Genomic DNA, 72,089 nt, shown 5'->3' with positions numbered 1-72,089 from the left:
TCCCATCCCAGACTCTGTTCCCATCCCGGATACTCAAGCCTGACCCTTGGCCAGTGAAATAAGACACTGTAAGCTGTGTGGCACAGCAAAAACAAACAAACAAACAAACAAAAAACACAAAAAGCAGCTACAGCTACAACAACAACAAGAAAACAAACAAAACCCCAGACAAATGGTAAAATTAAAACCAAATAAACCAAAACCAAAACAGATCAAAAAAAAAAAAAAAAGGAAAACATAAAAAAAGAACCCTGAAATAAAAACAATGAACATAAAATTAACAACAACAACAAAAAAAAAAAAAAAAACAAAGCAGAAAGCAAACCAAAAAAAAAAAAAAAAAAAGAAAACATAAAACACACAAAAATGATTATAAAAAGATAAAAACAAAACAAGGAACAAAACAAGAAAAAAAGCAAAACAACAAAAAAAGTAAAGTAAAAATAGAAAAACAAAAAGTATATTTAAATATTAAAAAAGGAAAAGAAAAAGCAAATAAAAAATTTAAAAAATAATAAATCAACAGAACAAAATGAGAAACAAATAGTAATAATAATATTTTCCTGAGGCCTCAGCTGTCAGTTTTCTTGCCCCCACTTTGAGCCACAGCCAACCCCTGCCTCCCTAGGAGGGCCTCCAGTACCTCTAGGTAGGTCTTTAGACCTGCTGTGGGTAATATGGGGGCAGCTGAGATGCTGACCTGGCCCTACTCCTACGTGTACTTGCCCCCAAAGTTCACAGCTGCTAAAGCTAGACCTGTCTCAGTTGTGGGAGCACTTGTTTTACATTCAGATATTCTGCAGCTGCAGGGTTTACCAAGCTAATCATGGGGATTTAATTCATGGCTTGTGCAGCTGCATGAAGAGATTTCTATTCCTCTCCCTTAGTCACACAGCCCCTGGGGCTCAGCTTTGGTTTTGGCCCCACCTCTGCATGTGGGCCACCCTCAGGCATCTGTTCCCTGTCCAAGTGAGAGGGGGTGAAAGGAGAGGCTGATTGGGGCACACTTACTCATTCAGTCTGGGGAGGGATAAGGCAGCCACAACTGGGGCATAGGTGAAGTACCTGCAGTGGCAGAGACCAGCAGAAAGTTGCAACAGACTGGGGCACGTCATATACTCTCCCCGGGGAAGTTGGCCCCGGATTGCAGGACTCTCAGCAGTGGTGGTCTGCTTAGGGTCCCAGGAAGGTGTGGGCAGTGACCTACGCTTGTTCACAGGGCCCTTGGTGGCAGCGGTGGCAGTGGTAGTGGTCGCACCTGCCTCTGGGGTCCGAGATAGCAGCCACAGCTTGTGCGCATCCCTGGAGCTTGTGTAGGTGGTGCCCTGACGTCTGTGAGCATATGGAGAAAGAAGCTCCTATGGCAGGCCCACACCTCTCCTTGCACATGCCCCAACAATGGTCACTTGCCTTTCTGGCAGGCCTAGGCTTCTTTCCAGACTCCCTCAGGTGTGGCACATTACACCTTAGCCCCCTCAGGGAGGGGGCCACCCCTTCATGCAGCCAACTCTAGTCCTCTCCCTTCAGGGTCTGACCTCTGAAGCCCTAACCTCAGTACCCAGCCCCACCCACCCTAGCAGGCGAGCAGACAAGCATCTCGGGCTGGGGAGTGCTGGTCGACACTGACCCTCTGTGCAGGGCTCTCTCTGCTTTGCCCTCCACACACCTGTTTCTGTGCTCTCCTCTGAGGCTCTGAAGCTCCCCTTCTGTCCCTGCCAGTGAGGGGACTTCCCATTGTGCAGAAAACTTTCCTCCTTCACAGCTCCCTCCCAGCAGCACAGGACCCATCCTGATTCCTTTCTCTCTCTCTCTCTCTTTTTTTCTTTTGCCGTACCCAGTTATGTGGAGATTTCCTTCTGGAAGTCTGAGGTCTTCTGCCAGCATTCAGTAGATGTTCCACGTGTAGATGTATTTTTGATGTATCTGTGGGAATAAGGTGAGCCTCCTTTTCCTCCTCCTCCATCTTGATTCCCATCTGACATCTATAAATGACTCCAAATTACAGTAATTCTTGGTTTATCATAAACTATTCTTTATTGTTTTATTGTGATATCTATCACAATAATACCATCTATATGTTTACATGTGTATGAAGATATATAATATATAGCCACATAACACACTTTACTTTTCTTAGTTTGTAAAGATAGATGTATCCCTAATTTTCAGTCTTTAAATCTCCAAAGGTCAATGCTTTTAGCCTAATGTTACAATTTTTGGTAAATTTGTATGGGCAAAGTAAGACTTTTTTTGGCTTCATGGCCAAGAGGAGAGACAGGTGGGTGGGATGTGCACAGAGAAACTTATCACCCACATTTTCACTGTTAAAGGTGAATCCTAGTGCAGGTTCTGCTCTCAGTTTTTGGGAAAAGAATGTCACCTTCCTGAATTTGAATATGATGTTCATTATGAATTTAACAGCACACCAGGTAATCCCACACTATGACTTGGTGACAGTATTTTTCCTGAGGCTACAGAGCTATGTGTCCTTGGGCGATCCCATTTAACAGCTACTTGGACACTGATTGACCTTGGGATGTGGGATAAAAAAAGTTGTTTGGGTGTCTCCATCTAATGTTTGTTTTGGGATCACACATTAGGAATTGGAGACCTCCTGAGAGATAAATCATTCAACTGAGAAGAATGTTTGCTGCTGTTGTTTTGCTTGTACTCAAATTGAAATGGGAATTAGACCAAAACCAGAAGGATGTCTGGAGTCAGCAGTGGAGAAGGAACAGATAAACATCATATACGATATTAGTGGGAAGAGTAGACCCAAAGAGTGATGCCAAAAATAATACTGGCTGTCTAAAAAGAGGATGCCAAGAACCAAGTGGAAATGTACCAAAATCAGTATCAGGAAATATGAGACTAAGTCACAAAGCTGGAGGGAACACACGACTCAGGAAGTTAAGAGGAAGCTATCATGTAGAATTTCCTTAGAGCCTGATTATTGGGCAACAATCTTAAACTTGTCCTTTCTGCATTCATGCCTTGGCCCTCCTTGAAGCCTGGCACAAGTAGAGTCCCACATGGAATTTCTCAAACATCCATAGATAGCAGCATTTCCTGGAAGCCTTGTTAAAAACGTTAAGTGCCTATGTTCAAAACCTGATCCACTGGTTTGAGAAAGTAAATCTACTGGTTGAGAGCCCTTTTTATATAAAGGGCCAATAGTAAGCATTTTTGGCTTTGTGAGCCATATGGTCTCTGTCATAGCTACTCATCACTGCTGTTTTAGCATAAGAACAGCCATACACAATATAATACATAAATAAATGTGCTACTGTGTCCCAATACAGTTGTTTCTTTTTTACAAAACAGGTGACATGCCAGATTTGACCCATGAACCATGGTTTCTAGACCCCTGGTTTAGAACCATGTCGTTCCTTCCCCCAACACAGTGGCCTAATGCATCTGTGCAAAGATAGGACTTCAAAATAGAAAGCCAGATGTGTCTTCTAATCACCTATAGTGTTGCAGATAATGTTATTATTGGTCTTCAAAATCTCTATGTATAGAAGTTGCTGGGATATGAGTGTACAAAACTGTGGCAGCATATGCAGTTTCTCTTGGAAGTTACTCAAAAGGGATCTCATTTCTCCAAGTAGCTCACTCACTTGCCTACTCTTACGTCAGAAATTTCACCTTTGATATGTCACTTCAATTCATAGCAATGATATGTTTCCTGTTACTGTGTGCAAACTAAAGAAAAAAATAATTGTTCCCACCCTCATGGGGTAAGAAAAGCAAATTTCCTTTTGACAACTTAAATACTCCTGAGAAGGTAAGCAATGCTTATTGACAGGAAAAATGGGTTGAAGACAGAACATGGAGATTATTTTAAGTTAGCATTAAGCATTAACAGCTGCGATTGCTTATAAAATTCTGTGTGTGTGTGTGTAAAATGTGGTTGGGAAGGCATTGATGGAATATATTTAAAAAATGGGCAGCATTGAAGTGAAACATTTCCAAAGGCGTTTTTGTCAAAACCCAGCTCTTCCATTAAGGAATCATCTTTCAGCTCCCAGTGGGGTGTAATCAGTTTCTTGATTAGCATTTGCAATCACAAGGATTCAAAGTTACTTCTACATGACTCAGGGACTCGCCACAAGCAGCTCAGAAGGAGCGAGCTGCCTGCTAGCCTCTGTGGACTCTGGACTCCTGTGGATATGCTACAGTCAAATATAGAAGAGTGGCAAGGTTGATGGTTGCTTTTGAGAACTCTTAAGTCTAGTTTATCTTTCATAGACAGATAGTGTGTCCTAAGATGCAACTTGACTTCTGGGAACAGTTAATTTGATAAACCAATTGAGGATAATACCTTTTCAAGTTATTTGCATTTATTTCAGTTAAGATATTTTCATTTTACTTGGGATTTTATACTGTTTCCTCATAAGAATTTGCTAATTGGAAATTTCATTAGGAGATGGTCTCAACCACCTGTACTGAAAGGTTTTAGATCAGAATGCTATAGTTAATTGAATGCCAGGAGACCTGGTTTTTTGTTCTGTCTCAAATTACTAAATTAGTTATAACACTATGTTCCCATTATGGATCTCAGTTTTCTCTTTCTATAAAATTAGCTTGGAATTACATGATTACTGCTTAAAACTCCAGGATAAGCTAATTTACACTAAAGTATTAATGACTGACAGTAGTTTAATTAGTTACCCAGGTACAGAAGAATTTTGAAAGCTCTTAGAACCCCAAAATTCTGCAGTATTCTCATTTTGGACATCATTATCAATGTAGAGAGCTTTCCAGTTTCCTTTAACTCATACCATGTAGGCTGCAGTTTCAGTTGAGGCAGACAGGAAAATGGCCAGAAGGTTGTTTTGGCCATTATAAGGATAGAGGCTTGGAAGATTTCTGTGACGATATAAAGAAAGAAAGGACCTGAATGAACATGGGATTGTCAGGTATGCTTTACATGCTGCGATTTGGAGTTGGGGGGTGTGGTTGTGGTAATGATTTTGAGCATCAATATCCCCCAAAGTTTCAAGACAGAGAAACTTGTATTTACTTGGTTCTGGTACTTAGGAGCAAGCAATCCAATCTGTACGTTAATCTACTTTCTCTATTCCTTTGTTCCACACCCCATAGATCCCTGTCTCACTGGAAAGATTAAAAATATATATATATATATATATATATAAACAATCATGCTTAACTATAATTCCTGATGCTAGCATAAAATAACCTCCATCTTAAGCCCATTTCTCCTCTCTTTTTATATCGCTTGCCCCATGAAGATAGGAACAATTTTTCTCTTCTTTAATTTTGCATATAGCATTAGAAGCACTATAAATTTTCCATATCTGATAGGACTCTTCACTCAAATGACTGTTTATTTCCTCTTAGACAAAACATGTACTTTTCAATGTGTTTCTCAGAGTCATTAAAACTCCTATCCTCATTCAGCAGATAGTGATAACCGCACTGTGGCAGGTGCTCTGTAGGTCCTGGGGTTGGGAATAAAGTCCACCAAGCCCCGACCTCATGGAGTCTGCATTCTGGCAGGGACAGGCAGACAATTCACAAATAAAACCCTGCATATGTCAGGTCATGCAGGTGTGTTCTGGAGGAGAATGAAGCATGGAAAGTCTAAAGAGCAATGGAAGGTAGATGCTGTTTTGATGGGGAAGCCAGGGAAAGCTGCTCCGAGCAGGGCACATTCAGTGTGAAGGAAGTGAGCAGGAGCATCGTGTGGGATCTAGGCCAGAGGATTCCTGGTTTATCATTTATCCCATGCACCGTTCCTGACTTTCAGTGATCTTGCCTTGCTGACTTGGCAGTCCCTGCCTGGACTTTATCTTCTCATCACTCATTTTAAGGCATCCCTCCTGAGTCCAAGGGCCCCTCCTGATATTTTCAGGTGATTCTTCTTATTCACAGATTCCTTTTTTCTAATTTGTCTACTTGCTGAATTATTTGTAATCCTCAAATCAATACTCATGGCATTTTCATGGTCATCCACAGACATCCACGTGCACAAAGTAGTGAAAAATTTGAGTCACCCTGTTTACATCCCCACTGAGCTGAACAAGACAGGCTTTCATACTGGAAACACATTTCCTCTTCATGGCTTATTTTCTGTGACATATTTCACATTTTTATGCATTTTGTGCTTTTTTTGGTGTTTTACCTGTTTAAAATAGCCCCTAAACATACTGAGTTCCTGTCTATTGTTCCTAAGCAAGATAAGCAGAAAGGCTGGGATGTGCCTCATGGAGAAAATACATGTCTAGGTAACCTTCATTCAGCTGTGACTTTGAGGCTGTTGGATGTGAGTTCAATGCTAAATGAATAAACAATATATATTAAAGGAGATGTCTTTAAAAGAAACAAACATAACATAAGGTTGTTTACTGATTAGTTGATGAAAATATTGTGACCAGAGGCTCACAGGAACCTAATCTTGTTTTTATTGTAGGATCCATGGTTCAGTGTTGCTAAACTGAGTGTCCCTGGTGACTTTATAGACAGTAACTACTGCAACTAAAAAGAATCTACTGTAATTTCTAGGTTTTGCCTCTATAGCGGTTTATCTTGGGGTATCTCGTATTTTAGTGCCTGGTTATATTCTAACTAATGCTGCACTGTGTTTACTTTTCAGCCCTTCTCTAATTGTCTTATGCATTGTTTTTGATCCAGCTACCAATCATTGAGCATCTACTAGGTGCCCAAACCAGGTGAGGAATTTGCATTGTAATGACACTGAAAAATAGGCATTAGAAGGCCCATTTTGCAAATTAAAACTGTGAGGCCCCAGAGGTTCAGTGGTTTGCCCAAGGCCACCAAGTAAATAAAGCTGAGATGTCTGGATTTGTTCCAAGTTTTGCCTTGGTCTGAAGCTTTTATATCTTGCACAGTCTGGGTGCCTCATAGAAACACTGTGAGCTAAACAGAGTGTTTCAGAAAGAAGACAAAAGAGGGAGGGGAAGTCAAGGACAATTCATGCTTTGTGTTTGTTGGTAGCAAAGCTATTTTTCTCTCTGGAAGAAAGAGATGAAAGTTCTGATATTCAAATGCTCACCCACCAGGCACCCTTCAGAATTCCCATCCATCAGCTGGCAAATGGACACATTTTAACAAGCACAATCACAACCAAGCAAGTTCTGGCAACAAAATATGCCTCCACTAATGATATTCAATTGTTCTAAGAAGACAAAATGGTCTGAAGTGTAATGAGATGCCAAACACACAAGGCACAAAACAGGCTGCTCATATTTAAGTCCTTATGTTTCTTGAAGTGAAAACTCATTTTAAGAAGATTATGGTGCATATATTATAAAGTGGGATGATATTCCACATTCATGCCCCACTGGGGCCTTGACTGTATTAAAGAAATGAAAACAAAACCAACAACAACATTTTGTTCCCACACAAGTACTTTGCTAATAGGACATGTGATGGGGTAGTCATTTGTTTGGGTTATTTTTATTGCAGGCTTTATGGATACATTCAGTCTTTTGATACACAATGAGTTCAGGAAAATTTTCAGCCAGGCTTCTGAGAGTGAGAGTACCCTAGAAACAAGGGGCACAGGGTCAGGGCTATTGGCACACAATTGTAGGTGAGGAGGCGGAGTGAGAGAGAGGAAACGGGGTAAATTTTGGGTGATGTCTTCCACCATCCCCTGCCTTCTGGGTAGAATGCAGCAACTTCTATTGAGGCAATAGCCAGATTTTTATCCTTGACCAAGATCTATTCAACATGTTTGTCAGTGGCAAAAATCCATGATTTCGAACATTTTATTTTATGCAAAAGCCTTTGTTGATGAAATTCCTCTGAGAAATGTAAACAAGTAAAACATGAAACAGAAATAATATGGTTGAAGTGAGGGGGGTGTTTTCTAAAAAATATAGATCCTCTGTCTCCTCTTTTACTTTTTCTTAGCAGCAGCTCTTAGGGGGATTCTGGAAACCCCCAGTCTCCAAGAAACTGTGTGAAAAATCACTGATTTAGATGAACTGAGATATTTAAATATCCAAGAAGATGTACGGAATGATAAAAGGAGGCTATGTCAGGCAGGGAAAAAGAAAATCCTCTACATGTTGCAAAGAGAGGGTGAGTGGGGATGGTGAGCTAACCCAGAAATAAATGATTGCAGGAAACAGGCACCACTTCTACTTTTGGTGAAGGAAAAGGGAGGAAGCGGTGTTACCAGAGTCCAAGAATACCAAGCACAGGCCACATGTCAGTCCTGGAACCATGAAGAGGGCTTCATGACAGAAGCCAGGGTCATAGCCGCTTCCTGAGATGCCACTGAAGATAAAGGGAGAGCGAGGAAGAAATGCTGCTTCTTCCCTTTCCCTGTGTCTGACTCCCCAACACCTCCTACTGGCTTCCTGGAAAAACAGACTCCCAGCCCTGGCCTTATTGAGCAGAATTGAGAAGGGCAGGTGTGAGACCAAGAGGCAGTAGGTCATTAACTACCCCAGTTATTGGGCTATTCAGCATTCACCTATTGGTGAACACCAATACCCTTCTCATGTTTATACTTTTTGTACCACAGTTATGGTATTACAGGGGAGCAAAATTTACCACCTCAAAACATCCCTTTGGCATGTGGATTATTCAAGCTGAAAACAATCAAGGGCCAAAAGACTCAGGAAGAACCTTTGACCTACCCCCTAACTGCCTAAAGAATGTAGAGAATCTATTCCAGGAAGGGAGCTATTACCATAGATAACTAGTATGAAGTAGGTGTGTAAACAGGGAGGAACTTAACAAGTCTGTGTGTTAAAATTCCTCTCTGGGTCTCATTGTTTCTACCTGGCCCAGCAAACATTTGTTTACCAAACACTTGCTTTTCCATCTCCGTGTAAATTGCCTTCCTCTCCTTTTAAGTCCCAGCATCCTCTTTTGCATTTAGCTGAAGATGGTATTTACGGTGAGGGTTTTGACCATTTTCATGAGTTAGTTCTCCTGGATCTCTCCCATGTATACATGTTATTCATTTTTATTTGGTATTCTGTTAATCTGTGTCATGTCAGTTTAATTCTTAGACCATTCAGAAGAATCTAGAAGGGTAGAAGAAAATTTCTTCCTCCCCGACGATACCTTCATGCTTCTGCTTAATAAATCCCAATTCTCCTTAGTACATAGGGTGGTGCTTACACTCTCTCACAAAGGGAAGAAACCAAGTTCCATCAATCAATCCCTGCCTCTGTCCCTGAGGGATATTAGTTCTTCCTCATTTCAGTTACAAAACCCATCTGGATACTATGTAACTGAAAGACTCAGTTCTCAGTGGTCGTGCCTATATTGGGTTCCTTTGGTCTTTCACGGCTTTTTTTTTTTTTTTTTTCATTTTATTTTGAATTTTTTAGAGGTGCCCTTGGATTACATACATAGTCTTTCTTCCCTCCATTTGCTAACAGTGACCCTATTTCCTTTTCATAATCATTATCAACCAATAAGTAACTCTCTTCTTTGACTCTTGAGTTAGTGACATAAGAAGCCCCAAATGGCCAGGTGGCAGTCTCAACTGTCACTTCAAAGTGACATTCTTGTGCCAGCTGATGGAAGCATTCTTCCTTTGAGAACTAATAACTCTAAAACCTCATCGCCTGACATTGGTGGGATGGGAAGCAAAATTCTCTGGGTGGTTTATTAGGTGTAACAGTGAGAAGAGAAGCCCCTCATTTCTACCTCTTTATTTCCAAACTCATGCCTTATGGCTGTGGAAGAAATAGTACCATACATTGATCATTAGTTCAGAGCACATATCACATTTTGAAAGTGAGGTTGCAATAGGTCATCTCATCATTTTATGTTGGCAAAGTACATTTGCTTGAATGCCTATATGGCATAAAACCAGTGAATGCCATGGAATTAGCTTATTGCTGCACTTTTATGTTGAAATGAGTTGGTTAGTTGGAACCACTGTTGTGTACTGTCATAGTGAAAAAGGCATTAATTAATGGGTGGTGGTACTGATAGAAACATTTTAAGCAGGGAAGGAAGATTCTTAGAGTAACTTCCTGTTCTTTTACCACTGTTCCCAATATTATAGAAAAAAGATGTAATATAATCAGACTGCCATCAGGTGTCCAGGATGGTCCATTTGAAAAATGATGACCTCTTGGGTCCTGTTGGAAAATTAAGCCATTAGCAGTGATAGAAGCAGGTTTTCTTAGTGAGATGAGTGCTCATGCTGTTGACCTATACATAACTTTCTATTCCTGCTACCATGGCTATTTGAATGTGAGTCTATTGAATAAACATCAAGGTAGCTGAGCAGACACTGGCTAATATCCACAGGAAGGGTCATCTTGTCTACCTAATTTGTGAGCACTCTCTCTGCTTTGGGTACCCTTTCATCAATCACACAGAACAAATATATCTTCTCTTGCCAAGCCCTCTCTGGGAGGGTCATCCTATGTTTCTTCCCCTGAACTCCTTAAATTTTTATTCTTTGATTTTTTTTTTCCTTTCCAATTACCTGATTCTTAAGCCAAACTGTTATCTGTTGCTTGTGAAATCAGTATAGATTCCTACTTCTGGTCATATTTCCACCAAGCAAAGTAAATAACTCTATATACTTCTCAAAATTAGGCCAGATTAGGATAGGAAATGGGAGGATTGCCATTTACTGTTGCCTTTCTGGGATATTCCTGATTAGGAGTGAAGTACAACAATAATCACTTAAGACTGCTGACACTGTATCATATCGAAACATCTGTGAATTAGGGCTGAATTGTTTCTTCCTTTGTAGACTGGTCATTAGGATTATCTGGTAAGGCTATAGGTTAAAGGAGTGGTGACAGGCGTTGCATTTTGCAGAAGTGCCAGGGGATTCTGAGCCTCCTGCTGGTGCAATTACTTAGACCTCTAAGACTTTTTCTTGCATATAACACTTCCACTTGATATTGGAAGCTGCTTCTCATCCCTAAATTTATGATTTAGTGGGTTAGAAAACACCCAGCTTGTGAAGTCACTCAGATTTCTGGGTTAGTTTTTGTCCCATGATTAGATACTGAATCTCTATCAGAGCCCAAATATCAATCTAAAACCTTTTTTTTTTCCTAGAGGCTAATAGTATCTTCGGAAAAGTGTATTATTTTTCTCCAAAATCCTAGGGCAACTGCATTATGATTTGTCTATTGGTGAATCCTAGACTCATTTGGCATTTCTATTTGCCATGGTTATTCTGAGTTTCATTGGAAAGCCTGGACACTAAGCCTTAAGCAGCAGATCAGCATCCCTTTATACCTGGATCAGTTTCAGTTTTTCAGTTAGTCAGTAAATAGGTTGAAACAGCATGCTTAAATGAGGTATAGGTTGCCTCTCAAATCCAAAGAAGCCAAACATGCATTGTGATAATTTCTGAGTGATAGGCTATATAAGGAGAGACCCCATTGGGCCCCTGAAAAAGTCACTAAAGTACCAACTCCATATATTTTTATGAGATCTATCTCTTAACTTCTGATACATTTGAATGTTTTTAAAGCATCTACAGTAGTTGCTGCTTTATATTCATTAAGTTCAACCAACATGAGGTCATCAGGAGCAAGTCAGTTGAAGAGTATGGCTAACCTGTCAGATAAAAACTTCCTGCTTCAGGTGGTATTTAGAAATTAATATATACAGAAAAAATCTGATGTATAAATAGCTGCATGCCTGGTGCTAGAGGATTTTGTCTTGTTCAAGGAAAGATAATGCCTATATAACATAAGCTATAATCTGAGCTACCACCTGATTTATTTCGTGATAATGTAGTCATTTCCCAAGAGCTAGCCCCCTTTCGCACAGCCAAAAAGTTGGAGTTAAAGTAGTTAAATGAGTGCTATGATATGATAGAACTCACCACTTTTGCAAATATCAAGTCTTTTGGTATTAAATAGTATATCAATCAAGGTCCAATTAAGATCATTCAGGAGACATATACACTTTCAAAGATGCTGCCAGAGGCAGAGAGAAAGCAAGTAAGAGAAATTTCTCCCTTCTTCCCATATTCTGATCTCTAACTAATGCCTCCTTTGGGAACACTAACAGGAGACTGATTGGCAAAAAGAACTAAAAATTTTAATTTATAGACACCCAGCCTTAGCATTACAGAACAGAGAAGTATCAATGTAAGGCTGTAAGGTGCTAGGTAAGTAACTGGCATAGTTACTCTTAGCATAAGAAATGATGTTTGGCACAGACGTCATGAAATAGTTACACGTGACTTACAGATGTCCCTGTTTTTCCTTATAGCCTACCATACACAGAGAAGGAGCAGTAAACAGAATGAAAAGTGCCTTGGAAGGCTATAGTGCAATGGGAAATCTCTGATGCAAATCCTGGGAACTTTGTCTCTTTCTTCAAACCAAGGAGGTTAGGACCATGTCAAACTGAAATAAATTGATATCAAGAACAAAACATTTAGTGACATGAGGTGGTTAAGATGAGAAAAGTATCAATATAAACATGGGACTGAGGGGAAGGAGTTTGGGTGGTGTGAGAAGGCATGCATTGGCATTACTTCATTCAAAGAAATGGTATTTTAGATGACTGCCTATCCACTAGGAACCATCAGTCTGTCATAGCTTAAAATATAGCTCATTCAGATGAAGATTATATTTGTAAAAGAGAACTTCTATGTTATATGACAGTTTAGATCTATCATATTTTATCCATTAGTGAGCTTCCTACTTTAAGAGCAAGATTTCCAAGTACAGTCAGAGATGACCATGAGAATGGAGAAAAGTCTAGAAATTGTCTGATACATACGATAAAAATGAAAAATATTTAGTTGGAGAAAGACTCAGTTTCATTCACCCACACATTTACTCTTTTTATTGCATTTCATTCTTTTCTGATTTTTTTTGAGTCCAACTTTAATAATTTTTCTTCTCCAGAATTCTCTTTACTGTTTCCTTTAGTGCTGGTGTTAATTAACAATGCTCTCAGTTTTTGTTAGAGTAGTCATGTCATTTTTTTTTTTTTTTACTTTTCCTTTTGGAGGACATTTTCATTTGGTTTAGATTTTTATATTGGCAGATATTTTCTTTTGGCACTTCAGGGGTATCATGATGTCATTATCTGGCTTCTACAACATCTGATGAGAAATCAGCATCACTCATTGTTTTCCATTTTTTCTTTGGCTGCTTTTTAGGTTTTCTGTTTTTGGTCCTTAGTTTTCAGAGGTTTTATGATGACATATGTAGGCATATGTTCCTTGTAATATTCTTGCTTAGAGTTTTGTTAGGTTTTTGAATCTGTGACTTCAGGATTTTCACAATTTTTGGAAAATTCTTGATTATGATCTCTTTGAATTTATTTTACCTCATTCTTTCCTATTTATAGGCTACAATTATACATGTATTACAGCTTTTCACCAGGACCCATTTCTCTTTCTTTATCCCTCTCTCTTTAAAATTTCAATTCAGTTCTCTCTTTGCTGTGATTACTTCCTACTAATCTGTCTTTCACTTCATTAATACTCTCATCAGCTGTGATGCAATGGCTATTAACCTCATCTATTGAATTCTTAATTTCAGATATTCTAATTTTAAATTCTAGAATGCCCATCTGATTCTTTCTTACAGTTTCCAGTTCTAGGGTGAAATGCTCCATTTTGTTATTTATTTTTTTGGACATGTTAATCAGTTATTTTAATATCCAAGTCTGATAATTATAATACCTGGAATAACTGTGGGTCTCTTTCTATTATCCGTTTTACCACTTGATCCAGTTTCTCAGAATGCATGTTAAGTTTTGATTGAACAATGGACTTTTTAATTTAAAAATAATTATAGAGACTCTGGATAATGTTTTCCTCCTTCAGAGAGGATGATTCTTTTCATTTCTTTCCTTTTCTTTTCTTTGCGGGGTGGGGCTGGCAGTAGTTGTGTGTGAGCTGACTCAAAGTTGGACTTCAGACTCTATAAGTATTGATATATCTCTCATCTGTCCCCACCCCTAGCTGTACTTTTCCAGTATTTGATGGAAATCCTGGAGTGATAAGGATGTATAGGAGAGAAGAGGCTTAAGCATAGGCCTGTTAGTTGCCAGGTGACTTGTAGGAGGACAAAAGGCCAAAGGAACAATTGGATTGTATTCATGTTTTTCTACCTTCCATTACATTGAGAAAAACAATGGCTTTACCTGCACTTTAGACTTATGGTCTAGAAGAAGAGGAAAAGAGGAAAATATGAAGAGGAAAATATGAATGTGCATAGGCATGTGTTTATTATAGGAATTAAATCTGTTCTTTGAAATTTCTTGAGGCTTTCTGATGGCTTGGCATATTATCATATTTTTGTAAATGTTCAATTAGCCCTTGAGACAAATGTGTACTCCCTAACTGTTGCTATAGATGGCCATTAGTTCAAGGTTCTTATTTGTATTGGTTTTAACTTTCAAATTCTTGTTTTATTTATATAACTATCCTGCCAACAACTGAAAGTGTGTGTTGAAATCCACTATCTTTACTTGTTCCTTCATGTTGTCTCATTCTCAATAAGCCCCTTTTTGATAATTTTTCTTTTTTAAAGTGTTATCTGTATCTTCTAAAGTTTAAGACAAATACTTCAGTGTGCTTTCACTTCTCCTGGTCTTTCTACTCCAGCATCTATCATATTGAGCTTATCAAGTCTTTTAATTCTAGGTTACTATGGATATGTTGCTTTTTCCCTAGTTATTTTAAAAGCAATACCCACCAATATCAATAAATATGATGCGCAATATATATTACATTTTATATGATATATCATATTGTACACATATCATATAAAATGTATATATTAAATATAATATGTTTCATGTATGTTTATGTGAGTGTGTGTGTAATATCATCATTTGGGTTAATCCTTACTGTTATTTAAATTCTTCATCCCAGCAATCCTGCAGCCTGCAGAATAAAACCCACAATTACAGAAAGACAAAATTAAAGGCAAAGGATGATGTCATGGATGAAGGAACAAGATAAAACCCCAGAAAAACAACTAGGTGAAATGGAGATAAGCAACCTTCCAGAAAAAGAATTCAGAAGAATAACATGAAGATGATCCAGGATCTCAGAAAAAGAATGGAGGCAAAAATTGAGAGATGCAAGAAATGTTTAATAAAAATCTAGAAGAACTAAAGAACAAACAAACAGAGATGCACAATATAATAACTGAAATGAAAAAGACACTGGAAAGAAACAATAGCAGAATAACTGAGGCAGAAGAATGGATAAGTGACCTAGAAGACAGAATGGTGGAAATCACTGCCACAGAACAGAATAAAGATAAAAGAATGAAAAGAAATGAAGACAGCCTAAGAGACCTCTGGGACAACTTCAAACATGCCAACATTTGCATTATAGGGGTCCCAGAAGGAGAAGAGAGAGAGAAAGGATCCAAGAAAATATTTGAAGAGATAATAGCTGAAAACTTCCCTAACATGGGAAAGGAAACATTCAACTAAGTCCAGGAAGCACAGAGAGTCCCAGGTAGGATAAACCCAAGGAGGAACATGCTGAGACACAAAGTAATCAAATTGAGATAAATTATATACCCTACCAAATGTAAAATAGGTAGCTAGTGGGAAGCTGCTGCATAACACAGGGAGATCAACTCGATGACTGGTGATGATTTAGAGGGGTGGGATAGGGAGGGTGGGAAGGAGTCACAAGAGGGAGGGGATATGGGGATATATGTATAAATATAGCTGATTCACTTTGTTATACAGCAAAAACTGGCACAACAGTGTGAAGCAATTATACTCCAATAATGAACTTAAAACAAAAAGACAAAGAAAAAATAGTAAAAGCAACAAGGGAAAAATGACAAATAACATACAAGGGAACTCCCATAAGATTATCGGCTGATATCTCAGCAGAAACTCTGCAAGCCAGAAGGGAGTGGCATGATATATTTAAAGTGATGAAAGGGAAGAAACTACAACCAAGAATATTCTACCCAGCAAGGCTCCCACTCAGATCTGATGGAGAAATCAAAAGCTTTACAGACAAACAAAAGCTAAGAGAATTCAGCACCACCAGACCAGCTTTGCAACAAATGCTAGTGGAACTTCGCTAGGTGTGAAACAGGCTAGCAACTTAAAAACAACAACACAACAACAGCACCTTGTACATATATTGACTGTTATATCAAAACCTCATGGGAACAGCCAACCCCCAAATTACAATAGATACACAGAGACAAAAGAAAAAGTTAGCCAAACACAGCACTAAAAATGGTCATCAAACCACAAGAGAAGAGAATAAAAGAGGAAGGGAAGAAAAAAGACCGACAAAAACAAACCAAAAACAATTAAGAAAATGGCAATAGGAATACACATATCAATAATTACCTTAAATGTAAATGGATTAAACACACCAACCAAAGACATAGACTGCCTGAGTGGATACAGAAATAAGACCAGTATGGATGTTGTCTATAAGTGACCCATCTGAGACCTTGGGACACATACAGACTGAAAGTGAAGGGATGGAAGAAGGTGTTCCACACAAATGGAAATCAAAAGAAAGCTGGAGAAGCAATACTCATATCAGACAAAATAGACTTTAAAATAAAGACTGTTATAAGAGACAAAGAAGGATACTACATAATGATTAAGGGATCAATCCAAGAAGAAGATATAACAATTGTAAATATATATACACTCAAAATAGGAGCACCTCAATATATAAGGCAAATACTAAAACAGCCATAAAGGGAGAAATCAACAGTTACAAAATAATAGTGGGAGATTTTAACACCCCACTTTCTTCAATGGATAGATCATAAAGACAGAAAATCAATAAGAAAACACAGGCCTTAAATGACACATTAGACAAGATGAACTTAATTGAAATTTATAGAGAATTCCATCCAAAAGTAGCAGAATACACATTCTTCTCAAGTGCATAAGGACCATTCTCCAGGATTGACCATGTGCTGGGCCACAAGGTGAGCCTCAGTAAATTTAAGAAAATTGAAATTACATCAAGCATCTTTTCTGATCATAACACTGTGAGATTAGAAATAAGCTATAAGAAAAAAACTATAAAAAACAAAAACCCTTGGGGGCTAAACACTATGCTACTAAAGTACCAATGGATCACTGAAGAAATAAAAGAGGAAATAAAAAATGCTTAGAGACAAGTAAACATGGAAGCACAACAATCCAAAACCTATGAATTTAACAAAAGCAGTTCTAAGAAGGAAGTTTATAGCAATACAACCTTACTTCAAGAAACAAGAAAAATCTCAAATAAATAACCTAACCTTACACCTAAAGCAACTACAGAAAGAAAAACAAAGAAAACCCAAAGTTAGTAGAAAGGAAAGAAATCATAGAAATCAGAGCATAAATAAATGAAATAGAGGCAAAGAAAACAATAGCAAAGATCAATGAAACTAAAACCTGGTTCTTTAAAAAGATAAACAAAATTGATAAACCTTTTGCCACACTCATCAAGAAAAAAGAGGGAGAGGACTCAAATCAATAAGATTAGAAATGAAAAAGGAGAATTTACAACTGACACCACAGAAATACAAAGGATCATAAGAGACTACTATAAGCACCTTATGCCGATAAAATGGGCAACCTGGAAGAGATGGACAAGTTCTTAGAAAGGTACAACCTTCCAAGAGTGAACCAGGAAGAAATAGAAAATATGAACAGACCAATCACAAGCACTGAATTTGAAACTGTGATTAAAAATCTCCCAACACACAAAAGTCCAGGACCAGATGGATTCATAGGTGAATTTTATCAAACATTTAGAGATGACCTAACACCTATCTTTCTAAAACTGTTCCAAAAAGTTGCAGAGGAAGGAACACTCCCAAGCTCATTCTGTGAGGCCATCATCACCCTGATACCAAAACCAGACAAAGATATCACAAAAAAAGAAAATTGCAGGCCAATATCACTGATGAACATAGACACAAAAATCCTCAACAAAATACTAGCAAACTGAATCCAACAACATGTTAAAAGAATCATACACCGTGATCAAGTGGGATTTATCCCAGGGATGCAAAGGTTTTTCAATATCTGCAAATCAATCAGTGTGATACATGACATCAACAAATTGAAGAATAAAAAAGATATGATCACCTCAATAGATGCAGAAAGAGCTTTTGAGAAAATTCAGCAACAATTTATGATTAAAAACTTTCCAGAAAGTGGGTAAAGAGGGAGCTTAACATAATAAAAGCCATATACAACAAACCTACAGCTAACATACTCAGTGTTGAAAATCTGAAAGCATTTCCTCTAAGATTGGGAGTGAGACAAGAATGTCCACTCTTGTCACTTTTATTCAACATAGTTTTGGAAGTTCTAGTTACAGCAATCAGAGAATAACAAGAAATAAAAGGAATCCAAACTGGAAAAGAAAAAGTGAAACTGTCACTGTTTGCAGATGACATACTATACACAGAAAATCCTAAAGATGCTATCAGAAAACTACTAGAGCTCATCAATGAATTTGGTAAAGTTGCAGGTTACAAAATTTATAGATAGAAATCTGTTGCATTTCTATACACTAACAATGAAAGATCAGAATGAGAAATTCAAGAAACAATAGCATTTACCATCACATCAAAAAGTATAAAATACCTAGGAATAAATCTACCTAAGGAGATAAAAGACCTGTACTCTGTAAACTATAAGATGCTGATGAAAGGAATCAAAAAAGACACAAACAGATGAGAAAATATACCATGTTCATGGATAGGAAGAATCAATATTGTCAAAATGACTATATTGCCCAAGGTGATCTACATATTTGATGCAATTCCTATCAAATTACCAATGACATTTTTCACAGAAATAGAACAAAAGAATCTTAACATTTATATGACATAAAAGACCCTGAATAGCTGAAGTAATCTTGAGGGAAAACAAACAAACAAACAAAAATCAAAAACAAACAAACAAAAAACGGAACTGGAGGAATCAGGCTCCCTGACTTCATATTATAGTACAAAGCTACAGTAATCAAGACAGTATGATGCTGGCACAACAATAGAAATATAGATCAATGGAACATAATAGAAAGCCCAGAAATAAACCCACACAGCTATGGTCAATTAATCTATGACAAAAGAGGCAAGATTATACAATGGTGGAAAGACAGTCTCTTCAACAAATGATGCTGGGAAATCTGGACAGCTGCAAGTAAAAAAATGAAATGAGATCATTCTTTAACACCATACACAAAAATAAGCTCAAAATAGATTACAGACCTAAATTTGAGACTAGACACTATAAAACTCCTAGAGGAAAACATAAACAGAACACTCTGATGTAGATCACTGCAATATCATTTTCGATCAGTCTCCCAGAATAATGGAAATAAAAAAAGAGAAACAAATGGACCTAATTAAACTCAAAAGCTTTTGCACAGCAAAGAAAACAATAAACAAAATGAAAAGAAAACCCACAGATTGGGAGAAAATATTTGCAAATTAAGTGACTGACAAGGGATTAGTCTCCAAAATTTACAAACAGCAAGTGAAGCTTAATATGATCAAAATGAACAACCCAATCAAAAAATGGACAGAAGGTCTAAATAGACATCTCTCCAAAGAAGGCATACAGATGGCCTAGAGGCACATGAAAAGATATTCAACATTGCTAATTATTAGGGAAATGCAGATCAAAACTACAATAAGTTATCACCTCACACCAGTCAAAATGGCTATCATTCAAAAATCCACAAACAATAAATGCTTCAGAGGATATGGAGAGAAGGGAACTCTCCTACACTGTTGGTGGGAATGTAAATTGGTATAGCCGCTATGGAGGACAGTAAGGAGGTTCCTTAAAAAACTAACAATTCTCCATCCCAAACTATTTTCCATGTAGCACTTTTGTGTTTCAAAGCTTCTTAAGACTTCTATGCCTAACAATAGTTTTCAGCTCTGGTATTCAAATGGTCACTTGGGTGGATAGAAATTCTAGGTCTAAATATTTTTCCCTATTGGAACTCCTGGCTTTTATGTAGAAAGATTTGGCATACACAAATTCTGATATTGAACAAACTATAAACTAAAATGTAAATGATAAAATTTCTTTAAAAAATTAGAAAAATTATTGCTAACAGGGTAAACAAAGATTTATTAAGAGACAAAAATTATGAAACTTGAAAAGAATAATCTGATTCTTTTCATGGATTTATCTGTATCTGTCTGCCTATATGTTTATCTATCATTATTGATATAAATTCTGATTTTTGAAAAACACTTTCAAGTGTGTGAAAGAGCAAGTTGCAGTCCAGGAGATGTGTGATTCCTTTTTATTTTATCTATTTATTTTTTTTTAAATTGAAATATAGTTTATGTAAGAGAATCACAACTCATATTTAAAAAGTACTTGTACCTTGAATGTGTAAATAACTCAAATAATCCAAGAAGATAAATGGTCTAATTAAAAATGCAGAAGATTTTAAAAGACACTTAAGAAAAAGGGTATGAACAGCCAATAAGCACATAAAATGTTGCTCAACATCCTTATTTGCTGGGAAAATGAAAATTTACACCATAATGAGATAGCCACTATAAATGCAGCAGAGTGGCTAATAGTTTTTTTAAAGATCTGATAACACTAAGTTTTGTTGAAGATGAGGAGCTAGTTGAACTCTCATACATTGCTGGTGACAAGTGTTAAATGATACAACTCTTCTGGGAGATAATTAAGCAGTTTCTAATAAAGCTATACATTTACTATATGATGCCACAATTTTATTCCTTGGTTTTTTCCCGGGAGAAATGAAAGCACATGCCTATCCAAAGACTTGTACATGAGTGTTCTTAGCAGCTTTACTCATAAGAGCTCATTGAGAGGTAAATGGGTAAACATTCTTGTATATCCATTCAATGGATTTCTAATCTGCAATAAAAGAAATACTCACAATAAATTTAACAATATGGATAAATATCAAAAATATTATGCTGGGCAAAAGAAGCCAGATACAAAATAGTATGTACTGTATGCTTCCATTTATAAATCTAAATCTAAATTTAAGTGATAGAAAAGAGATCAGTGATTTCCTTGTGCCAGGAGTAGGGGAAGAAAATTTATTGGCATGGGTCTCAAGATAACCTGTTTAGGGTTATAGAAATGTTCTGTATCTTAATTGTCACAGTGGTTTCATGGGTGCATACATTTGTTAAAATGCAGTGTACTGTAAATTGTGCATTTTAAATTATGTAATTTTCCTCAATAAAGTTGATTTAAATAAAAACTCTTTTGACATATCAATCTTATTCTTATATATTTTTTCCAAAGAAAATGCTTAGATAAGAAAATAAAGATACATATAAAACTTTTAAATTTCATTGTTCATGTGAGAGAGAAACCTAGAAACAATAGACATAGTTAGCAATGGATTGTATCAGTAAGTTTGATATATCTGTATAACACGGTCATTAAAAATAATGATGTAGATATATGCTAATTGATATGCAAACAGAACTCTTTTATATTCATTAATTAATTTCAGCCTCACAATAATAGCATGTATTTCCAGGTAAGGAACAAATAACAGAAATATAGCTTTGAGGGAGTGACTTATTATATGGCTTATATAATTGAATGGAAGGAGTTCTTTGGATGGGGTTCATGTATACAGGTAAATATGCTTCCTCCTTTATCAGGCTATTTTTCCTATAATACCCATCGGTTGCATTTGTCATGTTCCAACCTGATCTGTTTCCTTGAAGTGACAGAGAGCAGTGCTGAGTACATCTTGTTCATGCTGGTTGAATGTTCTCAATTCTATTAATCATTGAGGAAACAGTCTGCAATAAGAACCATATAGAAAAAGGACATCCGAAGCCAATATTGTGTATGAATGTTGCCATAACAGACATATATTTGTTACGATTCTGATTGAGTAAAAATGTGCCTTCTCTCTTCAATCTGATACCATTGCTCTTTAGGGAATTTAGGTGCCAATGACAACTCTTTAGAAGGACAAAATTGGGTTGATCTATGACAATGTTTCATCAGAAGTTCAGCCTTTACACCTGTATCATTCTCACTCCATCAATTTGCCTCTTTTTTTGTTGTTATTTTCATTTTTCCTTTTCTCTTCTCTATCAGATCTCACTAATCCAGTGCTCTTGTACTTCTTTAGGATTTGTCAGTCAAAGGGTGTAAGAGTGTGTGTGCTTGTGTGTGTGTGTGTGTGTTCAAACCATACGCTTAGTAACTCATCAGTGTAGGTCAGGGAAGCTCTACTACAGCTTTTGAAGCTAATTGAATTTCTATAATGTTATACTGTGATATTGTGACTTATAATGAGAAATATGTATTTGATCTTTGTCCTAGTTCTTTGTAAGAGCTCCTAAAACCCTCGGAATTTCCTGTGATGAAGGTCTTTTGTTACGGTAATGAGATGACTACTGGAAAGTCCTCAGGTGACCTAAAGATGAGGGCTGTTGTCAGGGTGATTGGAAATTTGGAACTTTCAGTACTTCCCCCAGCCCCCTATCCCCCTAACCTCCAGGGAGGGGAGAGAGGCTGGAGTTTGAATCAATCACTGATAGCCAATAATTTGATCAATCATGACTCTGTTGTGAAGCCCCCATAAAAACCCAAAAGGACAGAGTTTGGAGAACTTCCTGGTTGGTGAACATGTGGAGATTTGGGGAGGATGGTGTGCTCCTAGAGAGAGTGTGTAAGCTCCGCACACTTTTCCCTTACCTTGCCCTGTGTATCTCTTCCATCTGGCTGTGTCTGAGTTATAGCCTTTCATAACAAACCAGTGATCTGGTAAGTAAAATGTTTTTTTGAGTTCTATGAGCTGCTCTAACAAATTAATCAAACCCAAGGGGAAGGTTGTGGAAACTGACTTACAGCCAGCCGGTCAGAAGTGCAGGTGACAACTTGGATTTGCACCTGGCATCTGAACCCCAGAGAAGGTGTTTTTGGAACCACCAATCTATAGCAGGTTGATCAGAAGTACTGGTGGTAATGTGGGGTTTTGACTAGTGTCCAAAGTGTGTGTGTGTGTGTGTGCTGGGGGAGGGGGGCAGCCTTGTGAGACTGAGTCCTTAACCCATGGGATCTAATGCTATCTCCATAGATAATGTCAGAGTTGAGTTGAATTATATAATACCCAGCTAGTGTTGCAGAGAATTGCTTTGTTCAGGGAAAAACTTCCAAAGTGTCAGAAGTGAAGCGTTCTTAGGGAAAGTAAAGGAGACAGACAAGGAAGAAATATAGTAGGGAGGAACTGGGTTTCTCCCTACTCAGGAGGTAGACTGAACTGGTTTTATATACCATTTGAGATACAGACCCACAATCTCTTACCTGAAAGTCTTAGAAACAGATATGTTTCTGAATTTTAGAAAGATAATACAGCACATACACAAACCTATAAATGTGTTAATATTCTGGAGTAAAACCTCTGAATTTTCATACTGTATTAGCAACCTAATGTTAGTTCAGGTCTGGTTTTGCTCTCAAATGCATTCAGGTCAGTTTTCAGTAGTTTCTACATATTGGAAGTGTGCATGGAACTGTGGGCCACATCTAGTTTTCCAGAAGAGAGCTTTTTTTAAAATTGTTTTTTAATTTTTATTTTATACTGGAGCATAGTTGATTAACCATGTTGTGTTAGTTTCTGGTGCACAGTTGAGGGATTCAGTTATACATATAGATGAATCTATTCTTTTTCAAATTCTTTTCCCATGTAGGTTATTACAGAGTATTGATCAGAGTTCCCTGTGCTGTACAGTAGGCCCTTGTGGGTTATCTATTTTAAATATAGCAATGTGTGTAAGTCAATCCCAAACCCAGGAGAGAACTCAACATTCTTTTCGTCTGCAAGCTATCACCTCTTCTACCGTATTATCTGGCTTTTCATGCTTCTTTATTTATCCTCTAGTTTTTGATATCTGCTTCAGAACTTTCTTTTGCATTTGGATTTTTGTATGTGTGGCTTTAGTGAAGCATAATTTAAATACCTTAAAATTCACTTATTTTGAGTTTCTACAATTTGATGAGTTTTAGTAAATGTGCACAGTCATGAAACCACCATAACTTTGAAGGTTTAAACATTCTTACCACCCCCTAAGTTTCCCTCTGTATCACCACAGTCAGTTCCCCCACCCAGTCCAGCCTCAGGCCAGCCAGTCACTGATGTCCTCTCTGTGTCTGGCTTCTTTCACTTAGCTTAATGTTTTGAGATCCTTGTCATTGTGTATATCAGTATTTTGTTATTTCTGTTCTTTTTATCCAAATGGTTCTCCCAAATGTAATAGCTGGTGAATGGGTCAAGAGTATAGGGCACAGGTGCACCCGGCTCACTCCCTGGCTCACTCACTCTCTTGGGGGTACAGTAGGTGTACAGCTAGGGGAAGAAGACCCTGGGGTGTCTGAACCTGACTTCTCTTCATTGCTGGCTCCTATTGTCTTAACTCTGCATTTCAAGATTTTGCAACTCTGGCTTAACTCTTTAGCCTCTTTAAGATGCAACGCATTTGATGTGGAGACAGAGAAAATAGGGCCTGTGAGGAATCTTAAGAGTGTGACTTAGAAAACTGCAAAGTCAAGATGGTGGCATGGGAAGATGCAGAGGCCAAGTCTCCCCACAAAAAGATCAGTTGCTGGAGGCTGGTGGGGACCTGAGGCCCAAGGAGACTGGAGTAACTCTGGAGCAACCAGATAGGACCTGGGGGAAGTCAGGGGGGCTGAGAAGTGGAAGCCAGACAGGACCAGTGCCCCTGGGGGGTGGCTGGGTGAGGGGGGTGGTTCCTGCCTGGAGAGACCGTTGGGGGCTAGGGGGATTGGGAGACCGCATCTGGGTTTCTCCTGCCCAGGTGGGAGACCTCCCAGGCCTGGGAGCCTGCTAGGCTCCCCAGAGGGGTCCTCCACCCTCCAAGGCCCTTTCTGGACTACCTGGGTCCTGGGGGTGTAGGCGGGAGGAAGGAGGGGTGAAGAGGTGGAGTGGCAGACTGGTGGTGGTGGTGGGGCTTTGAAACCAGGGGATGGGGAGGCGAGAGGGCGTTTCACCTGCCCTCTTGGCCAGGGAAGCCAGCTGGGCTCCTGGGCCTGATTCTTCACTCTCCAGGCCCCCTTCCAGCACATGGGTCCTAGGGGCATGGTGGGGAGGGGAACAGGAGAAGAGGAAGAGAGACAGACAGTGGGGGTGGGAAGGGATCTCTCAAGATCAGAAGAATAGGGGAGGCGCTGCCAGGTATTTCTTCCGGGTGGGTCCTCCACCTTCCTAGGGCCCCTCTGAGCCATTGGTTCTAGGGGTATAGGAGGGAAGCAGTGGGGGGAGAAGTAGAGAGGTGGAAGGGGGGTGGGACCCTCTGGGATCAGAGGACTGGGGGAGGAGCTGAAGTTATTTCTGCTGCCTACTGGCCCAGGAAGCCTGCTGGGCTCCTGGGCCTGGTCTCCAACTCTCCAGGGTCCCCTCCCAAATGCGTTGTTTCCAGAGGCATAGGAGCATGGCGCGGAGGAGGAAGAGAGATACACCAGTGGTGTGATGTGCCAGGATCAGAGGACCAGGGGAGGTGCAGAGGACCTTTCCCCTGCCCACTTGAGCTCGGTGGGCCTGCTGGGCTCCCAAGTCTGGTCCTTCAGTCTCTGGGGCCCTCTCCGGCTGCATGGCTCCCACAGGCATGGGAGGGAGGGAGGAGAGGAGAAGAGAAAGAGAGACAGACAGTGGTGGGGGAGTCTTTGCAGGACCAGAGGATCAGGGGGGATGCTGCAGGAAATCTCCCTACCCACTTCACACTGGGAGGCCTGTTGTGCCCGTGGGCCTGGTCTTTGGTCCTTCAGGGTCCCCTCTAGGTCTCACTGGTCCTGGGGGTGTAGAAGAAAAGCAGGGGAGAAGAGGAGAGGTAGGCAGGGGAGGGGGCCTTCTAAGAATGGAGGATCATGGGAGGCAGGGAAGGTATTTCCCCTGCCCACTAGCCCTGCTAGGGAAGCCTGCTAGGCTCATTGACCTGGTCTTTCACAGTCCAGGGCCCCCTTCAGCTGCTTGGGACCTAGGAGAGTGGGAGGGAGGGTGAGAGGAAGAGGAAGAGAGGCAGACAGGGAACCTATGGGACTGGGAGATCTGGGGAAGTGCTGCAGGTGTTTCCCTAGCCCAGTTGGCCCTGGGAAGCCTGTTGGGCATCAGAGTCTAGTCTCCTGCCTTCCAGTGTCCCTCTAGCTGTGAGGTTCCTAGGGGAAATAGGAGGGAGGGGGTGGGGAAGAAGAGAACCCAAGGGGGAGGGATCCTCCAAGATTGGAAGACTGGGGAGGTGCCTAGAATTTCTCCCACCAACTTGGGCCCAGGGAGCCTGCTGGGTACCTCGACTTGGTCCTTTGCCCCAAGGACAAGAGGCATTCCTGAGCCCCTCTGCCTCATTGAGCCTAAGCCCCATTCCCCACCACCCCCAGGGCCTTTTCTAAGTGTAGGCCCTACCCACTGCCTAATCCCCCACCCCAGCACCCACAGACAAGGCCTTTTCTGGCTTTTTTGTTGTTGTTGTTTCTTTTTTCCTTTTTTCTTTTTCCCACCTCCTCACTTTGACTGTTGCAGTTGTTTTACCTTCCAGTTGTTGCTCCATTTTTTTAAAAATTTTTTCTAGCACATCTGTTAGTTTCCTATTCTTATCATATTTTTTATCTTGCTATTGTTCTGCTGTTCTTCTACATCTTTTTTTTTTTTTTTTTCATTTTCCTCGTCCACACAGCTTGTGGGGTCTTGACTCACAAGCCTGGGGTCAGGCCTGAGCTCCTGAGGTGGGAGTTTTGAGTCCAAAACATTGGACTGACAGAGGACCCCAGTCCCCAGGGAATATTCATCAGAGTGAGGTCTCCCAGAGGTTCTCACCTCATCACCAAGATCCAGCTATACTCAACAGCCTACAAACTCCAGTGCTTGAAACCTCAGGCCAAACACCCAGTAGGACAGGAGCACAATCCCACCCATCCAAAGTGAGGGGGGATGAGATGACAAAAAAATATGTCTCAGATGAAGGAACAAGGTAAAAACACACAAGACCAAATAAATGAAAAGGAAATAGGCAACATAGCTGAAAAAGAATTTGGATTAATGGTAGTAAAGATGATCCAAAATCTCGATAAAAAAAATAGAGAAAATACAAGAAACAGTTAATAAGGACTTAAAAGAACTAAAGAGCAAACAAACAGTAATGAACAATAAAATAATTGAAATTAAAAATATTCCACATGGTATAAACAGCAGAATAGCTGAGGCAGAAGAACGAATAAGTGAGTTGGAAGATAGAATGGAGGAAATAACTGCCACAGAGCAGGAAAGAGGAAGAAGAATAAAGAGAATGGAAGACAGTCTCAGAGACCTTGGAGACAACATTAAATCGACCAACATACGAATCATAGGCATCCCAGAAGAAGAAGGAAAAAAGAAAGGGTCTGAGAAAATATTTTGAAGAGATTATAATGGAAAACTTCCCAAACATGAAACAGGAAATAATCAAGTCCAAGAAATGCAGAGAATCCCATACAGAATAAACCCAAGGAGAAATACACCGAGGCACATATTAATCAAACTAATGAAAATTAAACACAAAGAAAAAATATTAAAAGCAATGAGAGAAAAACAACAAATAACATATAAGGGACAACCCATAAGGATAATAGCTGATCTTTCTGCAGAAACTCTGCAGGTCAGAAGGGAGTGGCAGGATATACTGAAAGTCCTGAAAGAGAAAAACCTACAGCCAAGAATACTCTACCCATCAAGAATCTCACTCAGATTTGATAGAGAAATCAAAAGCTTTCCAGACAAAGAAAAGTTAAGAGAATTCAGCACCACCAGATCAGCCTTACAATTGCTAAAGGAACTTTCCTAAGTAGGAAACACAAGAGAAGGAAAACACCTACAAAAACAAAAACAAAACAATTAAGAAAATGGTAATAGGAACACACATGTCAATAATCACCTTAAAAGTAAATGGATTAAATGCTCCAACCAAAAAACACAGACTGGCTGAATGGATACAAAAACAAGACCCTTCTATAAGCTGTCTACAAGAAACCCACTTCAGACCAAGGGACACATGTAGACTGAAAGTAAGGGAATGGAAAAAGATATTCCATGCAAATGGAAGTCAAAAGAAAGCTGGAATAGCAATACTCGTATCAGACAAGTTAGACTTTAAAGTAAAGACTATCACCAGAGACAAGGAAAGACACTGCATAATGATCAAGGGATCCATCCAAGAAGAACATATAACAATCATAAATTTCTATGCACCCAACATAGGAGCACCTCAATACATAAGGCAAATGCTAACAGCTGTAAAAGGGGAAATCAACAGTAACACAATAATAATAGGAGACTATAACACCCCACTTACATCAATGGACAGATCATCCAAACAAAAAATAAATAAGGACACACAGCTTTAAATGACACATTAGATCATCTTGACTTAATTGATATTTATAGGACATTTCATTCAAAAACTACAGAATGCACTTTCTTCTCAAGTGTACAGGGAACATTTTCCAGTATAGATCACATCTTGGGTCACAAATAAAGCCTCAGTAAATTCAAGAAAATTGAAATCATATCAAGCATCTTCTCTGACCACAACATCATGAGACAAGATATCAACTACCTGAAAAAAACTGTAAAAAATACAAACACATGGAGGCTAAACAATACACTATTAAACAACCAAGAAATCATTAAAGAAATCAAAGAGGAAATCAAAAAATACCTAGAAACAAATGACAATGAAAACACAACAACCCAAAACCTATGGGACACAGCTAAAGCAGTTCTAAGAAGCAAATTTATAGCAATACAGTCTTACCTCAAGAAACAAGAAAAATATTGAATAAACAACCTAAACTTACACCTAAAACAATTAGAGAAAGAATAAAAAAAACCCAAAGTGAGCAGAAGGAAACAAATCATAAAGATCAAATCAGAAATAAATGAAAAAGAAATGAAGGAAACAATAGCAAAGATCAATAAAACTAAAAGCTGGTTCTTTGTGAAGATAAATAAAATTGAAAAACCAATAGCCAGACTCATCAGCAAAAAAGGGAGAAGATGCAAATCAATAGAATTAGAAATGAAAAAGGAGAAGTAACAATGGACACCGCGGAAATACAAAAGATCATGAGAGACTACTACAAACAACTGTATGGCAATAAATTGGATAATCTGGAAGAAATGGATAAATTCTTAGAAAAATACAATCTTCCAAGACTGAACCAGGAAGAAATAGAAATTTTGAACAGATGAATCACAAGTATGGATATTAGACTGTGATTAAAAATCTCCCAACAAACAAAAGCCCAGGGTCAGATGGCTTCACAGGTGAATTCTATCAAGCACTTCGAGAAGAGCTAACACCTATCCTTCTCAAACTTTTCCAAAATATTGCAGAAGGAGGAACACTCCCAAACTTATTCTATGAGGCCACCATCACCCTGATACCAAAACCAGGCAAAGATGTCACAAAAAAGGAAAATTACAGGCCAACATCATTGATGAATATAGATACAAAATTCCTCAACAAATTACTAGCTAACAGAATCCAACAACACATTAAAAAGATCATACACCACAATCAAGTGGGCTTTATCCCTGGAATGCAAGAATTCTTCAATATACACAAATCAATCAATGTGATACATTGTATCAACAAATTGAAGGATAAAAACCATATGATCATATCAACAATGCCAAAAAAACTTTTGACAAAATTCAACATCAATTTATGATAAAAACTCTCCAGAAAATGGGCATAGAAGGAAATTACCTCAACATAATAAAAGCCATATATGAGAAACCAAAAACCAACATTGTGCTAAATGGTGAAAAACTGAAAGCATTCCCTCTAAGAACAGGAACAAGACAAGGGTGCCCATTCTCACCATTATTCTTCAACAGAGTTTTGGAAGTTTTAGCCACAGCAATCAGAGAAGAAAATGAAATAAAAGGAATCCAAATTGGAAAAGAAGAAGTAAAATTGTCGCTCTTCGTAGATGACATGATATTATACATAGAAAACCCTAAAGACTCTACCAGAAAACTGCTAGCACTAATCGATGAATTTAGCAAAGTAGCATAAAAAATTAATATATCATACAAAATTAATGCACAGAAATCTCTTGCATTCCTATACACTAACAATGAAAGAGCAGAAAGAGAAATTAAGGAAACTCTCCCATTTACCATTGCAACAAAAAGAATAAAATACCTAGGAATAAACCTGCCTAACGAGGCAAAAGATCTGTATGCAGAAAAGTGTAATACACTGATGAAAGAAATCAAAGATGATACAAACAGATGGAGAGACATACCATGTTCTTGGATTGGAAGAATCAACATTGTGAAAATGACTGTACTAACCAAAACAATTTACAGATTCAACACAATCCTTATCAAATTACCAATGGCATTTTTCACAGAACTAGAACAAGAAATCTTACAATTTGTATGGGAACGCAAAAGACCCCGAAGAGCCAAAGCAATCTTGAGAAGGAAAGATGGAGTTGGTGAATTAAGCTTCCGGACTTCAAAGTATACTCCAAGGCCACAGTGATCAAGACTGTATAGTACTGGCACAAAAATAGAAAAGTAGATCAATGGAACAGAATGGAGAACTCAGAGGTAAGCCCAAGCCCAAATGGGTACCTTAGCTTTGACAAAAGAGGCAAGAATATACAATGGAAAAAAGCCTCTTCAATAAGTGTTGCTGGGAAAATTGGACAGCAGCATGTAAAAGAATGAAAATAGAACACTTTCTAACAGCATAAAAAAAAAACTCAAAATGGATAAAATATCTAAATGTAAGGCCAGACACTATAAAACTCCTAGAGGAAAACATAGGCAGAACACTCTATGACATACAAGATTCTTTTTGACCCACCTCCTAGAATGATGGAAATAAAATCAAGAATAAACAAATGGGACCTAATGAAACTTAAGAGCTTTTGCACAGCAAAGAAACCATAAACAAGACAAGAAGACAGCCCTCAGAATGGGAGAAAATACTTGCCAACAAAGCAACTGACAAAAGATTAATCTCCAAAATATATAAGCGGCTCATGCAGCTTAATCCAAAAAAGCAAATAACCCAATCCACAAATGGGCAGAAGACCCAAATAGACATTTTTCCAAAGAAGACATGCAGATGGCCAACAAACCCATGAAAAGATGCTCAACATCACCAATCATTAGAGAGATGCAAGTCAAAGCCACAATGAGGTATCACCTCACACCAGTCAGAATGGCCATCATCAAAATATCTAGAAACAATAAATGTTGGAGAGGGTGTGGAGAAAAGGGAACTCTCCTGCACTGTTGGTGGGAATGTAAGCTGGTACAACCACTGTGGAAAACAATTTGGAGGTTCCTTAAAAAACTAAAAATGGAACTACCATATGATCCAGTAATCCCACTCCTGGGCATATACCCAGAGAAAACCATAATCCAAAAAGAACATTTACCATAATGTTCATTGCAGCACTATTTACAATAGCCAGGACATGGAAGCAACCTAAATGCCCATCAACAAATGAATGGATAAAGAAGATGTGGCACATATACACAATAGAATAATACTCAGCCATGTAAAGGAATGTAATTGAACTATATGTAATGAGGTGGATAGACCTAGAGACTGTCATACAGAGTGAAGTAAGCCAGAAAGAGAAAAACAAATACTGTATGCTTACTCATATATATGGAATCTAAAAAAATGATATTGATGAACCCAGTGACAGGGCTAGAATAAAGATGCAGATGTAGAGAATGGACTTGATGATACGGGGTTGGAGAGGGTGGTGAGGGGGAAGCTGGGATGAAGTGATAGAGTAACAGAAACGTATATACACTACCAACTGTAAAATAGATACCTACTGGGAAGTTGCTGTATAACAAAGGGAGATCACCTAGATGATGTGTGATGCCTTAGAGGGCCAGGACAGGGAGAGTGGCAGGGAGTCGCGGAAGGGAAGGGATATGGGAATATATGTGTAAATACAATTGATTCACTTTGGTGTACCTGAAAAACTTGTACAAGAGTGTAAAGCAATTATATTCCAATAAAGAGCTTAAAAAAAAAGAATATATTGCGTATCTATATTGCAGATACTATTAAGCGATGAAAAGGTCTTGTGTTTCTAATCTGTTATCCAATTTACCAGACTTGAATCTCTGCTCAACATTGGATGCTTTCTCAGACTAAGAGCCCCCTCACTTTCATTAAGAGCCTTAAGTCAGTAAGACTTTTACTAGCTCTCAAGTCTACAGGGCTCAGTTAGGCAATGGGACTTATATAGTGCAGTACACTGGATAACCTCAGAAACCTCACTGCTCTCTCTCTGGCTCAGTAGATCACAGCCATGACCCTCCAAGACCCACATCCAGCTATGTATCCATGCAGGACTTTCCAATGATTATCAATTTGGCCATTCTGAGGATGTAACCCAAGACTTTTTCTAGGGCCAGGAGGATATTTCTGCCTATTCATGGAATATAATTCAGAAATTCAGAGGTATGCCCTATTCCTGAGAATGCAGGTGGGTATATCTGAATCAGGAGTCTAGGGGAAAGCCTCGCCCTTCTACGGCCAAACTTAAACCCTTCTTCTATTGTATTTGAATCTGAATTAGTTTACTAGGAAAGGAGGTCTGAGACAATTCTGTCCACTCCATACTTAGGAATTTTGCTTGGGCATAAATGGAGTGGAGGAAAACCAGGATGGAGAGTCAGTGGTCTACAGAAGGGTCTCATGAACTTGCCTGCCTCCAAGTGGTGCCAACTCCACTATGCCATTGGCTGTGAGAAGCATCGTCCCTTTTTAGGACCCAGCCCAGGTCTAGTAACCGGGTGTTCTGTCCACAGAAGGGGCCATTCACCACCCAATGGAAATGTTCATACAGTAGGGCAGGATCTTACCAGGTTGCTCTCAGAATTCTATGGAGGCTCTGAGATTAGACATAGTTATCATTTATACTTTATGGCTAGAGGCAGAGCTGGGGGCAGGTCAAGCTATAGGGAGGATAGTAGATAGGGATACTACTATTCTAAAACTTCAGCTATTTTTTGTCCTGTTTCTCAGTATTTATATCTCTTTAGTTGCTACTTTATTTTCTTGCTTTGGGAGGTATTTAACTTATATGTATCTAATTTTCCTAATTAACAAAATAGAAATAATAATAATAATAAGAATATTGTGAAGATTAAAGGCAGTAATATGTATAGCACTCTTAGGATAGTAATCCTGGAGACTAGTAATGTTGAAATGAAATGAAGTCACTGTTACCTTATCTAACAATATTTTTCAGGAGAGGAAATATTTTAGTGAGCATGTGGATTATACATAGGTAACAGAGAGGGGATAATCTACTTAGTATCATGATATAAATCTGTGTCATTGTGACAGAGCTCTATGTCTACAGATTGTTACGCAGACCCAGGCATGACTGTGAGGCTGAGAATGAGAAGAACCAACCCCGCTTCACACATACACACACTCTCTATACCTTGAGAGGTTGGGGTAGGGTCAGTACTTCAGACAGGGGGACAATTTCTAAGTATTCTAACTGGGGGCATGGTTATATGAGAGGTACAGGCTATCAATCTAGAAATTCTCACAATTTGTAACCAATGTTGAGTTTTTCTCTATTGTAAATCTCTTCTATTATCTTGAAGCCTTGATAAAAGATTTTAAACTCCTATAGCCTGGTCTTACCTACTGTTTAGCATAGGCTCCATGCCTGCTTCAGATGGTGTAGTCAAGGCACAGCAGTGGTCATCTGTGGGACTCAGTTATGGTTTGGAGAGGGATGATGTAAGGGCAGAAAGCAATGTTATCCTCCAAAAAACTGGTTGTCTGAGTGACAGATAGTAAGCATTCCTTGGGAATTCCCAGAATTTCTTGGGGATGAATATCTGGTAAAGTATTGCACTTCCTATGAATTCAAGTAGGATGGGAACTCAAATGATCATTAAATGGGCATTAATTAAATTCACCAATATGGAAGCCAACAGGAGTTGGAAAGAAAAGAAACTTTCACACTCCAGATGATTGCACTCAGAAGTAGTACTTATGCTGCCCTAACTGGTTTCCTTGCAAAAAACTTCTCCCACATCCCAGATAGTTTTTCCTCAGGGTAGAGACAATAGAAGTGTCTATAGATTTTCTAGCCCCTGATGAGACGGTATTCTCTTTGACTCTGCAGAGATTCTACTTCACAAGAAAACATGGGTGGTCACAGTGCTCATTTCTCACCTGTTGATTAAAATCCGGTGGTGAGATGATCTGATGCATCAACCACAAGACCAGTTGCACGAGGTCCATGTGGGCTTTCCAGAGCCCCAGCTGCTACATTGAAGACATCACCTCAAAAACCCAGTGCGTGGCAGGGTCAGTGCCACCAGATTCCACCACTTCAGCAGTACTTAGAATGGACTGATCTAGCAAACATCTTCAGGGTGAACTGGCTAATATATCCAAATGCTTTGACTCTCAGGACACATAGGGTGATCTTGTGTCATGTGTGAACAAGGGCTTGGAGACTTAGTTGTGGATTCAATGCTCTGTGGAGCTGCCATTGAAATTTTTTCCTCCTTTCCATAGCACACACAACAGCAATGAGACCAGGAAGAGAATAACTTATGTCTTCACCTGCAGCCCTTTGGCACCTGAGATATGGTGTTGCCACCAGTCAGGATGGGCATATGTATTGTGGCCATGTAGGCCATGTGCATATAATTGCCACAAAATTGCTATAGGAGAACTGGCTGTAAATTTTCCAGCCATGAAGGAAAGGCAAGTTCTCTGTTCCATAAAAATTAGAGAAAACAAGTAGCTGCTTCCAAGACCAGGCAAGGTGCTTTGGGAGCAGTGCACAGACAAGAGACCACATTCAAATCTGGCAGGCCACTCTTCTCACCCTCTCTTATCATGTAAGTAAGACACACAAGCATGTGAGCTGGGCATTTCTGTTACCCACAGTGTGATGGCCATCAACTGGGACATGAAGATAAGAGCCCAAGGTGGGAGATCCACATTGACAGCCTGTATTTCCACTCAGTATTTTCCATCCACTGGCTGGAGAAACGGACACTTCATGTACCAAGGAGCTCTGCCAAAGGCAGTCCTTAAACCGCACTGAGGCTCCCACTTTTCTTGCCTGTCTTTGTCCTAGAACTCCAAACACGCATTCTGCTTCCTGAGAGAGATTTTTCAGACCAGGGCTGTAGGAGCTTCTCCAGCGCTGTGAATAAGCCTATTCAGATACCATGGTGACCACCATCTGTGTCCCTGCCTGTCCAACAAGGTAGACGAGCCCTGTGCCTCAGACAGGAAATTTCCTTCTATCTCTGTTTCCACAGTCTTTGTCTACCTACCCCCGCCTTCCGCACTCATTCCCCAGTCATGCACCAGCCTTTCATGTCTGCTTCCAGTGGGCTTTGTGCTTAATCTGGCCTGACTAATGACATTTGAGGTACTTTGTGTACTCAGCCTGGCTCTCCTTTACACTCCACATTCTTACACATGGAGATATTTAGGAGAACTATATTTCTCAGGTCTGATGCTAAGGCTGTTCACATCTCCCACAGAGGTCTCTAATGGGAGCCCACCCATTACCTGACAAAATAGAGGGAATGGTAACAGAGGGGAAGATGCGATAGTGCTGCAGAAACTGGGTAGAGTACTCATGCTCTCCTGGAGAAGAAGCCGCCTTATGCTCCACCATCAGGAGCCCTGGAAATGTGCCTTTAGCTAATTCCTGTCACAGCTTCCTAGTCCTATCTTTTGATTTCTAACCCTGCTCTTTTTCATCTATGCATTACTTCAATCATTAGAGATTTATTGAAACACATTTTTACATAATGGTCTGTAATAAGTTCAAAAATATTTAAAAAATAAGGACACATTTTGAACTGGAGGAGTTCACAGTTTAGAGAAACAAGACTTCTAATATTTATAAGTAAAAAATTACAATGTAACATAATTTGGGCTTTCTCATCAGTTGCTTAAAGGGGCAATGGAAAAAAAAAACATTAATTCTACTTAAAGGAATCAGAAGATTACAGGAATTAGCCTTTGAGTTGAGATTTAAAGAACGGGTAGGGGTTTTCTAGATGAACACACACAATGAGGGATGCAGAGCATAGCAATTCAGTGGAGAAGAAACATATATACCAAGATGATAAGACAAGAGACAGCCAGCTGAATTAGAATGGCACATAATCCATGCTGTTTTTGGTAACTAGTACGATGGCTAGCAGAGGACTGTGATGGTTAATTTTCTGTGTTAACTTGATTGGACCACAGGGTGCTCAATATCTGGTTAATATTATTCTGGATATTTCTGTGAGGGAGTTTTTGGATGAGATTAACATTTAAATCAGTAGACTGAATAAAGATTGCCCTCCCCAATGTGGGTGGCTTCACCCAGTCTACTGAAGATCTGAATAAAACAAACAGGCTGAGCACAGGAGAACTCACTGTCTCCTCTTGACTGTCGTCAAGCTTGACAGTCTTCTCCTGACTTTGGACTTTCACTCAGACTGGAATTTACAGCACGTACTCTCCTGGTTCTCAGGCCTTTGGATTTGTGCTGCAACTACACCATTAGCTCTTCTGGGTTTCCAGCTTGCCTACTGAAGATCTTGGGACTTTTTAATCTCAAAACTTCATGAACCAGTTCCTTATAATCTCTCTGTCTCTCTCTATGTATATATACAGATAAATATAAATATCTTCTATTGGTTCTGCTTCTCAGCTCTGGGGGCTGCAAAGTCCAAGGTCAAGCTGCTAACAAATTCAGTTTCTTCTTCTTGGCTTGTAGGTGGCTGCCTTTTCACTGTGTTCTCAAGTGGCCTTTTCTCAGTACACAGACATGGACAGAGAGAGTGAGGAAGCAAGCATGAGCTGTCTGGTGTCTCTTCTTATAAGGACATTAATCCCATTGGATCAGGACCTTATGCTTATGAACGCATTTAATCTTAGTTATTTCCTTCCTTAGAGGCCCCATCTCCAAATACAGCCACACTGAGGCTTAGGGCTTCAGCATGTGAAATTTTGGAAAGACACTGTTCAGTCCATAACACTGGGTGAGGGTGGCAGGACAGGAGTCTGGCCAGGCCAACAGCAGAATGTGAAAGACTCTGGATCTTATGCTTAAAGGATCAGTGATAGGGAGTTAGTGAAGGGTTTTAACTGTGAAAAAAGTGATAAAACTTATATGAGAAGGCTTACTCTGATTTCTGGTAAAAAAGAATTGACTATAGCATCCACGGAATACTCTGAGCACATTTGCCAATGGAAATTTTATGACTGCAAGTTAAAAATGAGTACTCATATCTGCTGGGAGAACTAAGGCAGATAGAAAGCCATTGCCAGAATCTTGGAGATAGTTCAATATCTATACGGTTCATGAAGTTGGATTGAAAAAAATAATGCGGCCTATTCATGCAGCCCCACACTAAGAGCATCTCAGTGGTACTCATTTGCCCCTGTCCGTGGTCTTCTTGGTGGGCTCAAGACCTAGTGTCTACAGTGCCTATGTTGTCACAACACTGGCAGCTCACCCCCAAGTCACTGTTTTGAGTTTGGTCCCTTTCATCTTTAGACAGCAGGACAGGAGGAGAGTGGGATAGTAGTGCAAAGAAAGATTGGCTATTGGAATTTTGTATTTTGCTGGGTAAATCCCACACATATAGTATTCTAGGCAATATCAGAGAAAATTCCTAGCAGTAATGCACACTGGAGATTGTTTTATATGTCACATTGTTTACGTATTATTTAAAATATATGTATGTATGTGTGTATCTACTTGTATATCTATTATCCATTTATTTATAACACACAATGTCAGTTCTAAGAATCTGGCAAAAGGGTAAATTATTAATCATCTCAATCCAGCAAAGCCACCCTTGCTGTAAGTTGGCTCCAAATTTGGCATTAGGCTGGTTGAATTTTGTGTCAAATTACCATTCAACTGAAATTGTTGTTTTTATTAGTTTTTTGATAAGCACAAGGTGACTAGAGAGTAAGCTGAAGGATAATTATACATCATGTCTCTTGAAAAGGTTGGATTGATATAGACCATCAGTTATTCAAATATGGAATAGCTAAAGAGACCACTAAGTGCCTATATTGAACTAAAGCAGATCAGAAACTATGATGGAAATATTGAAGGCAAAAGAATGTAATAGTTATTCTGAACATTAGTAGAAAACTAAGGCCTTTGATGGTGATTTACTAAAATAACAAGAAAAGAATTCAGAAAACTCCATGGCATGTTTATTAAAATATAAGACACAGCCTGTATGAAATAAGGAAAGAGAACCATAAGTACTATAGCGGCTGAAAATGCTAAAATTAAACTGCAATGTGATGAAATAAATAATAACAGGAGTAGGAAGGTAATTTCCATAAGCAAGGAAAGAACGTAAAAAAAAAATTAGAAAGTGCAGCAGTTAAAACAAGGTTCTCATTCATGGTAATAAATGCAGGATTAGAATTTTCTTAATTAGTAATGGGAAAGATGAACTTGAAAAGCTTTTCCACCACGTAGATTGTCCTGTTCTAACTGCCATTTTGGAAGCCAATGTAAACACAAACAATCAAACAAATACCCTACTGGTCGGGGCAGAGAGATACTGAAAGTTAAAATGAACCAATTTTCAAATCATTGTCACAGTGACAAATGAAGATCACTTAAATTAGTTATCTAGAACAGCGATTCTCAAAGTGTGATCCCTGGACAAACAACATCAGCATCACCTGAGAACTTGTTAGAACTATAACTTCTCAACACTTACCTCAACCCATTTGAATCAGAAATTCTAGGAGTCAGGCCAAGCAATTGGTGTTTTAACCAGCCCTAAAGGTGACGCTGATGCAGCTCAAATTTGAGAACTATTAGATTGGGAGAATGACTGTATCCTTGCTGTGATGATAGTGAGGCAGCTTACTGATCACATAAGTTATCCCTTATCTGCTGATGCTCCACAGACACACAAAATCCAGAAAAGTCTGTAGAGGTGAGGACTCTTCTAGTGGGGGATCCTGTGTGCCTCAGATTCCCCACTCCCAAATGAGAGAAATGGGCACAGTTACATAGACAACGGATTTTCCCAAAGAAGAGCATCAAAGAACTATCAAGTGTAATGTATGAATACAAATAATAAAGAGGCAACATTTCTTAAAGTGAAGGAAGACCTATGTATGCAGGTTGAAAGTGCTTTCCGCAGTACAGGTAAAGTCAATAAGAAGACTCACAGCTAATTAATTCTCAGGGAAAACAAGATCTTATATAAAGAGCAAACAACCTATAAACATCAAGAAAGAAAGCAAGAAAGCAAGAAAACCAGAAAGCCAGAAAGCAAGAAAGCAAGAAAGAAAGAAAGGAAGAGAGAGGGAGAGAGTGAGAAAGAAAGAGAGAAAGTGAACCTGACTTTAAGATTAAAAATCCTTGCAGAGGGGGCAGATATAGCGTTGAAACAAAAAATTAAGTTTACTTAAGAAGATGGGTACCTCTTCCTCCCAGACTTTCAGTAAGGATGCCATGTTATACACAAATATTGAAAATTTAAAGGAGATTAAAAATTTGGAAATCACATATTTCCTGGCACATGGTATATCCTCATGCAGTGTGAGCTCTTACTCATTACCAGAGCACCAAGCACAGGAATGGTGAATACCTGACTCATCTCTGGAAGGTGTCACATTCTAGAGACTAGAGTCTCAGTCATTAACAGATGTTTAGCTTGGAGAAAGAAGACAAGATCTGAGACTAAGTCCTAACAATAAATGAAAAGGAAGGTTAAGAGCATAATGACCTCGGGACATTTTGTGTGAGTGAAAACATGGTTGGAAAATGGGAACTGAAGAACATGAGAGTATAGTGGCAAGAAAGAATGTAAAACAAAAAGACAGGGTTATTCAGAAGATTCTCAAATACTTCAAATGCATTCCAAGGGCAGGTCCTGTGTAGAAAAAGATATTCAATGCATATCAAATATGGCAGTGGGCATACATTCCTCCCCTCCACTTGACTTCTGGGTAAGAGGAAAGCAGTGAGGCTGACTTGGACTCCTGGGTCCTCCGGGAATGAGATTCAGTGGATGAGAGCTCACATTACTTAGGTAGCACTATTACCACAGTGTGATGAGAATTCACTTTCTTTCCCATAATGTTGTTAGTCAATGAACAATAGAAACTTTTATTAGACATGACCCCTCCACTCTTAAGGATTATGAAATCTAGACAGGGGGACAAATGCCTGGAAACCATCTGAGACATTAATAACCATTTGAAATCTAAAAACAAAATACAGACAATGTCACAAGTGTATATGTGCTAAGTGAAGTGTATGTAGCTACAGAATGAGCTGCCATTGTGAAGCAGAAACATCAAGAAGGTTTTCAGAGAAGAAATGTAAACTAGGATAGAAGTAGGAATTAGGTAGGCAAAGAACTGCATGGTAACAGCATTGCAGGTAGAGAGAATAACACGAAGCTCAAAAACAAGGAACCACTTGATGGAGTAAGCAGATACTTTTGAGAGAAAAGGGATTAAGTTTAGGGTAAAATGCTGAAGTTAAATGGTAATATTTAGGGGTTTGAAATTTATCTTATGGGCAATGTAGAACAATAGAAATTTAAAGATATCCTTCTTTGTATAAATTTCCAAAGATGGAATAGCAATTTAACCAGTTCTTTATCAAATGGTAGGTTCTCTTATAGTATCTTATATTTAAATATCATACAATCAGCAAGACATGATATCTTGCCATTTCTGAAAGTTATGCAATTATCTTGATATTTTTGTAGCATTAAGTATGAAAAAATATCCTTGTTTTCTCTCCTCTTCTCTTTTTTGGGCCACTTTTAGCAGTCTGAAAATCAGCTTTCATTTTGAATACCGCTTAACAGAATTTGATTAAAAAAAGTAAACTAATTACAACGGAAATGCAGCCCTGTGAAGCTTTAAGAAAAACACATTATTTTGTTTTAGGGTTCAGTTACTATACATTCATTTATCATCTTTATAAGCGATGTGCAGGCGATGATGAATAGGCCCTGGCTTTGAATCAGGAAATGTAAATTATCCTTTTTCTTTCTTTCCTTTTTCCTTTCTTTTAAACGAATAATGAATACTAGTAAATTTGAAGCTAACTGATGTGCCAAGAACTCAAAGATGATGTAATGCATGAAAGCAATAAGGGCTACTTGTCTGACAGGCTCAAGCAAAGACAACTCCTGGCCCAGGGGATGCATACTTGAGCTGGAGATGGTTGTGTCCTGTGGTTTTCCTAGCTGGTTTGGAGGACCATTAGTAAGGTGTAGGTTTCTCTACTGCTGTTTTGTATTTGAGCCTCCCTCATGCCAAGTAGCAGCCTCTGCCCTTGGAGAATTGGCAAGTATATTCCTTAAACCCTCTCTCATCTGGATCTTATCTTTTAGCCATAGACATTTGCCCTCTCTTCTTCCCCATCCAAACAATATTTGACCTTCAAGGGATGCTCAAGTTTCGGCCCCACTGTAAAGTTCCCCTGGCTGATTCATTTCACAAGCAAATCTATTTAGAATATTGAAAATCTTTAATATATTGTAAGAAATTATTTCACTTACGAGCAAGGAATGCAATATTTCAAGACAGACAAAATAAGTCTTACTTATGTAAGTAACCTTTGGATAAGGAGAGAAAATGGGAAAGCACATTCCCAATAAGGTAAGAAAACAATGCTCAGGTGTAGACCATGGGTGAAGAGCAACCAGTTCTGACTGCGTGGTCATTATTGTACATGTGCAGCTGGGACGATTTTAAGAAAAATAAAGCTCTGAATGCTCACCGCAGGATACATCTCAAGTTTACATTACACTTATCATTTGGTGTAGAAAAACCTCAGCTGAAAGAAAATAGCAATAGGAATGTTGGCTGTACTGGTGCAGAAAGTTATGCATACTCACTTCCTTTTTCAGGGGTTTTGCAATGTTTACATTCACTTGCATATAGAATGTTTAAGTTATTTGCATGTGTTCTGCAAATTAATTTAAAATTGGCAATTGACTTACATTTGGGTGGCATTTATGGATAAAGATATTATCCATAGACACCACTCACAAAGTTAAGTGTGTCATTAATTCCCATATTCTTTATAAATTATGCCAATTTGATTTTTATGTGATTTTTAATTTTCCATATACACTGTTTTCCATTTTAGAAATAAAACCCAAGTAATTTTTTACTCACTCTAGCACACAGAACATGCTTGCATACTTCCTGTTTTAATTTCCTTCATTTTTGTTTCTTCTCACACTCTGCTTTTATTATACCTTCTCTCAGATTGCTGAGGCCACTATTAGGCATATTGGCCTTGGACAGATAAATAAGGAGAAGGAAAACATGATGCTCTGTCACTTTAAAATGTAGTCCATTTCCACCAACATATTAAAAGTCTAAATATTTTATTGCCTAGGCAAAATCTCATTTTTATTGTCCCAATCACGGCTCATTGGTCACGATATCCTGGGCAGAGGAGTGAGCTGGTCAGCTAATGGCCTCCCTGCTGCTAAAATTAACTAATTGTTAAAGTAATAACCATGGACCCTCATGGCCTATTTTAATAGTCAGTGGCAATCTGGGAAATTATTTTCCTGCTTTCATTTCAGTAAGTCCTCCTGTCGGCCATTTGCACCCCTCTCATCCTTTTAAATGTCCTCTTGATGAGAAAGATTTCAATAGGAATCTGCAGGGAGCTCTGGCCAGTCCCTTCAAGTTACAGTTGGGGTGTTCTTCTGCGAATATGGGCAGAACATCATACAAGTCTGTACTAGGGTGCATGTGGGTGGCCATCTATCCACTACACCAAACTTCTTTTCCAACCTCATCTTCCCTCCTCTGCAATGTGTCTTGCACATCAGTTTGTTTCATAACTTGCTATGTTCTGTCCAAATGCTGGCCATGACTTTGCCTGTCCTTTTGGTGGACAACCCTTCATCCATCTCTAGATGAGCACTCCGCTCCACAGTGGAGGCCCATTCAATATCCCAGGACAATGCTATTTTCAATTTTGACCTCTCCTCTGATATTCCAATATACACTTTTGCTACAATACATTTTGTCATGTTTTTGTACTTCACATTCCCCTTTATCTGTTTGTTATTTCATGTATACAAATCCTTTACTCTCAGCTAAGCTTACGTTTACCCTGAGAAAGTTCTGCACTTCCTCTTGTATCTCTCAGTCACTAGAACTGTGTTAAATACATTGCAGATGTTTTTGTAAACACATGTTGAATTAAATTAAATTAGATCTGGGGATTTCAAAGTTGTATCTCCTAAACAAATGTCCTGTGGGGATATTTTAAACCCCTCATATTCAGAGAGAAAGAGGTATGTTCTATAGATTTCTTTACTAAGACTAAATTTTCAGGAGTTTTGTCATAAACATATCTTTAGTAAGGACCTCATAGAATGAAAGTTTCTTATGATAAAATTTTTAAATGGCTCAGATAAAGACACAGAAAACTTTGTACTGAAGGAACTTAATCCTCAAAAAAAAAAAAAAAGGGTTTGAGGCAGAGTTATAGAGTAAACATGTTTGAAAATAGAGATGGAAGGCTAATAAGTCTGGTCAAGGGGTTCAGCTGTAAGGCCTGCATTAACTAAGTGTTTGCTACTTATACTGGATCAAATATGCAGGGCCTCTGCTAGACAGCTATGAGTTTGTATACCTGCAAAATAGTCTCTAATAAGGCTTCATATCTGTTTAACATAGTCATTAATTCAGACTGTGGAAAACGCTTTGCAAAACAACTCTTCTCATTTGTATTATTGTGACAGTATTTTATTTCATGCCTGTTGAGACATGATTATTGAAAATTTTTATGGATATTTATAAGAGTACTATGTTGATACCAACATTTAAACTACTTTAACTACTTTATTTAGAAAAAAGTCAAGACAAAAAGACTGAAAACTAGTCTATTGATTTAAGATTCCATGCCAGTCATGGTCTGTTAAGTCATGAAAAGTTTCTTGGGGATCATATCTTTCTATACTTTGGGTTAATTATCGCTGACCCATGGGAGAGTCATATTCTAGGTTAAGGACAGATTTTGGTCTGGGTTGATACAACTGTATTAAAAAGTCCAGAATCCTTTAAGTACCATGTTTCTCACATTTCAGGAAGACTTAGAGCTCAACCATTAAATGAGGGTTTAGATTTGAGGAGTCTTTGTGCAATTCTAGCAAGCCATACTTTATGATCCCCTTTCAGTCCTAAAGATTAATTTAACATTGGAATATGCTCTTAGAGAATGTTTCTGGAAAAAAAAAAAAACCCTCAAAAATCATGGTTAGGACTCAGACAAACTGGGATTTGTATCCTGACTCCTCTACTTACCAGCCTTATTTCCGTAAGAATAGTACTATAATATCTACCAACTTCAATTTCCTAAGAGGAAATTAAAATGGGAGTGATTGCTCTTTCTGATCTGCTTTGGAAAGTGGAAGGAAGAAAAGATGATGATTATTTGCAAAGGAAAAATCAATAGTCATTTAATGAGGGCCTGAATGATTCTTCTATCAGTCGAATGAAAGTGCATCCATGCATGGGATTTTTGATATCTATTTTGGTTGTTTACATGTCTTTTTTCTTAACTCCAAGATTTCATCTGGATTAAAAATAGTTGAACGGAAGAACAACAATTTTGCATATATTCCAGGTTCTCGTCTTCTTTCTGTTCAGTTAGGGAGGTGGAGATTAAGAGCAAAAGTTGAAAGTCAGCTAGAGATGCTTTCAACCTTGCCATAGTCAACTACTAGTTGTTTAACCTTGAAATTCTTGGCAACCTCTCTCAGTCTGAGGTTATTCACATTAAATCCGGGGACGGTAGATATACCTACTTCTCAGGGCTGTTATGGGGATTCTGTGAAGTGATGCCACAATGCACTTAACATAGTACATTACACACAATAACAATAGGTGTTTAATTAATACTAGTTATTCTTTCCATATTATTACTAAGGACAACTCAAACAAATGACGCTTTGGCACATAGCAGGCACTCAAAAAGAATTTCTACAGTGAGGCACTCACTGCAACTCTGAAAGGACCTGCTTAGGGATCCATGGTAGATGGAGAAAAGCCATCAGGAAAGGCTGCCACCTGCCAGGGACTGTGACAACGAGTGGTCTCCAGGAGGAATCACGACTTGCCTTCCTTTGGGAGCTTCAGAGCTCTGTGAGAGTTTTATGAGGGCAGCTGAGGAATTTTAGGGTGTCCACTGAGGAAATGTGAGCCTCACCAGAGAAACAGAGCCATATTGAAGAGAACAGAGTTCTTCGTGTCCGGGAATGAGGTCCAGTGGTAAGGAAACCACAACTACAGAGTCAAGCCTGAGATTTCTTTAGGATGAACCAAGTAAACATCAGTCCCAATTCCTTTGCAGCTTCTAGAACCTTGAGAGCATCAAATAGAATTCAAAGAGCACAGGTCAGCAATTTTAGGTCACATGAGACTTTTAGAACAAAAAATTGTGTGTGTGTGGGGGGATAGGTATATTATATTTATTTTACAAGGCCCTGCTCAAACCTTTCTTCCTCCATGAATTCCCAGTCAATTACTCTGATGCCTGATCCACAAATTCCCGCAGCCCTGATTGTCTTTCGGCAATTTGACCCACCTCTAGGAGAGCTCAGCAGAGTTGATATTTTTAAATCCACACTCTGTACTCACCTAGATGGTAACTTCCCTGAGGACACCACCTGCTATCTTTCCTTCATGTGTCCCCTAACTGCAGCCAGGCCCAACTGAGTCCCAACACTTAGCAGGGCGATAGATCCTTAGTGCAAACTCAGTTCAGAAAATAGAAAAAGTGCTTCAAGCAAGTAAACAAACCCAAAAAAGGAAACCTTGCAAAGTATGTGCTAAACCATCGAGGGTGTTTTCTTCTCCTTGAAGGTAAAGCTAACTTGGGGAGTTGCGGAGGAAGGTGGCCCATCTGGTTCTGTGACATTTTTCTGGAAATACCATCAAAACGAAAGTGGGAAATGTGCTGCAAACTGAACAGTCATGATCCCCTCTCACATCCGAAAGGAAGATTGCGAGAGTAATGAGCATGTATCAAGGCTGGGCTTGTCCTGCCCGCGTTGAGGCGAAACAGGTTTTCCTTTAAAAAACATCTGCCATGAGGGGATTTAAATCGGGTACTCCTGTTTTTAGAAAATCTCTATTTCCTTACAGGATGTCAGCTTTGATCACTAATCCCTTGAAAATGTCTTTAAGAGCTACTCCAATTGGCAGAAGTATCTGAGAGTGGGCGTGGGCAGGTGTCGGGAAAGAAGTGGGGGAGAAAAAAAATCCTCTTTTCCAAGCCGATGTATTATTTTAAAATAAAAAGACAACTCCCAGAGGCTCTTGGCTGTAACAATCCCCTCTGTGATTTTCCCAACTGTGTGATCCAGGGACGCTTTTAGAAAATGTTCTTTTGCTGGTCAACACTTCCCCTCCGCCCTATCCCTGGCCAATGGCATTAATCTGCGTTTGTCAATACTGAATTTTATTTGCTGCATCGCAGCTTAGAGGGAAGCACATCGTGTTGCATTTTCCTTGCCTCTCAAACTGGAGTTCCTGCTTCTCCCCAGCTTTGTGTTGTCAGCAAAACGTAACACGTTTACAATCGGTCTCTTGATCAGAGGTAATTACCTGCAGGAGAAATAGCGAGGCTGAGAACCTAACAAGAGAAACCTCGTGCCGTCTCATGGTGGGCTGCAGTCCTGAAAGTGTATCAGACTTGTCAAACTGGTTCAAATTAAATTGACACGCTCCTCTTCTAGGCATCCCCATGTTATTATACATCTTGGAGTCTTTTGGGGCAGTAAATGCCGTCAGAATTAAAAAGGAATGTGCAAAGGACACTCAAAGGAGCCAGTGACAAGGACAGAGAGGGTCCCCAGGAGGACCTGTTAACACAGGCTCCAAGGAGGCAAATGTGGTACTAGGACAGAAGCTTAGTTTCGGTCTTCTCTCAGCAATTTCGTGTTCTGTACTACTGTGACAGGGGTGTCCCCATGCCTTAGTCATGAGGCCTTGGAGCTATTGTTTTCTGCCTCCAGCTCCATCTATATACTTACTATAACATTTATGGGCTTCATCCAGGGAAGCTGCTGGATCTCACAGCATCAGCTCCAGCCTGAAGGGAGACAGGGACATTCTAATCCCAGCCTTTCCCTGATAGGCCTGGTGACCTTGGTCAAGTCATGTAACCTCAACATGCTGGGGCCGCCATTTATAAGAGAGCAGGGGACTGAACGAGGCCTGGATTTCCTCAACGGGGTGTCAGGAGGAATAACTAAGTAATGATTGTAAAGCACTTTGCAAACAGAAAGTGCTGTACAAAATGCTTAATATTAATAATAAAATGCATTCACTGCAAGCCTCTAGGCGTATGTACAGAAATAACAACAGCAATTAAAGTAACATGTGAACAAAGCTCATTAACCCCCAAACCTCCTTCTGCCTGTACTTGGCTGTCGTAGCTTCATGGCCTTCCCACGTCTAGCAGATGGTGCCAGGAGGATGGCTGCCATGGAGGGCATGGCATTCAGCTCTCTCGCACTTTCCGGGCAGGTTAGCGGGACACCTGTTCTGAGAGCCAACAGCCTTGAACTCTATCTCCATTCAGCCTTCCCTGTCCATTTCTCCTGTGTGGATCATTTTTTTCTTTCCATGTTCTAGAACCCACTGCCTAGACCATTCTGTACCCCAGATGGGTCATCTCTCCTCTGTGTGCATTATTTCTTTCCATGTGTATGTGACTTTACTTAGCTTGTAAGCTGCTTGAAGGCAGGGTTTCCCTTGTATTATCACCTTGTAATTCCTAAAGGAGGACAATGCGAAGAGTGTCCCTGTATGTGGTCCATGGACAAATGCGAAGATACTTTGCCCTCCCAAGTGAGTGGTTAGATGAAGGCGGTAAAGTGTTGTTTGAAACCAGCCACACGTATGCTGGTTATCTTGCACCTGGCAAGCTGGCAATTACAACTAAGTAGCCCCTGAGGTCTGGTAGGGAGGAAAAGTTATGACCTTTTGGGAAAGAAGGAAAGAGGGAATAAAGGGCTTTGACTCAGTTGTTCAGAAAACCTTCAGCTTTGAAACAGGGGATTAGTGAAAGCCAAGATTGAGAAAGTGTCTTCAGGAAGAGAGGCAGGGAATGAATATGATGTGCCTTGAGTAAGCAGAAGACAGGGTCACCTTGAGGTGGGTCACAGCTAATACAGGATGGAGGGTGGGCGTGACCCGCATGGCTGAGGACCTCAGCGTGCTGTGGTCCTGTGAAGGCAGGCTGGGCACGGTGTTAAACGTAACACGTCTTTCTTCTCTTTATAAGAATTAATGGCTAATTTGCAAAAATAGTCTCTCTCTTTAGCTCCTTTCTCCTTCTCTTTAATAAGCTGCCATTTTAGGTTTTATTTCTTTTTACCTTTGAAATTTCATACCTTACCTTGCCCATGCTGGCTCATGTCAGAATTTTTGCACTGCAATAGCATCTTTTATACAATATAAAAGTGGTGTGGAAACCACATGCCTGAGGCGTTGAGAGTCAAAATTTAATCTGATTCCACCTTGAGTGCAATATTGTAGTACAGGGTTGGGATACGGACCATTAGACTGATAATCCAAATAGTTTTCATAAAATTTACCACATATACTGTAAGAAATGTACTCCAAATTATAAACAGGAATAGTATAGTTTTCCCAAATGTTATATAAAGCCACTAAGCAAAAGGCAACCAAAAAACCCACATATTTTCAACTCGATTGTTTAAAAGAAATTCCCTGGAGAGGAGTTTCTTGGTCAGTAAGGAGGGGATTGTGTCCTAGAAGAAATAGCCAACAAACTTCTGGGTGGGGAGAGGGACGGGGACGTCAGGTTGAGGGTCCAGAAGGAGGAATTTGCTATGAAAAGCCTGGAGCCAGGGAGGGTATGGTGCCTCTGAGCACAGAGGTCTGCTTGGCAGGGAGAGGAGGGAGGAAGAAAAGAGGAAGGAGCAGGGGAGATGAAGAAGCTAATCCTACACGTGCAGGATGCTGATGACCCCAGAGTGAGTACCGAGAGAAAGACGCTGTGAGAATCTGAAAGAGGGGGTGAAGAGCAGGGAGACCTATCCCAACAGAGGAGGTTGGGAGGAATATTCTTTGATTTTTGGCAGCTACTCCGCAGAGTACGTCCCCCTGTGGAGAGCCGGAGTGATTGTGGACAAGCAGTTTGGGAGATGACAGGTCTGGAGATGACGTGGGGAAAAAAATAATCCTAAAATTACAAGAAAAAAAGCAAGAAATGATACTGAAGGAGCACAAACCTCTATTTCACGGCCAAATCAAAAACTCCCTGACTAGGAAACTGATATTCTGCCTCAAAGTCTCCTTCCTGAAGGCTGGGCTCGGCTTCCAGGGGAGATGGCAGAAAGGGCGGTGGCATCAGTGCCCATTCTAGGATCCAATTGTGCCACCAAGTTGTGGCGTGTCCTTGAACAAGTCACTGCATATCTGTCAGCCTAGCTTTCATCTGTAAAGCAAAGCATTGGGGTTAGACCATCTATAAAGTCCTTCCACCTTTGCTATTTGATGAGCTCCATGATATTGAGTGTGCAAAGACTGTTTTACACACTTACTCGGTGGCTAAGAAGCTGACTTAGATGGCATTTCCATTTCATTGAAGCTGGCTTGAGTTTACTAAAGCAGGTAACTTTGCTGTGTGGCTTGTAGGATCTTTTTTTTTTTTTTAAGAACTTTTATTGAGATACAGTTAACATACAATAAACTGCATATATTTAGAGCGTACAATTTGGTATCTCAATCTCCCAATTCATTTTCCCCCAATCCTCCCCGCTTTCCCCACTTGGTGTCCATATATTTGTTCTCTACATCTGTGTCTCTATTTTCGCCTTGCAAACTGGTTGATTTGTACCATTTGGCTTGCGGGATCTTAGTTCCCCAACCAGAGATGGAAACCATGCCCCCTGCAGGGGAAGCACGTAGTCCTAACCCCTGGACAGCCAGGGAATTCCCTACAGCAGGTAACTTTAGGGTTTCATCCCCATGGTCATCAGCCAAAATCCATTCAACAACTATATGTCCAGCCCTCTGAGAACTATTGAAAGGATGACCTTGTCCCTGCCCTTGAGGAGCTTATAGTTCAATCAGGGTGTCACATATTCACATGGAAAATGATAAAACATGAAAGATGTCACTAAGCCCTTATGTCTTAAGTCTTAGAGCTCCAGAATAAGAGTGTTTTGTTAGTGGAGCTTGAGCTTTCTGTGGGCTGAGTGGCCAGAGGTCAAGGACAGGAGTGAGCTGGGCCTGTTCATTCGCATCTTCTGTCCCTTCCTGTGTCTTGATTGCTGGTGGGTGACAGCTGAACAATCACACACACACACACACACACACACACACGGAGGAGCAGGTCCAAAGCTCTGACACAGCAGGGCCCTTAACGAACCTCTGTTGACTATGTTGAGACAATGGAGATGAGGGATGTAAGGGGCCCAAATCCAGAAACCACCATATTAATGGGTTACAGGCTGGGGAAACTCACCTGCAATTAAGCACGCACCAGGCAGTAGATCAACCACTGAACCTGGGGTCAAGAGTCTTGGGTCCAAATCCTCGTTCTGTCAATTTGGAAAAGTCTCTTATACTAAGTGACTTTGGTGTTAGGCCCAAGAGTTGTTCACTATATTTTAGTATGATTACAAATAGCAAAGTCAGAGGAAAGTTAGGAATGTCAGGGGCTAGCATGTTGATCCTGGGTATGTGGGGATAATTGGCAGAGGTCAAAAGTGGCTTCAACAAGGGTGGCTGCTTAGTGTTGGGCATAGAGGTTATTGGCTTAGTCTGCAATCTGGACTAGGGCTGGCCTTTCTGAAATGTTCTTCTCACTCTGAAGAAAATCTAGAGTTTCTTCATTTGTGTATACTCTACTATTTCAGCAAACACATTTCATCAGCACAGTAATTACACTGTGCATAAGAGCTAGGCATAACACTGACCAGATAATTTATGGCCCAAACCAGGAACCTATGGAGAGTAAAAGAGGTGCTACTAACAATAATAATGGACAACAGTCGAAAGTCAAGCTTGTCCTGGGGAAACAGCAGGCATGATGGCCCCATCCATAAGATACCATTTTCCTCAACACATCATCAGTTTTTCCATTTTCCGAATTAGGACGCTTCATCATGTACCTTGATTAGACACTGAAGATTTTGTTTATGCAAACAAACAAAAAAATCTATCTCGTAGGAAACAAAGAATCCCTAGGAAACAAAGAATTCTAAATGTCAGGAAACTGAAGCTCAAAAAGTTGTGAAGAAGGGCTATGCAGGCTGATTGTATGCACACATTTGCAAAAAAGGAGAGTTTGTGCGCATGCACACACATACACACACACACACTCATGCCCTTTTCAATCTAAAATATGAAATCACCTGGTCCTGAATCATGGCTTTGTGTGTGTGTGTGTGTGTGTGTGTGTGTGTGCGCGCGCGTGCGCGCATGCATGCTCACTCACATGTAATAAAAGTGTGAGTTGCTATCAATCCCTAAAGAAATGTGATTCTTGGATGACAGAGAGAAAGGGAGAAAAGAAAGCTCTTGAGAGGTGGGATGAGGAGGAGAGTTGGGGATGCATACGTAATTTAAAATTACAACCCAACAAATGCAAAACAGGAAGGGAACAGTATTTTAAAGAGGCTGGCAGATAACATCAGCTCATTAGTGGTTCCATTACAGTGCACATTGGTTTGCTTGCTCTCCTAGCACCACACACAAAAAAATGTGATATATGTGTATGTGGGTATGGAGGAAGTAAATTAAATAAACATAGCTCAAGTTATTTTAGGATATTCTGAGCATTAACTCTCATCCTTGAAGGTAGCAGTGAGAATTATGAAATGTTTCAGTCTTTGAAATTAGCCACTGCCCTTCAAATGTAATGGGATTCCCAGGGCGTCCCTTCAATAGGTAAGAAGCACAGAAGGGTCAGAATGAACAGGAATGGAGCTCTTTCCCCCAGTTGAATGGAATGACAAGGAATCTATGATGCTGGCACAGCATGGCTGTCAAAGAGTGGAGAACTTTGTTTCCATTTGGAAATGATTAAGGGCTTATTGCTTCTGTCTCTGATATGAAAGACTTGAAATGTATCAGTTTGATGTAACCAGAGTTGAATGACAACTCTATGCATGTAGTTAGCAAAGTTCATTGAGAAGGAGAGAAGAGCACTGAATTTCAGGAAAGCTGAACTGTAAGAATTGAGTACCTTGATTGAATTTGATAGCTCTTAATGGGAAACTGTACTGAACTGGCAAAAAAAAAAAAAAGCGAAAGCAATGAGATTTAGTGAAAAGGATCAAACTCAAATTTAGTTTGTAAAAAACCTCAGAATTAATCTTGCCCATTTCATTCAGGTAATAGTAGAATTATTTTACATAATAAGCGGGGGTGGGAGGAGATAATGTCAGAAATAGCCGGGTGGAATTTCAGAAGTAGAATTAGAAGAATTGCTTTTCTACTCCAAAACATTCCCCACAATCATCTGGGGGTCTATTTGATTTGTTTTCAGTAAAGGTAGAGCAGGATTTTCTGAGGGGGATTTCTGGATGGAGCTTGAATTGTACTCACTGAATTGAGTAATCAGAAGGCCAAATGAGCCATGCCATCTGAGAGTCAATGTGGATGGGCTGGAAGATAGAAAGAGAAAGGCCCTGGACCCTGCCCAGAGAGACCAGCTGGGGTCATGGACCCTCACAAGACTGGCAGGTCATCTAAGGAGAAGGGAGCTGCTGTACAAGGGGTCTAGGACTACAGATAAATGTCTGTCCTTGGCAAGGCCATTGGGGCACAGGGGAATAGATCCCTCTGAGTGATTATGGCCTGAGTCCGACATCTTTACTGCCTGCACATAGGGCATTTGACAATGGCAGCCAAGGAGTAGCTCTTGGGCCCTTTGACCAGCTATATTCCCTACCTCCCAGCAGCTTTAATTTTCTTTTTAAACTTAATGTCTTTAAGTAGGGCATTCATTTCCCAGTTTGTGGCAGCTAGAACCACCCCCTATTGTCTGATAATGGTCATGCTTCCTCCATTTACATGAAATATCCATCTCTTGACTCCGGTTTGGCCATGCGCAGAAAGGCCTCACTGCTTTGCTCTTTGGAATGCTCTGGAGAACTCTTCTCCCTACTCTATCCAGGATGATTTTCTGAGAAGCAAGAAGGGCAAAGGCCCTGAGTGATTCGCTGAAGGTGCATATGGTATTCATTCTGCAGAGAACAAATATGGAACAGGAGAAAAAGTGACAGTCGCACCATTTGCATTTGGTATGTAAATTCAAGATACATATTGATTTACATGTATAATTTAGTAACCAAAAAAAAAAAAAAAGATAGAAAAAAAGCCCAGATAGCTAAGTAAACATGAATACCCACCCGAAGCTGAAGGCTGGGCTCATGGTGCTGTTTGTAAATGGCACTGTGTGGTAGCACATCTTGGCATACAAATGTGTACAAACTTAAAACTGTTGCTAGGTTAAACAACACCTTTCCCAGGAAGCACGTTGATACAGCAGCCTGTGCTTTATGCACTGGTCTCCAGGGCAGAGGCCCTCTTCTCATCTCATAGCTGGGGCAGGACGTATGATCCACCACTGTTTTTTCCTTGAAGTCTACCTAGGCTGACATAGCCTAGCCTTTTAAACACCTTTTTCTTTTTGTTGCTTCCTTGCATAAAGAATTTTAACATATATTTCCCCATAACCATCAGGGACAGACATAAATGCCTTAACTAGTGATATTTTTATCCAAATGTATTTCCCTTTCTCACCAAGCTTCCCCTTATCCCCAGCCCCTGAAACAGACCCTCCGGAGAGAATTCCTCACTGTCCCCAGATGCATGAATATTCCCACCACCACACTTCTGATGATCCAGCACCATCCAAGAGAATGCCCTTTCCCTCATTCATCAAAATCTCTTTCACTTCTCAAGCTCTCCTTGGATTTGGTTGCCTCCGAGAAGAGCTCACGCTGTGCTCTCAACCTCGGTCATACACAGTTGTATGAAGCACTCTAACAATTCTCTAAGTGTTGCTCTTGGTTATTCAACCAAAGAGAATATTCCTGGGGGAACGGACTCCATCCCTTTCCCTACTACATACTCCACATTTGGTGCAGAGGAGGAGATACTGATGATATTAGCACATAGTGATGGACTCAGTTAAAAAATATTTCCCCAATTTTCACTCCTTGTTTACTCTATCATTATTTGCAACCTGCAAAAGGAAACCCAGTGACCATAGTTTTCATGTAGGTTAGCAGAGGAAAGTAAAGCGCACAAGAAGTGTGTCGAGGGATGGATTCAGGACTTTTCTTTTGTCCCTACCCTGCTATGATGTTTGTCAAGAAGATTTCTTGTGTGTAATGAATAGCAACACATGAATATTATAATCCAGGGATCCTGAACCTCAACACTGTTAAGGCTTTGGGCAGGATAATTCTCTGTTATGTGGAGCCTTTCCTGTGTATTGTACAATGTTTGGAAGCATCCCTGGTTTCTGTCCACTAGATGACAGTAGCTCCTCCAGCCCCCATACTGCTGCCTCAGATTTGTGACAACCAAAAATGTCACCAGACATTGCTAAATGTCCCTGGTTGACAAAATCTGCATGACTTCCTTCCACCCACCCATGTTGACAGACACTGCTACAATCAGTGATCTAAAATTCTTAAAACATTAGCCTCTCTTCAGTGAGTTAGATAATTGTTTTGTTTTCCTTAGGAAAATTCTGCCTGAATTGTTTCCTTAGGAAAATTCTGCTTTTTTCCCCATATTACTTATTTTTTGATTGTTAACAAATATTTATATAGCACTCTGTATGTTCTTAACTCTCACTGTTTTAAGGTAAGTGCTATGATCATTCCCATTTTACAAATGGGGAACTGAGGCCCAGAGAGGTTAAGAAATTTATCCAAGCTCACACAGCTAGTAAGTGGTAGAGTTGGGATCCAAACCTAAATGCCTTGGCTCCAAAGTCTGTGCTTTTAACCACTGTGCCTTTCCCAAAGGCAAAAGTTAGTTTCCACTGGAGTAATTATCACAAATTTTGCAAATTTTTACCCTTTCAAGGAGTGTCTAATTTGAGGATTAAACATAAGCCCTGTTAATTGTTGTAAATATCCACAGCTTTCTCTCTTCTTAACTTGCTCCTGAGTGAGCTCTTTCTCATGGCTTGGACTTAGTAATACACCTGTACTGCACACAGGGTTGCAGATCTCTGTGCATCAGAGATCTTGGGTATATTTCAGAGGCTGTAGAAAATAGTCTGTCATACCTGAATTAATCCCTCAGTTCTCTGTACCCATGGGAAAAGCCCCAGACTGATTGCTGTTTTGTATTTTCAGCTGTTTTCTATCGTCAGGCTATTCCCCAGCTCCAAATCTCTAGTGGGTCTTTACTTCCAGCTGCACTGACTCTAAACTCCTTTGACAAGATGTCAAGACCTTTCATTATCTCACAATTCCCCACACAGTCCATCTGCTTGGCATGGCTCAGCATCCTCACTTCCACTTCTAACTTCCATATCCAGGTACTCCGCCCGTCGTTCTTAAGGCACAGCACAAGCTCAGCTCTTTCCACGAAACTTCCGTTATTACTGAAACCCTCAGCTTACCTTTCCTGAACTCCTTTATCATCTGTTTTCTGGGTCATCCAAATCCATTCATGAGGGTAAAATCTAAGTTCTGTGTTAATATTCGTATGTTTATATTTGACTTCTCAACTACATTGTCTAGGTCTTGGAGGGTAAGACTGTATCTTTCCTATACATCTGGCTTCCACATTAGGCAAAGGACAGGCACTCAACCAAGCTGTTGACCCTTTGGTCATTCATCCTCAGCTTTTGTGCTACTTTGGACACGAAGGGGGCATGCATTTCTGCCCTCACTATAAATGGTTGCTAAAGTGCAGCAAAGTCCTTCCACATCTGACTTGTAGCTCTATTGATGGTCAGCTACAGGACACCAATTAATAGTATCAGAGAACACACAGCTTCTGTGAGGAGGTGAAGTACGGTGTCATATCCAGTCAGCATGATGCAACTGCTCAGCTTCTCGGGGTGATGGTGACTACACATACTCATGCTGCTCTTGAGAAAAACACCATCAGAGAGCACCAAAGGCGTGGCCTTGCTGTGGGTTGTATTGCATGACCATATCAGAGCCATGTGGGCACATGTCCTTGGGGTAAGATAGATTTAGGGATATGTCTAAATAGGGATGCTGCTGGTGGCTACTACTACCAGAAATAACAAGTGTGAGAAGTGATAAGTATTTTTTAAAAGCTAGTTTTTTATTGGGGTCTATATTTCTCTTGATGATAACAACAAATAGGCTTGCTTATACTTCACCCCATGGTAATTAGTGATATTTATGTTGCAAATCTGTATTCATACAAAATACAGAAGGAAGAGGCCATGGCATATAACCATTTATTTTACTTTTTTGCATATGCTGTCTTTTCTGAGTTCTTTTTGTGAATAGATATTGTTTTGAGGATATGGGGAAAAATATGATTGAAAACATGTTACTCTTGAAAAAATGGCAACTGATGCCTGGGCCAACACGCTATGAGAAAGATACAGCTGGTGCATTTCAGGATATTAAGGGTCTGAGAGATTTTGTAGAGTAGCTGGGCTTCACGCATTCTTACAAGAACGGTTGACTCTTGTTCATTTCAGCCCATCACTATGTGCCCGGCCTGCACCAAGAACTCTTGCGCTAATGAAAAAAAAAGTGAAAATCCTCCCTTCTCACTTAAGGCAAACCTCTAAAGAGGAGATGGACACAGACTGAAGGCGGTTCTTCATTGCATGATACCAACAAATATCAATGTTTGTGATGACAGTGATTACATTGGTTCAGGAAGTGCAGAGAAGCCAAAAGCAGGACAAGGGTGCCGAGCTCTGGTTGATAATCTTGTTCCAGGATGATATTGCCATCATTTACCAAAGTTGGACTTCATTCTCCTTTTACTCATTCATTTTTATCAAATAAATTATGCATTGAGAGTCTACCAAGCACAATCTCTGAAACCGAACACAGTTCATTCAAAAAAGAGTGAACGGAATGGAAACGTTCCCTACCCTTCCAGAGATTACAGTTGGCTCCTGCCCCTTTCTGCTCACCACCACTATGTTCTCATTGTTCCAGGGCAGACTAGACTCCCTCAGTCTGCAAAGCAATGCTTTGAAGAAACTTCTGAGAGCAGTTATATGACAATGCTGTGATCCAGTACCTTTTTTTCTCAGAAATGAGAAATCTTCCCTTTGCTACATTCTTCAGTGTCAGGGGATTGTGGATGCCTAAGAGAATCTATGGAAAGCAAAGCAAGTGAACACACTATATTAGGAGTATCACAAAGCCCTGGAAAACAATTCATGGATATTTGCAGTAACGATCTAGTCAGGAGAGTCTTCTCAATACCCCCAAGGTGTATTGCACTCGTTTGCTCTCCTGAGGAAGAAAGAAGCTCTCCATGCAAGGGCAAAAGAACTGCTTATACTAACAGAACCAAGGACTAGTCTTATGGAAGAGAATCCGCCAAGGAAAGAAGAAATATTTGCTGTATTCCATTTGATTTAACAAAGACTAACGAAGCCCCTTCTAAGTACAGTGAGTGCACAGAAGATCCCAAGATAAATAGAGTGTTCCCTCCTTTAAGGAACTTTCAGGGACTCAGGATAGAAATAACCTTAAACTCTAGGAAGATGGTGAACAACATCTAAAACAGTGTGTGATACATAGTCTGTGTTCAGTCAATACTTTAGGAGTAAGTAAGAATATGATGTGTTGAAAGCATGATCTGAATAATTGTCCCTGGTTTTTCAGAGGACAGAGACCTCATACATGATTCAGAGGGGCAACTAGAACTTTACTCATGGAGAACATTATAAACTCCATGGTGAAGAATAGATAAAGAGGAGGAAAGTGAAGAGAAGATGGAAGGGTGTTCCAGAAGAGGGAACAGCATGAGCAATGGCGAGGAGCCTGGGGAGAAGCCACCATCACTGATACTTGTCAATGACAGGCTGATAAAATCCAGAGCTCCTCTGCTCTTCACTAACCAAGATATTTTATCTTCCTTCTATTGCTTTTAGATCGTGGTTACTATATTTATTAGAGGCTCTTTATCAAATTCTTTTATTATTTTTATGAAAACGCTTGACTAAGACAAAATTGGATTTGCTTTGACAAAGCTATTTTTATTCTTTTGTTCTTTCCTTTGAATTGTTGATTTGAATTGTACATGAAGAAAGAATGCAAAAGCTAAAACTGTAACTTTAGAATATCTATAACAGAATAGAAAAGGACAGTTGGTGAACACCACAGCAGACAAATGACTTGACCGAACACTTTTATTTTTTTCAGCTTTTACCTGAAAGCTATTCTTCTTGGATCTATGGAAAGCACAGCCGTGAATTGGTGTCCAGATGGGCTCTAATTCAGGAGATAACCAGGGGGAGGCCCAAGTACCCCAAAGTGATGGAATTATACCTTATCTTGAACAGATGGCAGAGCCAGAGACCTGGGATTTCCTAAAATGCAACCAAAAGGAACATTTTGTCTTAGGGCAAACGTGTTAAATATCAACATTATTATAGAGCCGGCTCTTTGAAAGCTTGCTTCAACATTGATACGATGTGGAAACAATTAGAACTCTTTGTAACGCCTGATGCTCAAGTGAAAAAGTGTGCAAAGCGGTCCTTTGAGGGGATAGCACTGAACCTAGGACAGGCTACAAGGCATATAAATAAACCGATTATGCACCCTGACCACTGCAGGAGCATGGGTCATGGTCAAATCCAAGCATATTCCCTGAGTAAAAATTGTGGGCTTGTGCGGCCCATCATCCTCCACTTCCCTCTGATATCCAGGTGAGTAGAGCAGTGGGAGGCCAGAAAATGTAATATCCAGGTTAGGGTCAGGCAGCCCTCTATTTGGTTTGTGCAAAGTGTAATTTAGGTCTACCTCTCATTTAGGCAACCAGTGATATGTTATTCACTAATCTACAAAGGAGTGTTTACACACCCACCTGTACACATTTTCTCATGCTGATCCTCCCCCGCCACATTTTTTCCATCTAATCTATTGAATTAAACCCTCACCATCCTTTAGATATTCTCCAAGAGACTTAAAAAACACCAGAAATTATCATACTCTACTCTCAATTCTTGCTTCACTTACTATCCATCCTACTTACTGGGAATTTTTTCCTGGGCTGCATTGTTAAGTATATTTCACATGTATGTCTTATCTGCAAAAATTGACTTCTGGGCTCACAAAGCCAGATAAACTCACACATATTTCTTTGTCTTGGATCCTTCCTTTCAACACTTAACATAGCTTACTAGCATATATATGTATGTGTGTATTTATGTGTATGTATTGTAATATATATATTATCTATAGCTATAGAGATATATAACACATTTTCTTTATTTTTTAAAGTTTTAAAAATATCTTTTCAATGATTTTATTTATTTATTTATTTATTTATTGCCGCCCCACACGGCGTGCAGAATCTCAGTTCCCCGACCAGGAATCAAACCCATGCCCCCTGCAGGGGAAGCACAGAGTCTTAACCACTGGACTGCCAGGGCAGTCCCATAACACATTTTCTTTAATAACCAGTAGGTGTGCATTACAGGGAAGTCAGTGATGACTCAGAATGAAACTTTAGCAATTATAACAGTTCAGTAATGAAATATGGTTCTCCTTTCCAGGTTTTGGTGGACTCAGTTCATCCATCCATCATTAAGCTGTTTCCCCAGAGATAATATGATGTGACTGCCTGAAGCAAATGCATATTTTCTCTTCCTGAGCAGACCTTTCTCTCTTTCCAAGGTGAGCTGTGCTGGGGATGGGGCAGGAAACTTCAAAATTCCCTTTATTGCTCTTTAGAGTCTAGAGCTTAGAATGGGAGGGAATTAGCCTGTTCCTTGTTTTATTTTCTCTAATGTTTCCCACTGCCCTTTGACCCTTCTTCATTCTCTAGATCCCAAGCAAAAGGTACACTTGGACTTGTACCAGGACCCTTGAGTCTTACCAGATCTGGTGCCAATCCACATTGGAAAGGAAATCTTAATAAAATACTCTTCTAATAGTCACCATCAGTTCTTATAAATATTTATTTCTCTCAGAAAGTTCCCCTTCCCTCCTCAGTTCTTGGATGTCCACACACAGAGAAGAAGGGAAGAAGTCTGCCTTGTGCCAACTCTTGTCCAAGTTCTCCAACCTTTTAGTAGCTATAAAGACTCTTATTTTCTTCACTGACCATCTGTTAGAGTTGCTAGGGGATCACTAAGCTGAAGATTTTGGAGAGGAGTAGGACTTGTTTGGAATAAGGCAACTAACACATTTACTGTGTATAGTTATACATTTCACCAGAAATGTTCAAGCACGGGTTTGTATGTTCTCTGTGTGTGTGTGTATGTGTGTGTGTGTGATTGTGTGTGCAGGAAGGGGATTAATACGTAGGTGAGAAAGATGGACAGAATGCATATTTCCAGTCCCAGGGGAAATTGTGTGTGTAGTCATTCTATTGCTCCTGATTCACATTAAATTGTAATTTACATCAACTATTTCTTGTCTCATAAACACGTATATCTTGCTTGACAGTGGGTTTGACTTAAATTCATGCTATGTAGTGACCCATACCCACAAGTTCAGATATAATCACAGAAAAACTTTCTGGTGGGCATGGCTGCATGTATTTAACTGGTCATTGAATATTTCAATCAATTCAGCCATTCAACAGAAAGATCCACCAGATGCCCCTAATTTGACATTGTTTAGTTGTGGGCTATTTTTTTTTCTCCTGTATCAACCACTGTGGCTAATTAGGCAGCAGATTCGAATCTTCATGAATTTTTCAGGCTGATACGTGTTCCTTCCCAGGGCTAGTTTGCCGTTATCAGAGGAATGACTCTGGTGCACATTGTTGGTGGTGTCTGACCTTATTCCCCTATTCAGATTGAAAATTTAGTTGGGGAACTCTGGCTAAGGAGGTCATTTGGTAAATCATCTCTCAGAAAACAAGTCTGCTTTAGAGAATGTCCTTTTCTTCCTCTCTTTCATTGCCTACCCTAGCCTCTGCTACTGCAGGGCTGTAACAAGAAGGAATAAGATTCAATGAAACTTTTACCCAGGATTCCAGAAACTGAAAAAATTCAGTAGAGAAACTAGTTATAAAACTTGTGTGCAGGACTAGAATAATTCCATTCTATGAGTTTTCTGTGTTAACAATGAGAGAGATTCGGCATATACCAGTAAGGGACAGAATTTTGAGTAACTGAATGAGAAATAGGGAAAACTGCTTTATTATGTGTTTTGCTATAACCATATCAGGGCTGTCAGAATAGTCTAGGTTTCCTGGGATGGCAAAGGAAGGTCATCCAGCTTAACTGTCTCCTCTGGGCATGTAGGGAAAGCAGAGAACTAACTCACCTCCTGAAAGGTGTTGTTTTCCAGTTACAGCTGATCAGTGGTTGGAATTATTAATAAGAATCACACAACTATTTGTGCCTATTGAAAAAGTCATCGGTACTAATTTCCACAAATTGGTTGCAATTTCCAGTAAGAAAATACCAATGATTCATTCACTAAGAATTGTAATGAGTGAGCCCAATGGAGACCGACAGTATGGTAAGAGCAAAGAAGCAGTATTAAGGACTTCAAGGTTATAGACTTGCCTTGGCAATCTCCAGTACCCTGGACTGTCACCTTTACCAGAATTAAAAAAAGATAATGCTCCTATAAGACATGAAGAGATTTTCTCAAAAAACCCCCCCAAACCTTATTTTTTCAATCCCCCATTTTTTTCTCTAGCAATTTTCTTTCCTAATTTTTCATTGGAAAGAGACAATGTGGTATTTAGCCCTTTTTCTCCCTCATGATTTATACATAATTAGGGGCTCAGAAATGTTACCTTCAGCTCTAACAGAATTTGCTGTGTTGGAATACAAAGGGTCATTTTAGTTATGGGTGTACATACTTTTTAATTAAAAATTATTTTATTGCTTTTGTTAAGTAATTAAAATTTACAAAGTGATTTCTCACAAATATTTATTAATATTAAGTTGTTTCTGGCATGCAGCAGTAAATTGCAAGCAATTGCTTTACTCTGCATGTGTAATTAAAGTGACTAAGTAATTATATTTTTTCGTTGAGTATAGTTGACACTATCACATTTTTCTAAGTTTTGGTTCATTTTTATTTCCATTAGTGAATGCTTCATAGAAGCCAAGATAAGGAGTGTCAGTTAGCAAAGGAGGAAAGCCGCTTCTTTTACTGAGCTTTTGAGAAATACAAACAAATATTGTGTGCCATGTTTGCATTCTTACATGCTTTGTTTTCCTAGATGTCTTTCTTCTTCCTTTAATCTACCTGCCCTGCATCTTGCCACTATTGCCTGCATGATTATTTAAACATTTCTAAAATGCATAACTTGCTAAAAAATAATCTTATGTAGTTAGATTTTATTCAAATTAGAACAAATAGGTGGCATGTCTATTCAACTACACCTGTTCCTCTGCTGAGTCCTTGCCGTATCCCCCACTCTTGTTCTTCCTCAGATATTATCAGCTCCCCTGCATTCCTCTCTAACATCATCAGCAAAAGCCCTTTAAGAGTCTGCAGTGTGCCGGCTCCATGCCATGTGCAGGGACTCCCATGCATATCAACTCACAGTCCTCACCTGCTGAGGAGCTCAGCTTCGGAGGGAGGGAAGGCTGAATCAAAATGATCATTCCTTCCTTAAGAAGAGGAGAATGGAAAGCAGATGTGGAACAACACACCTCGGAAACATCTGTTATTCTGAACCACAACATAGGATAAAGGGCGGCCAGCGCAGTGAAGGGTACATAGCGGCACGGGGATCAGGCTGAGAGAGGTGAGTATCTTGGTGAATGTCTCAGACAGTGAAGGCAGAGCCCAGGTCTCCAGCCTATGTGGTGCATTCAGAGGAACAAAGCCAGTGATTCTTCTCTTGGAACAACAAAAATGGAGGGCACTCACCTGGATACTATTTGGAACCAATCCTTTATTTATTTATTTATTTTTAATTAATTTATTTATTTCCTGGCTGCGTTGGGTCTTCATTGCTACGTGCGGGCTTTCTCTAGTTGCAGCGAACAGGAGCTACTCTTCATTGTGGTGCACAGACTTCTCATTTCGGTGGCTTCTCTTGTTGCAGAGCATGGGCTCTAGATGCGCAGGCTTCAGTAGTTGTGGCATGCAGGCTCAATAGTTGTGGCTCATGGGCTCTAGAGCGCAGGCTCTGTAGCTGTGGCACATGGGCTTCGTTGCTCCATGGCATGTGGGATCTTCCTGGATAAGGGATTGAACCTGTGTCCCCTGCATTGGCAGGAAGATTCTTAACCATTGCACCACCAGGGAAGCCCCTGGAACAAATCTTTAGTAGCAAGAAAGTTGGGGCTAAACAAAGAATTACTATAACCAAGACTTTTCTGGGTGGCCAAGATGGGGTAACAGAGGTCAGATTTACCCTTCCATTGAAACAATCCCCTTTTAAAAAAGACAAAATTTATAAAACTATGATTTCCAAGAACCTGGACTTCAGACAACAGAGAGTGATCTGTGAAAGATGGGAAACAAATGAAGTAAGACCTACAGTTTTCCAAGCTTACTGCCTTGAGAGTAAGGAGAATAGGGAGGGAGAATCTAGACAAAGCCCATGGACAGTCTCATTTGAGGAAATGTGGTTGGGAAACTGAAGGAATCTAGGAGGTTAGAATTTGCAGGACTGATTGACAGAGAGGAAAGAGCTGCCCCAAGAGAGAAAGCTGGGGATCTGAAGAGGGTGACCTTGAAGATCCAGTAGAACACTGATCAGCACATCTTGTGAGGACACTGCTCCAGGCCAGGGAAAGGAACCCCCCCCCACACCCCAAATGATAAGAAGAGAGAGCACCTGGCACTCATACAAGGTCAGAATGGTGCCTGTTCCTACCAGCCAGACTGGAATCCTCAACATTTCGGAGGCTTTGGTAGAGTACTCAGAATAGTCTTGCTTTACTAGTGAGGGATAAGTAGCCCTGGGGTAAGTGCTCTGGTCTTGCCTAAAAATTGAAAGTTAGTCTCAAAAGAATCAAGCTGTTTCGGATTACACCAAACATAGATTTTCAGGAAGCTGGTTTTTGGTGAGGTGGCTTGAAAAGAAGTCTGTATTATGGAAAGTCTGGCAGGGCTTGCTTTGATTGCTAGTAGGAAATACTGGCCATGAATGGCCATGATAACTCACATACTTCAGCTCATCATCAGCCATAACGAGAAACTCCAACCTGCTACCAACTGCTAATCCTGGAAGAACTTCTCCATTTAAAGATGAGTAATAAACAGAAAGGTACATCAAATCTACCTTTAAAAAGGATCAAAGGACCAGGAAAACCAAAAATGAGACATTACTAGGGAATGATGCTTCATGAGAGAACATGTCCCAGAAATGTTACCACAGATAAGCTGGAAAATGTGATGGAACATATCACCAACATTTATGTTTTTTTTAGAAGAAAACAAATTTCTTTGTCAAATTAAAATATAAGGTGGAACAATGCAGAGGTGCAAGAGAGCATGTAGGTATAACACGAGGATGGAATGAGATAGAGCCAGGACTGGAACAGTTTAGAAGAGAAAAGAAAGCCCTACTTACAGCACAAGGAAGAATAGACTCTGAAGAAAACAAACATACAAACAAACAAGCAAATCAAAAAGAAACAAAAAGTGTTAAAGCTATAGGTGTCAGGATTGAGAATATTGAGCAAAAGAAGAGCTGTGAAGAAAATTAAAAACAATGAAAATGGTCGATATGGAAGACAAAAAAGGGGGTTTGAGCATAAGCTTGAGTAGAACCCCTAAAGAAAAGAAACGAAATGATACACTAGAAACAATATTTAAATATTAAGAAGATTTTCACAAATGAGGGAAGATTGCTATCTTAGTCAGTATTTTCCTTATTTCTTTTAAAATCCAGTTCAAGGTTGGTTTTCCCTGAAAGTCTTTTGACTAACTGCACACTGAACTTTACTCTTACAGCATAAATTGATATATGTTACAATACATCTTTCCTCCACTGCTTTTGTTGTTTTTAGTTTGGACAATTAAACAGTTTTCTGAAGGATGGAGCTACATCTTTCTTCTTTCATATCCTCTTTTGCATGTTGTTCAGACTCTGTGCAGAGTCAGTACAGTGTAAACAATGAAGCAAATGCATAAAATGTAAATGTTCTTCATGCCTCAATGCGAGGGTGTCTGGGTGCTGATTCGGTGGTTCAGTTCTGTTACTGAGGATGCCAGTCAGCCCTCTATTACTGAATTTCTTTTGCTCCTTGAATGTAAGTGAATAACTGAAAGGGCAAATATTTGATCAGGGCATTGGAAGTTAAAAGTGTGCCCTTTTTTTTTTCCTCTCTTGACAAATATTCTGCGTCAATTGGAGGTGCAGGAAGTGCCAAGAATGCTGGACAAGGCATGAGGGCCCTGGAGTTCTAGTGCAGGGCTTACCACTAATTAGTGATGTGGCTGCAGATAAGTCACTTCATCTTTGTTCTCTGGTATCTTCAGGCTAGAATAGTTCCTGTCTCTTTATGAACACTTAGTAGTTATGCTTTGAATGAAAGAATAATTAGTCTTGGTTTCCTTGTATGTAAAATAAGGGGTGTACACTAGAACGGTCTCTAAAAACTTTTTCACCATGAAAATCTAAAAACTACCTGCTGCCCTCTGATTGGTAAGCATGTATTCTGTGTATTTCAATTGAGGCAACTTTGCAGATGCCTGTTTTTTTTTATGGAAGATGTGTTTGTCCCCACGTGTGTTTTACACATTCCATGTAGATTTTAATGTCCAATTCTAAATTACACAACTTTTGAGAACAGCCAGAAAAAAGTCCAGAGGGCACACTGAAGGATTCTTACAGGAAGCTTATAGCCTGTCTCCTTTGGCTAATTTGCAAAAGCATTTTTTGATTTAAAACAGAAGGAGGGCGAATCCCTGGGAGAAAACGCACATCCACTAATGTTCTTTCTGGAGTGAGTTATGAGAGGAAGCCCCAGATGGATTACAGACGAAGGTTAAACTTTGAGACACTAATTTATTGAAAAGGTAAAGATAGTAAAAGAACAAAAAGTGCCCTGAATGCTATGTCCGCATGTCCTTTTTGCCCCATGCCCCATGTGTTCCAGTAATTTAAGGATCTCTAAAAGGAATATGTGCGTCTGCAGAGGCAATGTCCCTCAGATTCCTGAGGAAAGTTTTTCTCCCTTGGAAACAATAGAAATGATCACTCCAGCTGGATTTTCCAATTAGATAAAAGTGGACAAACTTTAAAAAATACATTTCATTTTGAAAAACAGCAAACCTAATAAAACTGTTTGGAGGCAATGGTATCAAAGCTTCCTGTGGTATTCTGGAAAAGTATTTTGTGTACAGTGAACAGTGATGTTTAGTACCATATTTCATCAGTTTGAAAGTTTCCATTATTTTCACATTTCTGAAATCATTTTATAACCAATAACATCTTACAATTGCTGCGGGTTAGTTGAGAGTTGGGTCCAGTTTTCATCAGGTACAGATAGGTGCACCTGGTTATTATTCCTGGCGGTGTGTCCTGGCAGCCATAACTTCCCAATATTTCAGTCAATACACCTTTTAAGGACCATTTGAGGAAGGAATATATGTATTGATTCTTTTCTGAAAAACTTCTGTGACACCATCTGGTAAGATTAAAAAAAAGCACCTTCACCTAAACTTGTAGACTAGGGGGCCGTGGTTTGGGAGAAAGTCCTGGAAACAATAATGGAGCAGTCTTTTAAGAAATTCTGCATCATCAGCATGCTTGAGGAAGAGTACACAGAGGATAATGAATGTAAATCTTCATATATATTTTTAAAATAATAGTACTTAAATATGTAATTTTCTTTTTCCTTTTTTTCTTCCCAAATTCCTGCTATTGTCATGTATTCCCAGAACTGTCATTTGGTACTGTTGTTAGAGTACCCAGTGAAGAAGCTGTGATCAGGTAAACTTTGGAGAGTACACTTGAAAAATGTAAATACTTATGGGATTCTTCAAAAAGCATTTCTCTAAAAATGGGGTGTGGTAGATGAATGTATTAACAATCCCACTTAAAGGTCTCTGTATCCACATCCTTTGCAAAGTGACTTTGCAGCAAGAATTGGGTGTCTATTTCTCTGCCCTCTGAACCTGGGCTGGACTTGTGATTGACCATGGCCAAAAAAATAAGGTGGCAATAATGGTGTGCCACTTCTGAGATTAGGCCTTAAAAGGACTTGCAGACTTATGTGCTCTCCATCACCACACAAGCCTAGGATAGCCTGATGGAGGAGACAGACCATGTGGAGGACAGTTCAATTGTCTTATCAAGGGCATCCTAGACTACCCATTATCCAGCCAATGTTCAGGCATGTAAGATAATGCAACCAAGATCAGCAGAGTTATCTTGCCTTATGTATAGCTGACTAAAGACTTATGATCGAGCCCACCCAAGAACAGAATTGACCACTGAATTATAAGATTCCAATCAATAAAAAATGCTTATCATTTAAGCCTCTGAGATATGGGGTGACTTGTTACACAGCAATAGCTCACTGATACATGAAGGGCTGCATATGCTTCTCACATAAAATCAGGTCATTCTGAAGTTCATATTAAGATGCTTTTTATGAAGGTGCTTTGGAGATTTTGAATCCCACATGTCTATCTATTTCTGCATTTCCCAGGAGTAGAAGCACTGAAATTCTGTATGACAGGCTGCTCTTGAGATATTTTCAACTTAGTTGGAATCAGGATTTGCCAAAAATGTTGTGAGACAGCTTGTTTAAGTGAGATTTCCTGCTCAGTTTCTTTTTTTAAAGCAGAGGGAGAAAAAGAAAGAAAAAATATGATTTTTGGATGGAGTTCATCTGTGCTGGACTGAGAGGAACCAATGCATAAGAATCTTCAAGTTTTTTAGAAACTTTGGCAAAGTCTTAATCCACCTGAGAATTCTTAAGATTAAATATTTCAAGTGCAATTCTAAATTAATAACACTGACATCCCATAAATCAATCTCTCACTCCTCAAAAATGCCTGTTTACAAATTGCTCAGTCTATGTTTTTTTTTAATTAATCTGGATGTGTTATTTTACTATCATGTTTGTAAATTGTTGGAGGATTGTCTTTATTTCTTTTCAGGTCACACACTGGAAAGGAAGTTTTAGACACCTTACTATTTAGTTAATATTTTACATTTCAATTTTTCAGTTCCAACCAGGGAACCAAAGAAGGGTATGAATAAAACTTAAGCTATAGGTGCACATTTAGAAAAAAGAAAGAGCAAAGGATGAATATGTATGAAACATTTAAAATGCCATATTTATGAGGAGAGGAAAAATATTGGAGCCTTGCTTTCCCTTTACATATTTTCAAAACACCACATGGGATTGAGTGGGACCAAGTGAAAAGTATAAAATTTGTTGAGTGTGGCGGGCAGGCGTTTGAGTGTGGTGGTGCAGTAAAAAGTTGGCAATGTGAATTGTCTGCGGCTTGTGGGTAGGAAGACACACTGAGGCCTTGGGATTAAGGATACACTGAGTTCTCTAGCCTGCTTTTCAATGGGACATTTGGCAGGATGCTTGCTCTTTTTCTCTGTCAGTTTATTTCATACTAGAGGCTGAGAGTGGCAAGGCCACCAGTTGCTTCTCAGGGAGCCAGGAGATGCGTTTGCTTTTACATCTGCAGCATCCTTATTGCCTCTGTGCCAGCTCTGTATCTGCACCAAATCCCAATAGTGGTAACAACAATGCTACTTTGTTGCAATAGTCTGTGAAAGGGAAGAAAGGGCCAGAGGAAATAGTAGGCTTGAGGGATTGTAATTCAGTAGGCAATCATTTCACTCATTCTGTGCTCAGGCCTGTATTAGGCCCCGAGTGGCAGAAGCAAGAAATGGAGGAGACCCTCTCCTCTGACACAACAATTTCACATATTGGTGCCCTAACCATGAAAAAAACACATGAGCTCAGGAGACTTCGAGAGAGGAGTTAAGAAGGTTTTGGTTAAATACAGTATGAGCAGCTGTTATTTGCTATTACTTGTGAGCCCATGCAACAGTAAAGGTGAACAGTGTAGATCCATCTATTAGCATAAAAGATCTCTAATACATACGGGTGAGTTAAAAAAAGCGTCAATTAAGACCTATAATGTACGAGGGGGGGGTGTCAAGGAAGGGAGGGAATACGGGGATATGTGTATAAAAACAGATGATTGAACCTGGTGTACCCCCAAAAAATAAATAAATAAATAAATAAATTAAAAAAAAAAGACCTATAATGTAATACCACTGGGTATCATTATAAATCAACTTAACAAATCTATATATTTCTAACTTATAATGATAAAAATTCACAGAAGAGGATGGAGTTGCAAGAACAAAAGAGTTACTTCTGTGAAGGCACTGGGATGTGGGGAGGGCCTGGTCAGAACATAGTTTTATATCTCTTTACTATAACACATTTATGTACTAACTGAATTAAATAAACAAATTAAAATAATTAAGACAAGTGAATTATGGGCATAAATAAATAAAACTTATTTACTAGCATTACCTCCTCCCCACCACATACATAAAAACAAAGACACTCACCTTTGGTTTCCTTATTTTCCGTGTGCAGAAATAAGAGTCATACATAGAGTTCATATTTTGACAAAATGAAATATTTCCTTTTCTAGATTTTCCATAAAAGTTTTCTTTTGAGTTCTCTATCCCATCTTTTTTTTTTCCTTCCTTTTCCCAATCTCTCTTCTGCCTTCTCAATTCCATCATTGTGCTTGTTCTTTGAAGTTTGTTGTCAGCCCCTCTCCCTTTTTCTGGGAACTTCTGCCCATTCCCACAGAATAAATCAAAGATAACCTTGAACAGAATGACTTTCTTAGTCTGGTTCCAGCTTTGTTTTTTCTACTCTGTTGGGTATTTCCCCTTACACGTCCTGTCTCTGTTTTTGTCTCAGTTTTTCTAAACCCAAATTCATCTCCCCTACTCCCAATGGGTTGTTTATCCTAACTTCTTGATTTCTGCCACAGACTTTCTCATTTTTCATTCTCCCAGACTTAGGAGACTACTTTACTCTAGTAATTCTCCCTTTCCTATTTTCCTTACGTTTCATAGCTTCCCATCCAGTCTTTCTTTTCAATGTCTTTTGTATCTATGGTTTCAGCTCCATTTGTATATTTCCTTATTAGATTATGTCAACCAAAAGCACAATCAAAAACAAAGTGAAAAATTGAGCTACTTCTTTTTGCAACTGATGGCTCCCAAATGTTTATTTATCTACTTCTTTGATCTATGTTGGTTATTTTGGCTTGAGTTGCATGGTTAGTACTTTTTCACTCTCAATTAGTAATCAATCACCAAGAATTTACCAAGTGCCAGTTTTACAGTCAGCCATGAGAGATATTACAGCCGTAGAAGATATGGGCTCTTCTTTTAAGGAGCTAATTGATGAAAGAAATCATCAATACATAATCAACAAGTGGCTTGAAATAAATTTCACGGTAGCATAGAATATGAACAAAATGCAGTGGAAAATCCATAATTCTGCCCCCTCATTTCTTTACTTCTGCAAGCATTAGTTATCTACTCTGTGCCAGACACTATCCAGGAGTTGGGAATATGGCATGAATATGTCCGATAATTCCTTGCCCTGGTGGGACGTCTATTCAAGTCAGGGAAATAGATCCTAAATAGGTAGTAAGCAGGTAATTATGATGATTTCTGAGAGTAATAAATGCCATAAGAAAAAAATAATAGAGGATGATATAACAGAAAGGGCCTGCTGATGAAATTTAGCTAGAAAGGTCAGGGAAGCACTGCCTGAAGAGCTGATATTTGAGTTGAGAACTGAATGTCGAAGGAACCAGCTATGGGGAAATCTGGAGGTAGAGGGTCCTAGGCTGGGATTACTCCAAGAGCAAAGGTGCAAGATGGACGTGAGCTTGCTGCGCTTGAGGAATTGCCATACGAAAGAGACACTCAAGAATGATGAGAAACAAACAGACAGGGTTGTACTGAATACTATGGGGCACACAGCAGTTGATAGCTGGGAATCTAGAACAGGACCTATTTAGAGGGAGTAAAGCCATTCAGAAGGAAATTTCATAAATGTCCTTTCCATGACCATGCCTTGCTGAGCAAGCGGCCCTTTCTTACCACACAGACTGTGCAAAGCCCCTCCAGAACACTCCTTCTGCCCCCACCACAAACATGTTTTTATGGAGTAGCATTTAAATCAGATAGATAAGCAGGGAAAAGAAGAAGAAATTGACCAGGGAAGGGAAAACCAAAGTGAATCAACAACACTTTCCTAATAGGTTTCCAAAGACATTTGTCTACGCGAGAATGAAATGTTTGATATTCTGGTTGAGTAAGTTTTTGATTCCAGGTCATCAATTATGATAATAGAATAAATCAAAAAGTTTCCAGCAAACAGAAATTCTTCATTTCCTGGCTTCTACTCAAGTTTATTGATTGGACTACTGGGTAAAACAATAAATTCCATGTAGAAATGCTAAAAAAGCTTTTGGCTGGGTCCTTTGCTCTTTCCAGCCTCAAAAGTGGTTCAATGTGCCTGTGACAATTTGAATCAGTTGTAGAAAAGGCCAGTGCTTCATAGATAAAAGTGTCTTTACTCTTATCATGGGAGAAATGGGCAGCTGTATGTAGCCTATATATTGTATATTGGACTGAAGGTATCTACAACCTTCATCTTCTTCCAAAACATTCTTTCCACTTGTCTTCTAAGATGCTAAAATTGCTTATCATTAAATCCTGTTCTTTGAAATTATACAATTAGGTTCATTTTTTGATAAATATATCTTCCCAGGAGAGGAGGGAGGGCTCTGGTTGTGTGACTCACTCATCATTCTGAATAGGTTTGCATTAATGTTCATATTCATATACATGGAGAAACAGTACAGAGTAGTAAAACTTACATGAGATTTGGAGTCCAAAGACCTAAGTTCAAGTCCCAGCTCCTCC

The sequence above is a fragment of the Hippopotamus amphibius genome, chromosome 11 (genome assembly GCF_030028045.1).
Source record: "Hippopotamus amphibius kiboko isolate mHipAmp2 chromosome 11, mHipAmp2.hap2, whole genome shotgun sequence".
In the NCBI taxonomy this organism is placed as follows: domain Eukaryota; kingdom Metazoa; phylum Chordata; class Mammalia; order Artiodactyla; family Hippopotamidae; genus Hippopotamus; species Hippopotamus amphibius.
The sequence above is the reverse complement of the archived record's forward strand: the minus strand, read 5'-3'. Positions refer to the sequence as shown.